The sequence below is a fragment of the Phyllostomus discolor genome, chromosome 2 (assembly GCF_004126475.2).
Source record: "Phyllostomus discolor isolate MPI-MPIP mPhyDis1 chromosome 2, mPhyDis1.pri.v3, whole genome shotgun sequence".
Lineage (NCBI taxonomy): Eukaryota > Metazoa > Chordata > Mammalia > Chiroptera > Phyllostomidae > Phyllostomus > Phyllostomus discolor.
The window spans coordinates 56,601,468-56,672,614 of NC_040904.2; the positions used below are offsets into that span (position 1 = coordinate 56,601,468).

The window sequence follows — 71,147 nt, forward strand, 5'->3', positions numbered from 1 at the left end:
AATCTAATCTGGCTTCCACTAGGGCTCACTGAAGCCAGCTGTTGCTTGTTTGTTAGGATTTAGGAGCCAAGACCAGTCATTCTTATGGAAAGGCAGCTTGGGCGGCCCTATATGTTGGATGAGGCAGAACCTTTGAGGATCCCAATGTGAGTCAAACAGTGTTAAGCAGTTGATGAAGTCTCAGATATGGCATCAGCTTACTGGTTCCATGTGGGGGAGGGTTTAGCAAAGGGACAATGGCCTCTGCTTGCCTTGATGTCAGACACTTCAGTTTCTCCCTGTATACCACAGTGCCTTTCTGGCTACTACCCCCATGCTGGAGCTCAGAGGGACTGAGTACGTGAGTCTGTGTGTGGGTTCTTCAAGAGGAACTGGTTGGGGCTCTAGCAGTTTCTTCCACTGACTCAATCCCTGCTAGCTTTTGTAGCCAGAAGCTGTAGAGACTTGTCTTCCTGACACTGAAATCCTGGGCTGGGGTACCTGGTATAGGTCTGGGACCCTTCACTCCCAAGACAGCCCTCCTGAATTTTTATCCATGTGGGCGTTGGACCAATCCATTCTGTGTCTGCACCCCTCCTACCAGTCTGGATGGATGTCGTTTCTTTAATTCCATAGTTGTCAGACTTCCACTCAGCTCAATGTCTGATGTTCCTGAGTGATGGTTATTCTATATTTTAGTTGTATTTTGATGTGATTGAGCAAAGAGGTGAGCCATGTTTGCCTATGCCACCATCTTGACCAGAAGTCTGTTTTGGTCCTGTTTCTTTGTCTTCCCATTTTTTGTCTGCTTCTTTGTATTGTCCATTTTAGTTGTTAAACTAATCAGCCTTTAAACCAATCAGTTGTTAAATTAATCAAGCTATGATCCGCTGCATGGCTTAGGCTCCACAGGATGGGGCAGAGTAATTCCTGCAGGCAGGGTTCTTGCTTCCCCTCAGGCTAATGCCATCTGCAGGGGAGTGCTCTGCCTGAGAAACATGGCTCCTGCAGTATGAGGAATGACTCAGCACAGGGATCCTAGTGGCTGTTCTTTCAATTCTCTCTGCAGAGTCACCATCCCCAGACTCTCCTCAGTCATCTCTAGTCTACTGTGCCCTCCCTCTGCTGGAGCCCAGGATAAGAGGGTGCAAATGGAATTTTGTGCATTGACCCTTTAAGAGGCTCTCTGAGTCTCCAGCAATCTCTCCCTGGCATACAGAAACCCTGCTGCTTTTCACAGCTGGATGTTATCTGGGTTCCTTTCCAACTCTGGTGCTGTAGGCTGGGAGCCTAGTTTGGGGTTAAGCCTTCACACTTCACAGGGGAACCCCACTGGTTGCTGAAATATTCCTCCTCATCTTCAGCTGCTGCCTGTGGGATCCCAGCCAGTCCTCTTGCACCTCCTTTGCAGTCTCTACAAGTCCCATTGTTGTGAAGTGGTTTATTCTGTCTGTCTATAGTTATAAGGCTTTCTCCAGCTAGTGTTCAGTTGGTTATTCAGAATGCTTTGTCTACAATTTAGTTGTAATTCCAGACTGGTCCTGTGAGGAGGTTAGTGTAGCTTCTACTTTCTCCTCTGCCATCCTGAATCACTAGAATAATCCCTGCTTTTAGAAAATGCAATGCAGACTGTCATATTTCAAAATTTGAAAACAAAACACCAATTCTTATGATTAAAACAGCACAGTGATCATCAGGGGTCTTCTTGAAAGAAAACAGTTACCTCCTCTGCGTTATTTCAAACAAGATACAACAGTTCAATTAGCAACCTTAGAGATTTGGCCAAAAATATTTAATACGTAAGACATCTGACCAAGAGAGGTTAAATGTATTAAATGTAAGCTTTTTATAAGGCCAGTGATGTCTCCAAGTTGTTAAAAGATCTAGAGTATCTGTGGCCCTAGTCACCTTTTTTCCTGATAGTCTGACATTGTCTTCGTATATAAGGCAGCTCCTGATTGTCCATGCTAGCAAATGAGAGAACAGCTATGGAAAACATAAATCTTATGATAAAAAGTTTTATTTTATAATAAAATCAAGTTTTCCACTGAAATTTTTATGAATTTTGCAAAATGAGGCTTTGATCCATGTGCACAAGTGAAATGTTCCTTGTGCAATAAAATATAATATTTCTGCTCGCCTTCCTTTTTCTTTTTTAAAGATGAAGAGTATCATTGTTTTCAACTTGAATCAAATCTGTCTTTGGTAAGAGTCTATGTCGATCGACATTACCTACTAATATGAGAGCTCTGGAATTCATGTCCCCTATATCATATTAAAGCGTTTTCAAGCTCATTTTGTATCTATATTTACTTGGTTAACAAGTCATAGCTTTTTCAGGATGAACTCCTATTCTACCAAGCAGACAATGAGACACATACTCAATTGAAACACACATTAGATTGTGTTCTTACACTTGCAGCTTACATGGCAAAGCTAACACCAAATAAAAATAATCTGCAAAAGCAGGTAAATATATCTGCAAATAATTGAGGGTTGACTGTAAGCCCAATCCAACCTTTCTAATTTTTTTTAAAACCATCAATGGTGATTTGCGGTGTCCATCTATCTTGATGAACGTTGTGGTGGAGATCTTTCAAAATACATGAAGTCCTGAAATTGGAAAAAGAATTTATATATACATAAATATGTATATGGAGAGAGAATTATATTTATATAAATAAATAATTTGACATAGTGCATAAATATTACCATTTATAATTTATCTGGCAATCCTCCACACCAGTTAAAAGTAAATAAATCTAATAAATCTTTATAAGGAGAACCTAATATAAAGAGCACTAATTATAAACTTAAAACTGTTGGCAGCCAATATATTTTCCATTTGGGATACTAATTAGCTAAACTTTTATTGTTAAAAGACAGATAAACTTGATAAGCAATATTAATTATGTTAAAAATACCAATTGCAGTATGTTAATTAGGTTCATAGAGTAAGTATTATCAAGTTTATTTCTATGCTTTACTTATGATTATTACCCACTAATTATTAAGAAATGCAGCAAGGGAATTACAACTAATAAGTATAACATGGTATAACACCAATAGTGCATTGACAGTAAGGTAGAAGGAAAGGACATCAGCTTTAGAGTTATTTAATTTCATTAAAACATCACAGGGCAGGCCTTTTTTAAAATCCTCAACTGAGAATGTATTTTTTATTGATTTTGAAGAGAGAGGAAGAGTGAGAGAGAGAGAGAGAGAAACATCGATGTGAGAGAAACATCGATTGCTTCCTGTACATGCCCTGACCAGGAGTGAACCCACAATCTAGGCATGTGCCCTGACTGGGAATGAAACCCACAAACAGTTGGTGTATGGGATGATGCTCCCACCAACTGAGCCACCCAGCCAGGGTAGGACAGGCATTTTTAAGTAGTAAGAATAATCAGTGACACGCATTGTTGACAATACACCCATTTGATGCCTAGTATCTTCTACTCTCCCTCCCCTTTATTCATATGATATTGAATAGTTAATATTTATAAACTGAACTTATAAGTGTTTTATCTCCATTTGATAGATGAGGAGACTGAAGCTGGTAAGTATTAAACACTTTATAAAACATGTAACTAGTAAGTGGTAGAGACAGAAGTTGGTCTAGTTTCAAAGCTATTGCCTTTCTACCATGTTGCTTTTCATTAGAAAGAATAAATCTCTCAAGATAACTAAAAAGGAAAAGGCTTACAATGAGGAAGCAAGCTCCAAAAATCATGGCTTTCATCTTCACATCCAGGTCTAATGGGAAGCGAATGTCAAAGTGGTCAGCATCGCCCATGGCTGATATCAAGCCATTCCACTTCCTAATAATACTGCCGATGTTGGAGACACCATCCAGGGACGTGACCTAGAAAGATAAGAAACTGACTGTATGATGGCCAAAAAATGTTATAATACATGTTTTATTCTTCTATTTTAGAGGTAGCTTCACTGACCACAAACACAGTGCAGGAAATGAATATATTAGAATATAATTTCAAATAGGAAACTATGGCCAGGAAGGGCTTAGTGCCTTGCAGCTGGCCAATAACTGAGTTGGAATCTTATATCTTATACTTCTCAGGCCAGTGTTCTTCCTTAGTTCTTAGATGAGTTAGGAGGTATGATTTGAATTGGTTCTGAAATTTTTCTCCCTATTGCAAAGGGTGGGAATCAAGGATTGGAAGGGAATTTCTTCCAATCTAGGGAAACAACTGAGCAAAAGCAATGAGGCACAGTTTTGTGTACTTCACAAACTCCTTATAATCACTCAAGCTTTTGTGTGCCAAACAAATCAATCTTGTCTTCTGAAATTATGCCAGGATCCTGAAGGACATCAGCTTCTACTTATATACTGACTTCTGGTGATCAGAATGACCCTATACACAGAATGATTTTGCCCCTGGAAGTTGGCTTATCTATATTTTCTATTTCTCTACGTGGGCTTTTAAAAAATAAGAAATGCTTGATGACTTGGTGATGTAAAATGAGAACTAAGAAAAGTTTATTGGGGGTCATGGGAACTACTGGAAAGAATAGTTTAGATGATAAGCTTGCTGAATTATAAGGTGTTCAGAAAGGACTCTGAGAGGCTCAGGAAATATTTCTAGTAATCTCCTTTGTCAGATTTATATGATTATCCATTGAGATAAAAGCAAAGCAAAAAGGTTTTTCTTTTCCTGAGAAAATGTTATAAGCCTATTGACTTTTATCCATGTTATCAGTGTTATCCTATTCCTTGAGGACACAGACTTCTGTCCTGCAAAGAAGCTACGTGCACAGCCTTGGGGGTGCCTCTGTGTTTTGTGAGATGGAGGGCACTTTCCACCACTCAGGACCTGTTATCTGAACCTGGAAATCTTTGATAAAAAATGGTTAATTAAATACAACCAAGAATAAAATACATAGGTTATGACAGGCTATTTACTCTCAGAATTAATGTTCTAATGGTTTCTCTTAGCTTTACCAAACACTAAAATCATAAAAATAGAGTTCACATTTTGGAAAACATTAAGCAAACCACTAACAATAATTTGAAAATCATATAAAGTCAACCAGCTAACTCTTCATACTACTCTATTCATTCACATGAAAAATCATCTAAAACCAAATCAATCTGAGGTCTGTTAGTACACGTAGAAAAAAGATGTGAAGATATTATCATTACATTTATTTACCTCAAACACAGAATCCGAACCACAGCCATAGGTGGAGCACGGCCCACGTATGCGCAACACAGTTTCCTTCTTCTCGTTCTGGACACTGTACACCGCCCGGCACAGGTTCCAGTGGTCCACAACAAAGCCGAGGGTGACGCCGGGAGGACACTGCACCTCCAGCTGCCAATGAAGCATGACAGAGGGGAGGATGTTACATAGGTATGTGTGCACATACACACAACCAAGATGTGTCCTCAATCCATCTGGGGATGGGGGGAATTGTTACTGGGAAAGAGTCTTCTATTTTACCCTGGTTATTTCTTAGCTTTGTGTTTTAGTGAACAGCCTTGAGAGATGAGGTTATATGCCCCTTTAGGACAAAGTTCCTACTTATTTATCATATAATGGCCAGCTCTCTGGGCTTAGTGTTCTACAGCTGTATACGGGAGCTCTTCTGAGTCAACCCCATAGAACATGGAGACAAGGGGACCTACAAAAACAGGCTGATGTTCGTGCCGCTCTCTGTGCTGTAAGGAAGATCACTGTGTCTTATGTCTTCTGGCACAACTCACAAAACAATCAAACCTAACTTCTTAGATTTAAATCTCAGACATGACATTTAGAATAGAAAACAAAACCAAAAAGAAGTATTTTGAAAACGGTACATTGGGAAAACAACAGAATGTGTTATGGGTATAAAAAGCTGTTTTTAAAAGAGTTTTAAAAATACTGTCCAATATTCTCTTTCAGCTAATTATCTTTGCAATATTCCTTTGGGAAGAACTAAGACATTCATATTTAATAATAACAAAAGAGTCACAAAATTAAATTATTTGGTAAAAGACCAAACTAAGAGCTCTACTGATGATTTTCTTGATGTCAGATATACTTTCCTAAGAATTTTGAGTCCCCTGTGTCTCATTATGGGGCAAGACTACACAGCTTCGTGGACTGTCAAATGAAGATATTATTGTTCATATATATACAATCACACACATATACAAACACATAAATTTGATAGCTTTCTAGGACAGAGATTTCATATAAGTTTAGGCCTGAGGTATAAAAAAAACTCTGCATACAAATAAATTAGGTTTAAAAGAATCCATATAATTCAGTCATAAAAAGGAATGAACTATTAATACATGCCACAACTTGTATGAATCTCAAGGTAAATTATATTGTGGAAAAAAAACAAGGTAAATTATATTGTGGAAAAAAAACAGTCTTGAAAGGTTCCATACTATATGATTCTGTTTCTTAAATGACAGCTGCAGATTGGATTAGTGGTTGCTAGGGGTTAGGGATGAAGAGAGGGAAGGAGGGAGGGAGGTGTAGTTATGAAAGAGTTTTTTGTGGTAATAAAACTGGTATTTGAATTATGGTGGTGGATATACGAATCTACATGGCTGATAAAGCTGCACAGAACTAAACACACACACACATGCATATGAACACAGGTCAAACTGGAGAAATCAGAAAAAACCTAGATAATGTTGTGGGACAAAATCCCATATATTGGACTAAAGCTGTAATACTGATTTGCTCTATCCTGTCCTGGGTAACTATGGTCTTGGAAGGTTGTTGGGAACTGCCCCGCCTGGTTTCAGGAGCTCTAACCCTCCTATGGCTAAGGCTGAGTGAGCAACCTTCAGACCATAAGCCACTAAGGAGACAAAGTTTATCTCCCTGGCAGGAGCACCGCTTCTGCTCCTTTTACTTCACCCTGCCTGGCCCCCAATGCTTGATCAGTTAGCAAATGACAAGTAAGATTCCTCAAGGGAGAGATGACCTAAGACAGGCATGATCATGGGGAGGCCCCAGGGAAGGACTTGGGGAGCTATAGCAAAAAGGGGTGATAGACCCTTGCCCCTCAGCTTTGACATAGCCTGAGTCCTCATTCTGTCTGTGAGAAGTCTCCTAATCTCTTGGCTGCCTTACTTTCCTGCCTGACTTAAGCCTGAAACAATGACAGAGGGTGGTGCAGCCCTGGTCTGGAAAGGGTGGGTTCCCCAGGTTGATCAGGTCTAAGAATGAATACATAAAATCCTGTGAAACCTGCTTTGCTAAGAATGCTCTTAATTAAATGATAAAGGTCAGAGCAGAAAATGAGTTTGTTTCCCAAAGTTTTGTAGCCCTTTAACTAACAGACCCTAACTCAGAATAGGCCCTCAGAGCTCTCTGTATGTTATCTATTGTTTGATCCTTTCTGCCTGACAATGATTAATGAACTCTACTTGTATTCCTGTGCAAAATGAACCCAATAAAAGCCCATTGAGGGAAAGGCTCTTGGCCCTTCTCCTTTGAGAGATTGGCCACCTTTCCTCCCCAAGCAGATCATGTCTTGGTAGAATTATCCTCATCTGTGGCAGCCAGGGGGGCCCTGTGGGTGGAGCCCCCCCCCAGAAGGTGGCACTTATAGGCTTTGATTCCCAAGGCCCAACTCGTGAATACAGAAAAAAATGCTTAGTAAACAAAAGCATCAAGGATAAGAGATGGAAATTTACCTCAAATATAAGAACACACACACACACACACACACACACGACAAGGATGCTAAAGGAAAAAGATATTTGACAATAATAACTAATATCCATTTAACTCTATACTATTTTCTAGGCACTGTGCTAAGTAGTTGACATTTATTTACTACTTAATCCTCAAGACAATTATCCATGAGATAGGTGATATTAATATCTCCATTTTACAGGTGAATAAATCAAGGCACAGAAAGGGCTGAATAAATTACTACAGTAAATGCTGTAGCTAACATTTAATATTTAAATATCCCTGTAATCAAGAAGATATTGTTCTGCACAGTGTCCAACAGTGAGACCCAAAAAGGTTAAAAATAAATTGTCCCACTTTAAATAGGTGGCATATCTGAAATTCAAATTCTCTTGGGTCCCTCTCTAAACCTACTTTTCCTTTCTTTTTTTTTAAGACTTAATTTATTATTTTTAGAAACAGGGGATGGGAGGGAGAAATAGAGCGAGAGAAACATCATTCAGTTGCCTCTCACACATGCCCCAACCAAGGACCTGGTCTGCAACCCAGGCATGTACCCTGACTGGGAATCAAACCAGTGACCCTTTGGTGTGCAGGCCTGCACTCAGTCCACTGAGGCATAACAGTTAGGACCTTGCTTTTCTTTTTCCTTCAGCAAAACACTTTCCTAGAGCTACATAGGTCACAGAACAGTAACTGAACTATAACTCAGAACGTCTGTTTTCCAGTTCCAGCACTGCCACCTCTCAGGTGTAACACCATTCACAGGTATTCCATCTTTCTGAGACACCCTTTCTTTACCTATAGCCAAGGTTTGTGTTGTGATGGGCAGTGTAAAGTTATTTAAAGTCTTTTCTAATTCTAAAAGCCTATGTCTACCTTAGCATATTTTATATGAGGATACATTGGTACACTTAGATTAATGCCTGTGACTCCTAAGTGATAGGTAAATTTCTAATTCAGTAGACACAATTCATAGAATTGTGGTCACTGATGAAATACTTTTGCTTGATCCACTCATTAGCACCTAAGAGCATAAACCCACAGGAAAAAGCCCTTTGTAATTTAATTTTCCTTTAGGGAAACAACGAGGCTTCCTCCCTCCTTAATATCTTGTTGCTTTTTGATGCGCAGAACCAGTGAAAACCCTCTCCTGTGTAGCTTTGGAAGGAGCACAACCATATGTGAGGAGCTGGATCAGGAAGAGACTGATCCTCAGGAATTAGACTTCCATTCTCTGACCTCTTGCCTGGTGGAGGGACAACAGAAGCAACAGCAGGTGCATCTGAAAGGCCTCTGCATTGTCATGATTTCTCGGCCCGTGAAGTCCATGACCCGGAGGATGAAGGGCCTCAGTGTCCGATAAGCATTCCTGGTAAAGTCGTCCGTGTCTTCAATTACAACGTAAACCATCTGGTCCAGGTTGTTTTTAATATCATATTTATTATTAGTTTCAAGTCTCGTCATCACTAAAAGATAAAATGAGGAAACCATCTTAAATTAGAAGTAGTTGAAGTGGGCCTCAAAAAGGGGAATAAGAGGTACAAACCTCCAGTTATTAAAAACAAAAAAAGTCACAGAACTATAAAGTACACAGAGAGGTAATAGTCAATAATATTGTAGTAACTTTGTATGGTGACAGGTTACTTACTAGACTTATTCTAGTGATCACATCATAAGGAATATAAATGTTGAATCACTATGTTGTACAGTTAAAACTAATATATTGTATGTTAATTATACTTTAATAAAAAATAAAATATAAGTTCTTTTAGGGGCTTAAAGCAAAATAGCTTTTATAAAATTTCACATAAAATATATATGATTGATTAGAATAGAATATTAAAATAATTTGTATGCTGTATAATTATTTATATAATTTAAAAAATTTAAAACATCCCTTTTAAAAAGTTCAATGTAAAATGGTTTTAAAAACTTTCACATAAAATCAAAAATTGAAACAATACTCCTAGAGTATCTGAATTGAGAAAACAATTACAGAAACATATAAATGAAATCGTATATGAAACCATAAATTAATCACCTCATAAAATATGCTGAGATGATTAGGGTCAATATTAACTGCAAGTAAGAAAACAAACCCAGAAAAGTCAAAGGCCCTATGTGGTCAAAGGAATGTGTAGATCTGGTACAGTGAGGTACAGTAATCTTGTGAGAATGAATTGAAAACAGACATTATATGAGTATATTGTGATTTCTTCCTACTTCCAAAAAAAGGGAACTGGGCTAGATCTCAGCAGGTTTCCAGTTCTGCCACTGATTAAGCTGACTTTGGTGCCCCCAACTAAGTAACTTAGACTTTGGCTCCTTCTTTTTGTCATTCATGAAAAGTTAACATGGAAGAGGTGGGTCGGTAAAGGGTAGGGCAATTGTCCACATAAAATGTAAATCTTGTTCAAGTCTAAGAGCTTATGTGTGACATATAAATGGATAAAAGTATACAAAACGTTTCCCTTTATTACTTTCCTAAATCACTAAAAACTGATCAGTAGAAGTAAGGAACTAGGTATTGGATAATACAAATTTCTACCTGGTTCAAAAGCTGAAAAACACTACTGAATTATACATACTTTCCATAGGCTCAAAATGCTGAAGAACATGTATGTTGTCCAACTGTTGGGAGAGAACAAAGCAATTAGGAAAGATAGAAATATCAGAATTAAATTAAATCAGCACTAGAAAAGAAACTGATGAGATAGGTATTAAAATTTATCAATCAATATCAAAATATCTTTTTGAAACTGAACAGAATAAAACATGTTTGACCCCATGGGATCAGCCTATATGCACCTGATCATGTGGTTGCTGGAGCTGTTGAGAGAAAAGACACTTTTCTCCGGTTCCACTGTAAAAGACTAAAATTTTGGTCTAAAATATCAGAAAATTACCGCCCCCCCCACCACAGTAACAGCATCTAGAAGCAGCTGGGTTGACACAGGTTGTCCCTAGCTCAGTCCCTACTCACTGGTCTCTCTGACATGTCACCCACAGACTGAAGGTGCTCAGGAAGTTCAGGACAGTTTAACATGGACCCGCCATAAAGAAAGCAATTGTCTCAGTGGCTTCAGGAGAGCTAATCTGCCAGGTAGATTCTACTGCACACAGGAGTTGTCCAATTTTATATCATTTTTCAGGCATTTCTGAGAGATTAACATGCGGATTTTTCATTCACCTGAGCTACTAAACACCAAGACCTTCCCCAGGTGTGCACACTTCAGTAACAGGAGGGTCTCACAGGGTGGAAGAATTCGACATGGATTAAGACAAAGGAGGGGAAACTCCGGAGTGGGATCCCTTCAAAAAGGAGACTGGAAATACCATTAAATAAACCTCAAACTTAACTCTACCTAGGACTTACTCTAAAGAAAGGCAGTTTAATGGGCCTGTATCTGTTCAACTTCCTTGAAAAAGAGAGAAAAAAACCTCCTTAAGGACAGACTGATCATATGTGTATAAGTTTAGATAATATAGATCATTAGATTATTCCTGATCCCTGAGTCCAAAATACTGCTGACACACCATATTTCACAAAATACTTATTGAATATATTACATAATGAGAAATACATGAATGTGGTGATAAATAAAATTTAAAATAACTAGACATGAATGTTTTAGGGTTTGACTGATGATAGGAGAGTATAGGAATATATAATCTTTCATTCAAAATGTTTTTATTACATAAAAACACAATCAGGTGAGGGGTCTAAACATGTATGCACATATATCCTTTACAAAATAACAAAAGTGGCCACTAAGGTGTGTTATAGCCCCTTAATAAATTCTAGAATGTTAAAACCTAGAATTAAGAAGTGAAAATATTTACCACATGGTAAAAGCATTCACTGCTGAGCAAGGTTTTCTAAGGACACCATGCCCATTAATGTGGAAGAAGTTTGCCCAGTAAGATACCAAGGCTGTTAAGGAACAGCTCTGTAACAAACCGGTGGAGTCACTGGCCAAGCCAATATTCTAGAAATAATATAACCCTGCTACTTTAGATATTATAGTCATGATAGCCCTGGTGGAGATTCAGCTGCCTGCACAAGCGATGGCAAAAGGCTAGGATAAAGAAAATGGTGAAGATGATGGGCTCTATGTCTTCTGCTCACATACACAGTGTGTTAACTATAACATGACACAGCTATCATCTATTGGTTGAGCCCTGTGTGCCAAAAATACCGGGCATGTTACAAACCCTATTCAAGTTATGGAGTAAGGGGGTGTAGAACTAGAGTTAAAAACCAGGCTTGTCTGGCTCCAAACCTGTTTTGTTTTTCATTTTTTTAAACTCAAAACATTCCTGAAAGGAAAAACAGAATTCATGAAATATGTTAACTTTCGTCAGAGTAATTAAAAAAGAGAAACTTTAAATATTTAAATGAACAATATTTAAGTTATACATTTTCAAAAGAGAAATGACTCCAAATCTTGAATTTCCAAAGACAATTTCAGTTATTTATCACTGAGTATAAAAAAGACTCTAAACTTGATTAACTTATAAAAATTTTATAAGCTTCTAAAATGATATAGGGGTTTACTCTAATATTTTACCTGAATGACTGGTTTTGCATTTTGTCATTATTTTGGTCAAAACAATGATTTCATAAAAATTTTGGTTCATGTAAAATCCAAATTTTCCTGATCCAACTGTTCTGGCTTGCAAGTATCAAATACTGTAATGTTGTTCCAATGGTTTTCAATACACAAGATGAACTGAGTCTCTATCATTTCATAAAATTGAAAAGAAAAACTTAACCAACTTCAAGGAATGTTTGGTTGACTATATGGGAAGACATGTATTGAATTGGCAAGTCCCTTACTTATAATGTATTTCAACACTTTTTTTTTCTAAAAGCAAAACATGATTCAGTAGTTTCTAAGGGATTTTCTATACTAGTGTTTTCTCACTTTCATTAAGCAATCTTTTTGACTTTTGATATGGATTTGGGGAAATACACATTTTGGTACACCAACTTGGTATATTGCCCATTTCTAACCTGGATGTCCTGGTAGCTCCAGAATGTCTGTTAAGTGGAAATTATGGAGTTGCTGGACTATGTGAAGGGGTTCTCAGGAACTGGGCTTGAAGCAATATCTCTGCTAGGTCCCCTATTTGTATATGCATTGCATGTTTTTGGGAATGACAGGCTGGATGATGAAAACTATGGATGATGAGAAAAGGCTATGGGCTAAGACACAGTAATTCACTCACCATCCACTGTTCTGGTTTTTTTTTTTTATGTTGCTTTTCTTCATGTTAACTCTACTTCTAAGCAAATGGCATCCTGATTAGCATCTTTGATAGTTTTTCTTATACTCGTATTCCTATCTTTTAAACTGCCTTCAACAGGACATCATGAGTGTCTTAAAATTCAACATGTATCCTTTACAAAAACCAAACTCATCCCACCACAAACATGCCTATACTCTTTGGCCTCCTTTCACATTTCTAAAATTAACACCATCACTCTTACAGTCTCACAAACCAGATTATCTACCATCACTGACCCATCATTTTATCCACAGCCTTTATCAGTTCAGCCTTTTGCCTCTTGTTGGATCCCCAATCATACTTCATTAGGTAATATAAATTGGATTTGTGTGAAGTACCTGGGTTAAGTATTCCAGGCCAGGAGGGCAGTCAGGTATTGGAGCTGACCCTGGCATCCATGTTATTGGGGCAGATTGATATGACACCGGATATTTGCCAGGCTGGTATTGGATAGGGTAGGTGCCACCAGTTGGCTGGCCGTAGGGGAAGGTACTGGGCTGCTGTAGACTATAATATCTCACAGGGAAGCCTCCTGGGTAGCCTACAGGTGGAGGGACAGCTGCTCCAGGGGGTCCTGTGTTAAAAAACAAATGAAAGTGTTATGTGTTATTAAAACTGTGATACATTGGAAGTTATTCCCATTTCAGAAGTATAGAAATAAGGTTTGAAATATGAAGTAACATGTTAAATTGTCTACACATTAGGTTTGTTCCTCTTTTGAAGAATATACATACCTACTTCATTAGATTGTAGTGGCATTAGCACAAGGCTAGTACATAAGCACCACAAATTTCTGTTAAAGGTAACAAACATAGTAAGGTCTACTTCACTTTAAAGGGGTGCTTTTAATGACAGCTATCTAATTCCAAAAAAGTTTCATCACTCATACCCATTTGCAGTCATTCTCCATCGCCTGCCCTGTTCCTCAGTCCATGGAAACAACTGTCTCTACAGACTTGCCTAATCTAGATATTTCAAATAAATGAAATCATATAACATGTAGCCTTTATGTCTGGTTTCTTTCACTTAGCATGATTTTTTAAGGTTCATCCATGTTGTAGTATCCCTTTTTTCTTTCTTTTACCTTACTTTTTTATATGCAATTAATTTTGGATTTATTGTAATGCTTTTGGAGGGGTTATTGAGATATAATTTACAAATAGTAAAGTCACCCTTTTTTGATGTACAGTTGATTTTTCACAAACTTACAATTATGCAACTGCCTCCACAATCAAGACACAGAACATCTACCGCATTCCAAGTTTCCTTCAAGCCCCTTTGTAGGTCATTCCTTATTTTTTAAAATTTTTTGTAGCATTCCTTTTTAAGGGCAACTAATAACCCATTGCATGGATACACAACATTTTATGTATCCACTAATGAACTGATGGACATTTGGACTGTTTCTACTTTCTGGCTATTATAAATAACACTGCAGCGAACTGGTATACAAGTTTATTTGTAGCTAAATATTGGAACTGGCAAATGGTAACTCGATGTTCAACTTTTTCAGGAATTGCTAAACTATTTTCCAAGGTATCTTCACCATTTTGCACTCCCACCAAAAGTGTATGAGGGTTTTAATTTCTCTATATCCTCACCAATACTTGTTATTGTCTTTTATTGTAATGATTTTACTGAGTGTGACGTGGTATCTTATTGAAGTTTTGATTTTCATTTTCCTGATGACTAATGATGTTGAGCATTGTTTCATGTACTTATTGGACACCTGTATGTCTTCTCTGGAGAAATGTCTATTCAAATCTTTAGCCCACTTTAAAATGGCATCATTTGCTTTTATTGTTGCATTGTAAGTACTGTTATATATTTAGGACAAAAATCTCTTGTCAGATAAATAGTTTATAAAATCTTTTCCCATCCTGTTGATTGTCTTTTCTCTTTCTTAATAATATTCTTTCAAACACAAAATTTTAAAATTTTTATGAAATTCATTTTATTTATATTTCATTAATTGTGCTTTAGGTATCCTATCTAAGAAATCATTGCTTAATCCAAAGTCATGACTACTTATACCTATATTTTATTCTAAAAGTTTTAAAGTTATCATTCTTACATATCAGTCTTAGACCCATTTTTAGGGTTTTTTTTATATACACTGTGATATAGAGGTACAAATTCATTCTTTTGTGTATTGATAATCAGTTATCTCAGTACTATTTGCTGAAAAAGACTGTTCTTTCCCCCAAGAAATTATTTTGGCACCTTTGTTGAAAATGAGCTGGTCATAGATGTGTGGGTTTGTTTTTGGACTTTCAGTTCTACTCAATTGGTCTACATGCTGGTCTTTCTGCCAGTACAGTATGGTCTTGACTCCTGTAGCTTTGTAGTAAGTTTGGAAATTGGAAAGTGTGAGTCCTCCAAATTTGTTCCTCCCCCCAGGTTGGGCTATTCTGAGTGCTTTATATTTCCATATACATTTGAAGATCAACTTGCTAATTTCTTCAAAACAGCCTACTGGGAAATTGCTAAGAATTGTGTTGAAACTGTAGATCAATTTGTGGAGTACTGTCATTTCATAAAATTTACTTTTCAAGTCTATGAAGATGAGATATCTTTCCATCTATTTGTCTTCTTTAATTTCATTTAAATAATAGTTTGTTTTCAGTGTACAAATCTTACACTTCTCTTATTATACTTATTCTAAGTATTTTATTCCTTTTTAATTTTATTATATGTAGAATTGTACAATTACTTTCTTTTGGCTTGTTCATCACTCTTGCATGGGTATACCATTGGCATTTTGTATATTTATCTTGTACCTTACTACGCCACTGACTCATTTATTAGTGCTATGTGTGTATGTGTATGTGTATTTCTTAGGATTTTATATATACAATATCATCTCATCTGCAAATAGAGATGGTTTTGCTTCTGTTTTTCCAATCTGCAAGACTTTTATTTCTTTCTCTTGCCTAATTACCCTAGCTAGAACCTCTAGTACAATGTTGAATGGTAGTGGCATAAGAAGACATCCTGTATTATTCTTGATTTTAGGGGGAATGCATTCAGCTTTTATTAAGCAGTGTCAGCTATGGGTTTTTCTTAGATGTCATTTACCAGGCTTGAGAAGTTCCTTCTCAATCCTAACTTGTTTAATGTTTTTATTATGAAGGATGTTTTGTTTGGTCAAGTACTTTTTCTCTATCCATTAATATGATCGTGTGGTTTTTGTCCTATTGACTACTAATACAGTGTATATATCAACTAATTTTCTTTCTTACATTAAATTTATTGGGGATAACAAAGGTCAATCTCATTATATAAGTTTCAGGTGTACAACTTTCAGGTATACATCACCTGTATATTCCATTGTGTGCTCCCTGCCCAAAGGCTGATATCCTCCTGGAACCATATATGCGATCCTCATTAACCTCTTCATCCTCCCCATACCCTCCATCTTCTCTTGTGACTGCCAGAACTTTGTCTGTGTCTATGTATCTGTTTTATTTGGTCATTTGTTGCTTTTTGGCTCATATTCCACATATGAGTGAAATCATGGTTCTTCCCCTCTTCTGTCTGCCTTATTTCACTTTATATAAATTAAATTTCATGTGCCAAACCAACCTTACGTTCTTGGGATAAACCCCACTTGGTCATGGTATTTAGCCCTTATTATATGTTGGTGCATTTAGTTTGCTAGTATTTTGGTGAACATTTTTAGATCTGCATTTTAAAAGGGATATTGCTCTGTATTTTTCATTTCTTATGGTATCTGTCTGACTTTGCTAACTTGCTTCATAGAATGAGTGGGAAAGTGTTCACTATTCTTCCATTTTTGGGGAAAGAGTTTGCAAAGGATTAGTATTGAAATCTTCATTCAGCATTTAGTAGAAGTCACCAAGGAAGCCATCTGGACCTTGGCTTTACTTTGTCAGAAAATCTAAGTTACTGATTAAATCTCTTTATTTGTTACATGTCTATCAGGTTTTCCAATTCCTCCTGAGTCAGTTTCAGTTGTTTGTGTTTTTCTAGGAATTTGTTTCATCTGGGTTTTCTAATTGGTTGGCATATAATTGTTCATAGTATTCCCTTACAATACTCTTTAATTTTTGTGAAACTGTTAGCAATGTTCCTATTTTCACTACTGATTTTAATAATTTGTCTGTTATTTTCTTGGTCAGTTTGGCTTAAGTTTTCTCAATGTTGTTGATCTCTTCAAAGAACCAATTTTTGGTTTTGTTGAGTCTGTCTATTTAGTTCTTTTCTCTATTTCGTTTACTCCTGCTCTAATCTTTAAGATTTTCCTCCTGCTTTTGGGGAGGCTTTGTTTATTTCTAAGGGGGAAAGTCAGATTACTTATTTGAGATTTTCTTATTTATTTATTTATTTATTTATTTATTTATTCATTTATTTATATCCTCACTGAGGACATTTCCATTTCTAGAGAGAGAGGAAGGGAAAGAGAGAAACATCAGTGTGAGAGACAAACAACAACTGGTCACCTCCTGTATGTACCTGGACCGGGGATCAAACCTGCAACTGCTATAGAATAAAGAGGCCTTGGGAGAGTGGGATAAGGTAGAGACTGCTCTTTCACAGAACCCAAAGGAGTGTGTCCTAGACACCATGCAGATGTAGAAGGAACTCCTGTTAGAGGAAGCTATGTTGACTACAAGAAGACAAAGGGATAGAAAAACGAAAAGAAAGGGAGGGGAGGGGAGGGGAGGGGAGGGGAAGGGAGAAAAAAGAGCCTTGGCGGGTGTAGCACAGTGGATTGAGCATGGGCTGTGAAAAGGGTTGCTGGTTTGATTCCCAGTCAGGGCACATGCCTAGGCTGTAGACCAGATCCCCAGTGGGGGCCACTTGAGAGGCAACCACACATTGATGTTTCTCTTTCTCCCTTCCCCTCTCTCTAAAAACAAATAAACAAAATCTTAAAGAAAAGAAAAGAAAAGAAATTAACACTTTCTGAGCTCTTTTATGTCCCAGGCACTGTTATAACTACTTTACAAGTACTAAATCCTTTCATCATTACATCAACCCTATGTGGGAGGTACTATTATTATTCTTAATTTACAAAGAAGGAAACTGAAGCATAAGGAGGTTAAGTAACTTGTTGAAAGATTAGTAGGTAATATGTGACAGAATCAGAATTAAAACTCAAGCATTCTGACTGAGAGGCACCATGAACTAACATGATAATGCTCCCTCTCCCTCCAGATCAGAGGCCAGGAAGACAAATATCCAAAATGGGATTCTGTGGAGGGCCCAGAACTGCAGACTGGAAGAGCAACTCTAGCTAGCAGCTATTTTCAGGTCCTTAAATCCTTAGGTTCTGCACACCCTCCCCCTGCCCACGGGATAGCATAGCACGGGGAAAAAACAGCTTAGCCAGCAGAAAGTTGGCATCAAGACAGTAGAGGTGACCAGCATAGAAGCAAAGCAGTGGTCTGGAGTCAGCTAATGCTAAGAAAGCCAGCCACCACCAGCAAGGGACATCACCTAAGAAGCACTTTGGGATGAGAAATAAAACAAAGATGGCAATCTCTGTAAGGCAAGTGGGACAGAGGCTCAGATTCAAGTGACTTGAGCACAAAAGGGAAGAGTGGCATTTGAATCTGATGAAGTCTGGGAGATTTTGGTTACTCATAAAACTTTCACTCATGAAAGTCATGAATTGCAAAACTGTTTTTTCCTAATACTCTCTGAGTAGAAGACCATAAAATAAATCAGCATTCCTTTACCTAGAAAACATTCCTCACGCCCATTTCAAGGACCAGCTGCTGTGCTTGCTGCCAGGAACAGAGAAGTATACAAAGACCTGTCTGTCTTCAAGGACACTCAGTTCCTTGGAGAATATACACATTAATAAGAAAAAGTGAATGGTATCATGAAGTGAGAGACTGGTGTAATCAGAGGTGCATGCATTGTATGTGATGACATTAGAGAGGAGGGGCACCTAGCTTAGGCACAGCAGGTACCCTAGAGATGAGCGCTGACATTTAGAACTCACCAGCAGCTCCCTGAGGGGCAAAGGTTTTATAGGGAAAAGATGCAAGGAGCAATTGCACAAGAGAGGCTCAGCACTGTGTGGGGAATGGCCCTGCGTGGAGGTTTAACTGATGAGGTAGAAAGGAAGGTTGGGAAGAGTGAAAATTATGAAAGATTTATTCTCTGTGACAAGAACTTGAACTTTATGCCAAGAAAATGGTAAGTGGAATGGTTAGCTTTACATTTAGAGCCTTTATGGATGAGAAGGTTAGATTAGGCAGGACGGGCTTGCAGAATCCAGATGGAAGGCAAGGAAGTTTGATTGCGATCAAAGGAGCAAAAAGTAGAGAAATAATACCAACGTTTAAGAACAGTATTGTCTTGGTAATAGGTTGAATGCAAGGAAAGATTCTCAAGATTCTGACTTGGGTGTCTGTAGACCTCCAAAGTAGAGAAAGAACAGAGGGTGTGTCTTCAGGAGCAAGATGCCCAAGTTTGATTGAGAATCAGTCTGACATCCAGGGCCATCTGGGGAAGTGTTCTATAGGCACTGGAAATGCAAGTTCAGAGCACAGGAGATTGATATGGAGCTAAGGGATTCACAAGTGGTTAAAGACAAATGAAACCATGGGTATCACAAGGTGACTTGGGAGAATGTGTAGAAGATGGGTGAACAGAAGGGGTGAGAACAGGCAGGGCAGGGAAGGACAAGGGAGCGGGCCAAGGAACTCTACAGAATGCCAGTGTTTAAGGGTAGGGAACAGAGAGCTTATGACAGAGACTAAAGGAAAAAATAATGGTAACTAGAAACAATGTCAAACTGAAGTTTAAAAAAGATCCAAAGTCTTCTAAAAATGAAAGAAAAAAATTTAAAAATGGAAGAAATAACATGTTTCAGTTGGTCATGAATTTTTAATTTCTTCAAGAATTGTGTTTAAAGGAACCTAAATTGGGTTACAAATCAGATATCATTCCCTACTTTTATAGAACTGTTATTAAAAACAATGTATCTAAACATCATATAAACTATCTTAACAATGCTAATTGTTATATAATTTTAATTAGTTGATTAATTACTGTGATATTAATCTAGTGACTCTAACATAAAAGTATCACGTAATAAAATTTGATGATCTATAAATCAAGAAGAAAACTACAGTTTAGATTATGGGGCTTTTCAGTATAAAGATTACATTTCTAAAAACAATATATATATACAAACTTATGTAATCAAATGATTTACATCAAATGATGCATTTTCCAGAGATGTTAAGAGGACTGAGGGAAAAAATATGACAAATTACATGTGGAAAACTGGTATTTTAAAACTCTTTTGAGCTTTGAAATTGCCACTAAGTGTTATGTTTCATTCTGCAGGAAAACAAAACAAATCAAAACATGTTTAACTTTGTATAACTGAAGATCCCTCACTTATTTAAAGAAAGAAGTCTGCCCAGCAAAGCTATCATTTAGAATTAAAGAGCAGACAAAGACCTTCCCAAAAAGCAAAAGCTAATGGAGTTTATCACCACCAAACCAGTATCACAAGAAATGTCCAAAGGTCTTCTTCAAGAAGAAGGGGGAAAAAGATTAAAAAAAATGAACAATACCCCTGCCTGGGTAGCTCAGGTGGTTAGAGTGTTGTCCAGAGGCACCAAGGTTGTGGGTTTGATGGTTAGGACGTCTAGAGGAATCAACCTATCAGCGCATAGAAAAGTGGAGGAACAAATCGATATTTTTCTCTCTTTCTCTCTGTCTTTCTCCCTTCCTCTCTCTCTCTCTCTAAAATCAATTTAAAAATATGAATAATAAAATGGTAATAAATACATATCTTTCAACAATTACTTTAAGTGCAAATGCATTAAATGCTTCAATCAAAAGACATATGAAGGGATAACAAAATAAGACCCTTATATATACTGTCTATAGGAGACTCACTTCAGACTGAAAACCACACACAGACTGAAAGCAAACAGATGGAAAAGATACTTCATAAAAATGGAAACAAGCAAACAAAAGCTTGGGTAGCAATACTTACACCATACAAAATAGACTTTAAAACAAAGGCTATGTAACAAGAAACAAAGAAGGAATCAGCAATTCTACTTCTAGATATGTGTCCGAATAAACCCAAAACACAAAATCAAAAAGACATATACATCAATTTGTTCACTGCAGCATTATTTATAATAGCCAAGATATGGAAGCGACCTAAGCATCCATCAATAGATGAGTGGGTAAAGAAGTGGTGCATATATATGATGGAATATGACTCGGCCATAAAAAAGAATGAAATTTTACCATCTGCAACAACATGGATGGACCTAGAGGGTACTGTGCTGACCTAGAGGATATCATACTGAGTGAAATAAGTCAGACAGAGGAAGACAAATGCCATATGATTTCACTTATATGTGGAATATTAAAAAAAAAAAAAAAAAAAAACCATGAACAAGCAGAACAGAAACAGACCCATAGATGTAGTTAGCATTTTGACAGTTGCCAGCTAGGAGGGGATTTGGGGGGACTGATGAAAAAGGTGATGGGATTAAGAAGCACAAATTGGTAGTTACAGAATAGTCAAGGGACTGTACAGCACAGCATAGGAAATATAGTCAAAAATATTGTCATAATTATGTATGATGTCAGGTGGGTACTAGATTTATTGGGTGATCACTTAGTAAGTTAGATAACATCTAATAACTGGGTTGTACACCTGAAATGAATATAATATTGTATGTCAATTATAATTTTAAAAAACCAAAAAATATTTAAAGTAAAAAAAGATGAATAAGTCCTGAGCATGATGAGTATAGTTAATAATGCTCACTGTATACTTGAAATTTGCTAAGAGAGTAGATCTGAGGTGTCCTTACCATAAAAAAAATTAAAAGGTTAACTATGTGGGGGAAAAAAAAAGAAGTCTGTTATGGACCATTGTCCTACCAATATTAGTGTGAGAAATATTGCCTTGTGGGATTTGTGTTTTCTTAGTTATTTTTTAATATTAGCATTCTTTTCATTTCAAGAACTTATATCATTTTTCTCTTTAAACAGACTATGTATAACAAAGGTTTCTTTATTAACTATTATTTTATTTTTTTAAAGATTTTATTTATTTATTTTTAGAGAGGGAAGGGAGGGAGAAAGAAAGACAGAGACATGAATGTATGGTTGCTGGGGGTCATGGCCTGCAACCTAGGCATGTGCCCTGACTGGGAATCGAACCTGTGATGCCTGGTTCGCAGCCCGCACTCAATCCACTGAGCTACGCGAGCCAGGGTTATTAACTATTATTTTAAACATATTTGGGACAAAATAATTTTTGGGAAGAACATATATCTAGTACTATAAAGTCAATTAAAATTATATAATTGAGTTTAAATAAATTAATTAAAGCCAAATATTTCAAGTGTAGTGTTTCAAATTACTTAATATGAATCACAGGGGCATAGTGCCACAAGAAAGTACATAGTTCAGCCACTAGGTGGCGGTACGAGTAAATTTTTGTTACAATTTCATAACAAAATTTGTTGTATGCTCAGCATTGTATTTTTCAGTTTATGTAGACATTTAATTTGAAGGATGTCTTCTCCTTTTAGTTAATTTTTTGATATACAGAGGAATAAACACTTTCCAAGATAACCAGAATATGATAGTGTTCTGGTTATATGATATTGTTTGGGATTCTTTTTATTTATTGTTGTTTTGATTGGTTGTTTTTCGCTTCCTTAAGTCCAAATCTTTGCTCTGATACTCAGCTTCATCCACTCTACTGTTGATTCAAATTGTTCTTTATTTCAATTAGTGTATCCTTCATTTCTGACTGTCTTTTTTATGCTGCTGAGGTCCTCACTAAGTTCCTTGAGCATCCTTATAACCAGTGTTTTGAACTCTGCATCTGATAGATTAGTTATCTCCATTTTGTTTAGTTCTTTTTCTGGAGTTTTTACCTGTTCTTTCATTTGGGCCATGTTTCTTTCTATTCTCACTTTGGAAACCTCCCTATGTTTGTTTCTATGTATTAAGTAGAGCTGCTGTAATTCCCCGTCTTGGTAGCATGCCCTAATGTATTAGGTCTTCTATAAGTTCCAGTGGCACAGCCTACCCTATCAACCAAGCTGGGTACTCAAGGTATGCCCTTTGTGTGGGCTGAGTAAATCCTCCTCTTGTTTCTGAGCCTTGATTATTGTTCGCAGGTCAATGGGAGGGATTTTCCCAGGCCAGTCAGCTATAAGCACTAGCTTTAACTACTGACTACCAACCTCCATCCTCCGTAGAGGGTCAACTGTGCAGGGGCAGGGTGGTGGTGCTCTGAAACGGTCTGTAGCTGACCATTGGGTGTGCTGGTTCCTGGGGTTTCCCAGGTGGTACAGGCCAAGGTCAGCCCCCTCCTGTGTTCTGCCTAGGGCCACCCTGTATGAATAACAAAGCAATCTGCAGATGGCTGCTACTTGTGGTGGCTTTGGAGATTTCCAGGTGAAACCAGCTGTGAACCTAGGCTGGCTGCTGCTAGTGCTGGGCCTGGGGCCATTTGAAAAGAGGTACGGGGGCAGGGAGCTCAGTGAGGCTGGCTGTTGCTTGTTTGGGAGAATTTACGAAGATGTGAAGCATGGGCCAAAACCAGCTTTTCATATGGCCAAGGCACTGTTAACAACTTGCCAGGGTGCTGTAAATTGAAGAGGGCATAGCCTAAGGGATTCACCTGGGTGGGGCAAACAGTGCTATCCAGGTTGATGGAGTCTCCAATATGGCAGCAGACTGCTGGCTCTGTGGCTTTGTGGGGGAGGGTTCACAAGCAGACCATTGGCTTCTGCCTGCCTTTCTACCTGGGAGAAGGCTGTCCCCTAGCTCTTGCCTTGATGCCAGATACTTCAGTTCCTCCCCATATGCCACTGATACCTTTCAAGCTGCTTCTGCAGTGCTGGAGCTCAGAGGGAGTTAATTGAATAAATCTTTGTGCAGGTTCTTTAAGAGGAACTGCTTGGGATTCCAGAAATTTCTTCCACTGACTCAACTGTCACTGTTTTTTGCAGCCAGAAGTTATGGGACTTATCTTTATGGCACTGGAGCCCTGGGCTTGGGTCCTGGTGTGGGGCTGGGATCCCTCACTCCCAAGATCCTTCCCAAATTTTTATGCACCCTACATGGGTATGAGGATAGCTTGTTCCATGTCTCCACATCTCAGCTCCTCTTACCAGTCTGGATGGATGTGGTTTCTTTAATTTCGTAGTTGTTGAACTTCCATCCAACTTGATTTCTGACAGTTCTGAGTGATGGTTGTTCTCTATTTTAGTTGTGATTTTGATGTGGTTGTGTGGGGAGGTAAGCAGTGTTTACCTACGTCTCCATCTTGACTGGAAGCCCTAAGACTATGTTCTTAATTAACACTTAGTAATCTACTTGGTGCCTGTGGCCATTCGATATCTGTTGAGCAACTCATTTAATAATTATTTTAAAAGCAATCTTCACTGTTAGAATGGTTGTCTGGAGAGAGGAAAGACCCTTTCTGAATATTTAGCCTACCTGGTACAAAATGGGAATTGTAGTCAGGAGGGGCATCAGGCTGTGGATTAGGTGACTTTATTTGATTTTCCATTTCATCAGCAGGTTTCTCAGGTGCTGTGGGGACTACACCTTTGGGGAAAGGTAGAGGACAAGATTTATAACAGAAATGATATGATAACAGAACGTACTCATTTTTTTCCTATTGGCATGCACCAATGTGTAAAACTAATATGAAGTACAGTCATATTTCATACAAAACATAATTCATTATGTATATTAAATATCAACCTGTTAATATATATTTGATGAATTTTCTGGCTGAATATAGATTTAAAAATAAAATACAGCATTATACCACTAGGCAATGATCCAAGCAACAAGCTTTTGTGCTAGTAGCCTCAGCGGGCCTGAATCTGACTGCTCCTTACTGAAATCCCTTTCACAGTGTCAAAAGCCCTTTCTCCTAACATATACAGTAATACATACAATGAATCTGACTTTTTCCTGAATCCATTTTTGGAAATAGCTGCATTTAAAAAAAATTCAAAACATAACACGATAAACACTTAGTAAATTCAAAACAGAGCCTAATGAATACTAACTGTTTGAAAACCAGCAGAGCCACACACAGCCCCATGAGAGGGAGTTGGGTCTGAATCTGCATTGCCAGTGAGTCACACTCGCACCCTGTTCTTCCTAAGAGGCCTGAGTCACCTTGATGACATCAAGGGGGTACTGAAGTGTCTTTCCATGATGTCTTCTTATTGAAATGAGAGAAGCTTATCCTTGGACTCTCTAGAAGGAAATGTTCTGAATCTCTTAACTGATTGACTTTTATCTAAAAAACACACACACATATACCACAAATGCGGTGTTTCTCTCCTGATATCATCTCCTGCATTGCTTGCAGATGCACAGGCTACTTTTGAGCCCTTCTCTGTGAAAGTAGGCTGTGATCACAGGCTTTTTATTGTTACTACCTTTCTTTGCAGACTTACTTTCCTACCAGTATTTTTCCTTTACTCAAACTTCCTCATGTACTTTAGAGATCTTTCAGTACATATGTGCCAATATAAATCCCTTTTAGTCCTTTTTGTTAAATATAGAAAGGAATGTTCATATGTATAGAGGAATATTTACACATGAATATATATTCTCCAAATACTAAATAACAATAAAAAACTTTGAAATGAAATAAATTCCAATTTTTAAAGAAATCACACAATTCACATTTGAAAATAAAGCGTATTAGAACTTATTCACAAAAAACTTACCTGACATTTTGAAGAATTCCAATTAACCCTGAAAAATAAAATATTTCACACCTTAAAAAATATAGTTACCATTACTTAGTTACCATTACCATTACTATTACTTAGTGATACATAAACAAATTCTGTGATTCTTTTAGGTTCCAGGTACCTTTCACTGATTCCTTCATTAATTCAACAAATATTTACTGAGCACCTGTTATGTACCAGGCACTATTACAGATGTTGAAAATATAGCAGTAAAGCAGATGGACACGCTGCTGGACATTATATTCCAGTGGAATGAGATTTCAAAATATGTCAACAAATACTTAAGATTAAATTATATACTACAGTTATGAAGAAAGTAAAAAGTTTAAGAAAAACATGAGCATCAGGGTAACCTTCTCTCAGGAGGTGACCTTTGAACTATTTGAACTATGAAAGGAGACATTACACCAATAATGTGGGAAGAGAGTTCCAGAAAGAAAGACAAGGAAGAGCAAAGGCCCTGATGTAGCACTGAGTTTGGAATACCCCACGTAGACAAAGAGGTCAGGTGTGACTGGGACACTGTGAGTGAAAAAAACAAGGTAAGGAATGATCTGATCATACCTAAAAGCCAGGGAAAAATGCTAGGAATTTGTTGTAATTGCAGTGGAGTGATCAGATCTGATCAATAATTTATCTTGAGGGGGCAAGAGTATAGGCAGAGAGCAGTGAGCAGCAAGGGATGGCAGCAGCTATCAGATGAGAGATGATGCTGACTTAGAGTGGGCAGGTAACCCTAGGTGTGGTCAGATGTATGACACGATTTAGAAGCAGATCCTACAGATGGGCTAAAGAAGGCAGGACTCAAAGATGGGTCTCAGTTTTAGGTCAGGACACCTAAGTTGGTGACTGAAGTAGAGAGGAAGATGGTGAGGGAAATGGTAGAGAATGGGGAGGGCAGGAATCAAAAGTTCCAATCAGGACATGTTAGGATTAAGAGGAGGCCAAAAGAAGACATGTTAAACGTTTAATCTAAAATGTGTGTGTGATCATTATAAGGATAACTCAGAGAAGTAAACTGGAAGTTCAGATGAGATTTTGAAACAAGGGGTGCTTGGAGAGAAACTTCAATTTGATCAAGAAAGAAAAAGAGGTTATCCGAGAAAGAAATTTCAGTATTTCACATTTCTGAGTTCTGGGTGATGACAAATAACAAGGAGGACAACAACACTGTGATTTCCTGCATGTTTATCAAATGTCAGGCAAAGTATTGAGCACTTTTCACCTATTATCTCTAGTTATACCAGCATCTCTCTAATATGTAAATGGCCAAACTTGTTAAACTCAAGTAAATCCAAAGTCCATATTCTTTCCAATATGTTATCCTGTTTATCGGAGTCGTGAATGTGGACATTGTGTTGTCCACGTAGAGTAGAAAGTCACCAACACAGAGTAGGTATCAAAGAAGCGTTAGAACACCATGTCAGTAGTCAATGCAGACGCTGAGTTCACTCAGTGGATGTCACCATGGCATAAGCCAGTATGTAGGTTCCCAGCTCAAATGATTATCTGGACAAGCATGGGCCAGAATTTCCAGTCTTGGGCCTCTTCCACTCACCTCTGGAACAGAAGTTAGGTGTCTTAAATGTAAAAAAGTTTTCTGGGGCACACCAAAAATCCACACTCAATCGCAGGCCCACCAGGGAGTTCAAGGAAATCGATCCTATTTCTTGCATGAAAGTGACCTCTGGTATTTAGAAAATGGCCACACCTTTCTAGAACCTTAAATTCTGGACATACCTAGGAATGTATCCTCAAGTGACTCTTGTACATGTGCACAAAGGTTATCTATAAGAATGTTCTTGACACATTGGTGACATAAAAAGAAACTGAAAGCATTCCTAATGTCCATCAATGGTACAATAGATCCTGGTATATTCATATGTCTTCCCCTTAACGTCATTGATAGGTGCTGCAACTTTAAAGGGAATGACAATGCGTACCCAATTTTAATGCAGGCTAATTGATGTAAACAAGAGTTAAGTTCCTACAGCACCTCATCAACATCGTAACAAAACTACGGGAAAAAAAAAAGACATTATCTGAAGACCTGTTGTAGTGAAAACAAACTACAGCCAAACACATCAACAGGGATGAACTTCAGAATTATAACACTGAAAAAAATAAAAGCAAGTCATCTGGGAAAACATATGAATCCATTTAAAAAGTGTTCAAAACCAGTGAACTGAAACACTTTTTTCTGATACATCTATGGGAAAACTTTAAAGAAGAGTCAGGGAATAACACAAAATTCAGGAAAATGGTCACACGTGGAGGAGAAGTGATGTGTGTTAAATACTGAGCAGTGGCCCATGAGGGTCTTGAAGCTCCTGCTAATGTTCTGGTTCTAACAGGGTAGTGGGTATAGGAATGATCCATTGTTATTAGTTTTTGAAGGGTATAGATATATGTTTAAATGTGCATATTTAGAGGTATAACATTGTTTTCAATGAAAAGAATAACTTGACAGTTCTATGTTGAGTGGAACCTTCTAACTAAACACCTGTTGTTCCTTTCTACATTAAGCCTAGGGAGTACAGGCTGTCAAGGAACAATGAAGGAAATGAATTAGAAGAGCTTATTAAGAGCCTTAATAGGGAAACAGGCCAAATTACCCACCACCCGTCCGACCATCCATCCACCTATTCAAATGTCAATAATGGTGAATGGTATAGTACAAAAGTGGCAAATTTTAGCAATTGTTGAATCTGGGTTAAGAGAAAGATTTGAATATTTTTATTTTTGAAATGAAAACTCGAAGGGAAAAATACAGAATTCAGTGAGATTACAACTGACCCCACAGAAATACAAAGGATTCTAAGAAACTACTGTGAACAATTATGCCAAGGTAAATACAACCAAAGACATTGAAATAAAGAACAAACTAACAGTAACCAGAGGGGAGGGTGGAAAGGGTTAATTGGGGAATATAGAGGAAGTGCCATCAAGGAATATGTATAAAGGACACATGGACAAAGCCAAAGAGGGTAGGTTCGAGGGTGGGAAGTGGGGATGGGTGGGGCGGCGGGCATGGTGGTGTGAAAATGGAGATAAAAGAAAAATACTGAATTCGTGCACCCAAACATGGGGTCCAGGCCTGGAAATCTCTACTTTATCACAGTCCTACGTAAGCCTTATAATCAGGTATGTTTGAGACTGATATATTATAAAGAAAACTAACAGTTCTCAACCATGCCAGGCAGAAATTAGGATTCAAATCTAATTCAAGTGATTGAATAACAACTTGAAACAATAACAAACCTTTCAAAAACACTTTAAAACTATGTAAAATGTTTTTAAAAGCGATTAATATCACCCTGGCTGGGTGGCTCAGTTAGTTGGAGCATTGCCTTCTATGCAAAAGGTTGTGGGTTTGATCCCTGGTCAGAGTGCATACAGGAGGCAACCAATCAATGTTTCTCTCTCATATTGATGTCTCTCTCTCTCTCTCTCTCTCTCTCTCTCTCTCTCTCTCTCTCTCTTCCTTGCTTTCCAAAATCAATAAAAACATATCCTCAGGTGAGGGTTAAAAAAATCAAATACAAGTAATATCAATGAATTTAAACAAAATATAAAATGCATACCCATTGCCCCACAAGCTGCAGGTATGAAAAGAATGTGTTTACCTCCCTCACTTTTTGAGCCACTAGGTTTTCTTTTACACTAAATTCTCCTCTGTTTCTTATACATTTTTACAATGGTTTTATCCAAAATGTTATTAAAACAGGGTAATTTCCAATTGGTACAAATTGAATGTTGTTAACTTAATCCTTTCTCAATATTCAGTGAATTGTTTTCAGATTTCCCAATCACCCAGCAAGAGCAAAAAGTGCCGTATGCTGAAGAGAGACTGACTTCTGGCTTTACAGCAGATGGAAACCAGAACAGAAACCTGCACTGTGTCTCCATAATAGGTTAGCATTACATGGTCCAGAGAGCTCTTAATTGCAGAGGCCTCGGCATTTTCAAGTCTGTCTACAGGGGGATCTAGGCTAATAGGAACACAATAAAGAGGGAAAGGAGCCATTGGCTGGACAGGCCAAGGTTGGCGGAGCAGTGGTCTGCTGCTCTGCCAAGCAGCCCTGACATTCTAAGTGACACCCTACAGCAAGACAGCATGTACATGGATACCGCTTGCCACATCCAGCACTGCAGCCATGTTACATGCTCACTCTTCAATTTCACCTTAAACACACATACCTGCTAGCAGAGCTCAGTGAAACCGCAAGCTCTAGAGACACACCATGGATATTTGAAACTTCAATCACAAAACAGAGAATGCTGGTTAGCTTTCGGCATTTGAGTATTTACTGGAATCTGTCCTCCATCTCAGCAAGGGAGGCTGTGGGAGCCTATGGGTTGTAATTCTCTAGGCACAAGGCTTAGAAACCTGCACATGCCATCTAAAACCTTGGGCTCTGCCTGTCTCCATTGCTTTCAGCTGTGAGAGGAGAGAAAAGAAGAAGGAGGACACTGTACAGTTCCTTTTGCTTCTTAGTAAGGGCAGGAAAAACAGGTAGTTCTACAAAGCCCTAGTCCCATGACCACAATCCCCCATTCGGATTCAATATATAATTCTTAGGAGAGTTATAATATCCTTTGTACTTAGAAGACAGCACAAGAATTGGTGAATGGTGTATGTCAGCACACTTAAGACAGCATGTGGACAGTGCGTAGTTCAGATGAACAGATCCCAGGTATCCCTCATAGCTGTGTGACCTTGAGTGACCATTCTGTTCTTGGGTTATCCTGTGTCATGGACATGACGACAACTGAATGCACCTCACAGGACTATTGTGAAGACTAAAATGGTTACACTTAGCATTTAGAACAGTGCCTGGCACACAGCAAATCCAAAACAAATATGCGTCACTACAGTTTCACTAGGTAAAATAAGCCAACTGGTGAAGAAACCAAGAGTAAATGTCTGCATTCAAATCTAGTATATAAAAGAGCTGTCTGCCATTCAGCCATTTTACGTGATTAGTGAGCATTCACTTATAAGGCTTTATACTGGATTCCAAGCTGACGCCAGTAACTGTCATCTTCCACCACCAGTGAGTTCTAGCAGATGTGATTTTATGGGCATTGCTTGTAATGAGTTTTTAAAGGTAAAGAACTAAGAGAAAGAAAATGGAGATGCTGCTGGAGGGCTTTTTCTTGTGGCTAAATGAAAGACAAACAAGAAAGTACAGCTTAAGTGTCTATATGATTTGCTTTTACTTCAGGATAGTGACATTAATTATGTTACATTATTCAGATGGATTTATCTAGTAATAAATTTAAAATATGCAATTAAAATTAAACGCATCTTCTAACAATTAGAAGAACATAATACTCATTGCATGCCCCAAGATATAACTACAGCATACCTTGAAGATTTTGCAGGTTCCAGACAACTGCAATAAAGTGAATCACATAAACTTTTTGGTTTTCCCATTGCATATAAATGTTTACACTGTAACAGACTATAACATGTGCAATAGCATTAAGTCTAAAAAAATCAATGTATATATCTTAATTTAAAACTATTTTATTGCTAAAAAACATTAACTCTAATCTGAGCCTTTGGCAAGTGTAATCTTTTTGTAAAAAACATAGTATACGTGCCCTGGCTGGCGTAGCTCAGTGGATTGAACGCAGGCTGTGAACCAGTGTCGCAGGTTCGATTCCCAGTCAGGGTACATGCCTGGGTTGCAGGCCATGACCCCCAGTGACCGCATATTGATGTTTCTCTCTCTCTCTTTCTCCCTCCCTTCCCTCTTTAAAAAACAAATAAATAAAATCTTAAAAAAAAACATAGTATATGCAAAGCACAATAAAGTGTATTAAAATGAGGTAGACCTGTATTTTTTTTAATTACCCTGCACTATGAGAAACTGAATATTTAAGTTTATATTAATAATGTATAAAGCCCTTAATAAAAATGTTAGTATTTTTTCCAACATTCAAATTTTATAAAACTCTTATTTCACAAGGATTCATTCATACTGGGTGAATATAAGTTAATGTGATAATAATCCTAGAAATGTATATATGCTTTGCTTTAAAAAGAAGTATCTATTAGACTTTGCAAATTATCTCATGTATTATTTTCTTCTAAATCCACAGGAAGTGATGGCTTCTCAGTTTTCATTATTTCATGTGACTTAGCGTTGTATAAGGAAGAATTTGTCTGGCCTTTGCCCAAGGTTATGGGGGGATCCTGTAACCCTTTGGAATTTTCTGAGTGACATGAGTGTCTTTATTAATCCTGGTGAACCCTAGGATCACATTTTGTTTTACGCTAAGGGGATGTCACAGGATCGAAGCTGATCATGTCAGAAACATCACCATAGAACTGAGGGTTAGGGCTTTGGGCTGTAATATTTGACCGATGTCCTGACCTCTGAGAGATGAGAGGGGCTGGAGTTTCAGTTCTACCACTTGGGCAGTAATCCAAGTAACCATACCTATGTAATGAAAGCCCAGTAAAAACTCTGGCCACTGCCCTGGCCAGTGTGGCTTAGTTGGTTGGGCACCCTCCAGCAAACCGAAAGGTCAGGGCACACATGTGAGTTGTTGTTTTGGTCTCCAGTTGGGGTGTTTGCAGGAGGCAACTGATTGAAGTTTCTTTTCTACATCAGAGTCTTTCTCTCTCTCTCTCTGTTTGTATCTCTCTCTCTCCCTTTCTCTCTCTCTGTCTCACTCGCTCCCTTCCCCTCTATCTAGAATCAATAAAAGAAAAAAGAAAACGCAAAACCTCTGTCCACCAAGGCTAGTTTTTTCCTGGTTGGTGAACACATCAATGTGAGGAGGATGATGCATCCTGACTCCACAAAGAGGGAGGAGACATGAAAGTTCTTTTTTTTTAAGATTATTTTATTTTATTTATTTACTTTAGAAAGAGGGGAAGGGAGGGAGAAAAAGAGGGAAACATCAATGTGTGAGAGATTTGGTTGCTTGTCACAAGCCCTCAACTGGGGACCGGGCCCACAACCCAGTCATTTGGGGACCTGACCCACAACCCAGACATGTGCTCCGACTGGGAATCTAACTGGTGACTTCTCAGTGTTCAGGCTGGCATTCAATCTGCTGAGTCACAACAGCCAGGGAAGCATGAAAGTTCTAAAATAGAGACCCTATCAGACCACACTCTACATGTCTCTTCATTTGGTTGATCCTGATTTTTACTCTTCGTGATAAAACTTTAATCATAAATATAGTGCTATCCAGAGTTCTGTGAGTCATACTAGCTAAGGATCAAACCTGAATTGGTGATGGGAACCCCTGAATTTGTAGCCAGTTGCTCAAAAGCGGGGGTGACCTAAAGAACTCATGGCTGGCATCTGAAGTAGTGGAAATCTGTTGGGGGAATGTTTCCTTAAACTTGTGGAGTCTGTGCTAACTCTGGGTGGTTAATATCAGAATTGTATTGTACTTAAATTGTCAGAAAAGTTGCTAAGCTGTTACAAATACAAACATATGAGGGAGACACCCCAAAATGGAATTATCTTCTGGAAGGCAGGCGCCTTTTAATACAGGCTTCCCCTGCTAGGTGAGTGTTCTAGGAACCCTTCTGTAAAAGTGGAATAGCTGGCGCTGATCTGAGAGGCTGGGTTCAGCTTCATTGAGTTGTTTTTTTTTTTTTGAAGACTCAATGTGTTTGCCCACTTCATGATGGGTGATTTACAACTGCACCTGCCCACACCATGCTGAGCGTTCAGCAGTTTTGACCAAAAACAGCATGACCCCTATGTCCCACCTTCACTATTCACCCGATCTCTCCACAAACTTTTTTTCTTTGTTTCCTGGATGAAAAAAGTCCTCAAAGGGAAATGTTTTACTGATGTCGAAGAGGTGAAGCAAAAAAGTGGCAGAAGCACTAAAAGGCATCAAAATTGATGACTTCAAAAACCCGTTTTGAACAGTGGAAGAAATGTCTCACTGCAGAAATGTTGTATTGCATCAAATGGAGAGTACTTGAAAGGTGACTGAAGTTTAAACATGTAAGAATACACAATTTTTAATAAACAAATTACATTTTTTGGTCCCCCCTTGTATATATTTCTAATTGTAAAAGTAATACACCATCATTTGTGAAAATCAAGAAATGAAGTACAGATATAAAACAATGAAAACAATGCTTTTTAAAAAAGATTTTATTTACTTATTTTTTAGAGAGAGTGGAAGGGAGAAAGAGAAAGAGAGGGAGAGAAACATCACGTGTGAAACAGTGATCAGTTTCCTTCCCCAACCCCCAACCGGCACTCTGGCCTATAACCCAGGCATGTGCCCTGACCAGGAGTTGAACTGGTCACTTGACGACCTCAGTTTGCAAGACATTGCCCAATTCACTGGACCATGCCAGTCAGGGCAAAAGAGTGAACATAATCCTTAATCTAACCTCCCCAAATAACCATTCTTAAAATGCTGGTGAATATCCTCTGTGTGTGTTTATGCTTCTGTGTGCATGCATGGGGGTTTTATAACAAATATAAGAAATACTGCAAACTGAACAGATATATTTGTTTAAATCCACGTTACCAATGACTATACCTTAATTCAAAGGATTCCATTTTTACTGTTTATACCTTTTTGGTATTATGATAAGTGTCATAAAATTTCTATTTACAAAATATTTGTACATGCCTCTGGCTATTCCCTTATGCTAAACTAATTTAAAATGGATTCATGTTCTCCCGGTGAATGTTTTTATAATTTAGGAAACATTTCGCCAAATTTTCTTTCTAGCAAGGCTTCTTCAGTTTAAGCCCAAATAATATGTGAGTGACCATCTGAGTACCATTATCTTTCTTTAAACTTTGCCAAGTTGCTAAGTGGAAACTTGCCTTTGTATTACTATGCCATTAAAAATAATTCCTAATGCTTTAACTGTTAAAAAAATCATGTTTCCCAAAAGAGACACTTTAACTGATATGGTAGCTTAATAGGGTTTAAGAATCACCAACGCAAAAATACTACAAAATAGCAGGTACTCGGTGTGAAAGGAACTTTCACTTACAACATTAAAAAAGGATTGTTGATTCTTCCTTCTTAAGTAACCCTTTAAATACCTATTGCTAATTTAAACATATAAAAGATTTACTCATTTCTTCACATGAAGACAAAGACAAGTGGAAATGTAATGACTGCCTAGAGAAACAGCCCCCAAAATGGGAGGTTTTAAAGCAACAGATGGGGATGAGAAACTGAAACGGACTCCTCCTACCTTTGCACCTCTTACAGGAGCAGCTCAACCCAGCCTGCCGTCCTCAGCGCCACTTGCTCTTCCTCCAGGGGAAGGATGGAGAATGAGAAGCTGCAGTGACCAGGGAGTCCCTGTGCCCCGCCCTCTCCCAGTCCTTGGGGAGCAGGAAAGGCGGCCGGTGCCTGACGCATCCGGAGTTACTCAGAAATAATGTTGGTATCTGGATCCCATGTTGAGCTTGTATGCAGGAAGGGCAACAATGATTGCAGCTGGAGATTTGCAGGAATTTTTTCCTTTGGGTGGAGACCACTGCAAACACCACCTCTGAACCTGAGCTTTGGCAGCTGCAGCCAGCCTGAGTTACAGTCTCCTGACAGTACCGCTGGTTTGGTGGGATCCCTCCGAGAGGTTACAGTCCACAAGGAACAGGAGGGAAGCTGGCAGTAAAGGAAAGGCATGAGCACAATGAGAGAAGTGGGTTATGATTTGGAACTGTATGTGGCTGGAAATAGACGAAGATCTGGAGCAGAGGAAGTAAACGCCAGGCATTGGCCATTTATAAAGTGTTTACCGTTGATAGTCTCATTCAACATGCATTGGGATGTGACATCATTATATCACAGGCTGTCTTAAAGCCCACAGCAGGCTGCAGTAGAAAAATGCATGTGTATATCGCAAAGCTCTTGTGTCATGCATAGTACAGAAGGAAAGATTTACAGTTTATTTTCCTTTTCAGGTTGCAAATGTTTGGCCCACCAAATACTGGCTGTTGTTCCAATGAAGCAGTTCTTCACTGAGGTGCCTCTAGGACCCCCTGTAAACCTTTACCCACTGTGCTTAGCATGCCGCATCTACTAGATGAAATGCCCCATTCTTTTGTAAGTCTGGCGTCTTTTTGGCTTATCGTGGGTACAACATGTGTAGATCATATAATGAAAACAGTTTTCTTTAACACCGACCCATCCATTGTAATGACCTACAACACTGCTCACAGGTCATGTATGCATGCTGTGTGGGCTCTTCAAAATCAAAACAGAGGAACAGAATGTTGTTTCCAAGTTCTCTGAACGGAAGAGAACCGCCCAGAATATGACCCCTAATAGCTCTCTCACAGCACACCTCAGCCGCCTTTCCAAAGGCAATTCCTCATGGCTACATCTTCTGGAATTATTCCTCCACCGCGCCAGAATGAGTCCACCCCATGGACCAATCCGCACTCTGGGTCTCCTTCAGTCTCCAACAGAGCGACTCTGTTGGGCTCCTCGTTCCACTGCCCCAGGAGTGCACTTTTTCTGAAGGATGCAAAGGTTCTGTTTCTAGCCATAATCAGTCTCCTAGGAGACCCAGTATTTCTCATTCCCCAGATAGTATCCGAATGGCTCTTTTCTTTTACCAGAAACAGACCCAATTGCTCCTGAACTCTGAACTGACCATTTATGGACAGAAGCAATTGTTAATATAAGGTTCAGAGTACATATTTTTATATTGAAAGAAAAATGTCGCTATAAGTTTTAGGAAATGCTTGGTATTTTGCTTAAACTTCCTTGTAGTATACACAGTTATTAATATTTATAAAAATACACAGACATGTATTAAGGCCTCCTCTGTTTCAGTAGAGGACATTCATTATATTGAGTGTGATCATAAAAACAAAACATAAAAATAAATTTTTTAAAAAGCAACAGATACAGTTTCAATTTAACTTGCCCATGACTCTGAGTTGATTATTAAAATAGCTAGATTACCACCTTTCTGAAAGAAAAATCCAAATTAATACACATCTTTAAGGCAGGCTCTGTGAAATCATTGCTGAAGAACACTATTTCCAATCAGGTTTGATAAGAATATCCAAAAGATACCCTCTGATCCTTCCCAATCAACTATATTTAGGCTGCTGGGGTCCACCCTGGTCTCAGGAACAGGTCTACAGCAACCTGGTCTCAGGAAGCTGTAACCCCCCATGGCTAAGGCTGAGTGAGAGACCTCTGGACCAGGAACCACTAAGAAGACAAGCTTATCTCCTTGGAAGGAGTGCTGCTTCTGCTCCTTGCCTGGCCCCCAGTGCTTGATCAGTTAGCCAATGACTGGTAAGATTCCCCAAGGGGGGAATGACCTAAGACAGGCATGATCACATGGAGGCCCCAGGGAAGGGACTCAGGGGGCTGTGGAAATGAGGGGGAGATGGACATCGACTCCTGCCCCCTCGGCTTTGACAAAGCTTGAGTCCTTGTTCTGGCTGTTGGAAATCCAAGACTCCTGGCTGCCTTTGTCCCCTCTGCCCGACTCAGGCCTGCAGAAACAACAGGGGCAGTGCAGTCCAGACCAGAGTCGGTGGGCCCCCGGGGTAATTAGACCTGAGGCATAGGATATGCAAGATCCTCTGAGACCTGCTTGCTGAGGATGCTCTTGAATATGAAGGCACGGGCAGGAAATGAAACTAGCCCTGTAGCTTTTTAAGTGATAAAAACCCAAACTCAGCGTGAGCTCTGTAAACTCTTTGAAAAATACCTACTCATTTGATCTTCCCTGCCAGACTATAATCCACCAACTGTATCCATACCCCTACCCAATACTGCCTAATAAAAAGCCTACTCAGGCAGTGACTTGGGGTGCTCTCCACTAGAGAGAGTGGCCATGCCATTTCTATTCTTCCACAAGATTCGGTAGTCTGTGTGTATTTCCCTTGTATCTCGCGGAGCATCTGCAGCTGTGATGGATACTACTGGTCTATATCCATCACAGCAGGCTCTGTGAAATCATTGCTAAAGAACACTATTTCCAATCAGGTTTGACAAGAATATCCCAAAGATGCCCTCTGATCCTTCCCAATCCACTATATTTAGGGTTTTTTTGTTAAATTATACTTTTTGATTATGCTATTACAGTAGTAACAATTTTCCTCTTTGCCCACCTCCACCCAGCACCCCTGACTCCCTCAGGCAATCCCCACACCATTGTTTGTTCATGGGTTATGAGTATAGGTTCTTTGGCTACTCCATTTCCTATACTGTACTTTACAGCCCCATAGCTATTCGATAACTACTTATTTGTATTTCTTAATCCCCTCACAACCTCATTCATTTCCCCATAACTCATCCCATCTGGCAACCATCAAAACACTCTCTATATCCATGATTCTGTCTCTGTTCTTCTTGTTTGCTTAGTTTCTTTTTTAGATTCAATTGTTGATAGATATGTATTTATTGCCATTTTATTGTTCAAGTTTTTATCTTCTGTTTCTTAAATAAATCTCTTTAACATTTCATATAATAATGGGTTGGTGATAATGAACCCCTTTAGGTTTTTTTCTTGTCTGGAAAGCTCTTTATCTGTCCTTCAACTCTAAATTATAATCTTTTCTGGATACAGCAGTCTTGGCTGTAGGTCATTGCTTTTCATGACTTTGAATATTTCGTGCCAAATATTTCTAGCCTGCAAAGTTTCTTTTGAGAAATCATCTGACAGTCTTATGGGAATTCCCCTGTAGGTAACTACTTTTCTGTTGATACCTTTAAGATTCTCCCTTTATCTTTAACCTTTGGCATTGTAACCATGACGTGTCTTGGAGTCAGCCTCTTCAAATCTATCTTGTTTGGGACTCTCTGTGCTTCCTGGACTTGCATGTCTATTTCTTTCATCACATTAAGTAAGTTTTCTTTTATTATTTTGTCAAATAGATTTCCAATTTCTTGTTCTTTCTCCTTTTCTGGCACCTCTATGAAGCAAATGTTAGAACACTTGAAGTAGTCCCATAGGCCCCTTACACTATCATTTTTTGGATTTTTTTCTTCTTGTTGTTCTGATTGGTTATTTTTTGTTTCCTTATGTACAAATCGCTGATTTGATTCTCAGCTTCATCCACTCTACTGTTGATTCCCTGTAAATTGTTCTTTATTTCAAATGGTGTATCCTTCATTTCTGACTGAATCACTTTTGTGCTGCAGAGGTCCTCACTAAGTTAACTGAGCATCCGTATAACCAGTGTTTTGAACTCTGCATCTGATAGATTGCTTATCTTCATTTTGTTTAGTTCTTTTTCTGGAGTTTTGGTCTGCTCTTTCATTTGGGCCATGTTTCTTTGTCTCCACATTTTGGCAGCCTCCCAGTGTTTGTTTCTGTGTATTAGGTAGAGCTGCTATGATTCCCTGTCTTGGCAGCTCAGCCTAATGTAGTAGGTGTCCTGTAGGGTCCAATGGCAGTTTCCCCATCACCCAAGCTGGGTACTCAAGGTGTGCCTTTCGTGTTGGCTGAGGATACCCTCCTCTTGGTTGAAACTTGATTACTGTTAGCAGGTTAATGGGAGGAATTGTCTCAGGCCAATCAGCTGCAAGTACTGGCTACAATTACTGACCACCAACCTCTGCCCTCTGTGCAGAATCAACTGTGCAGGGGCCAGGTGGTGGTCCTCTGACATGATTTGTAGGTGCCCACTGGGTGTGCAGGCTCTGGAGTTTCCTGAGTGGTGCTGACCACACAAGGTCAGCTCTCACCTGTGTTCTACCTGTGGTCACTGTGACTGTGCTAATAAGCCATCTGAGATGGCTGCTACTTGTACTTGCTTGGAGATTCCCAGGCAAAGCCAAGTTGTGAATCTAGTCTGGATGCTGCTAGTACTGGGCCTGGGGCCACTTAGCAGGTATGGGGAGTTGCGGGCTCACTGAGGCTGGCTGTTGCTTGTTTGAGAGGATTTAGGAATTTGTGAAGCATGAACCAAGACCAGTTATTCATATGGATAAGCAGCTTGCATGGGCCTGTAAGTTGGGTGGGATGTATCGAGTCTCTGCCAATCTCCAGGGCAGGGCAAAGAGTGTTATCCAAGTTGATAAAGTCTCACATATGGCACCAGCCTGCCAGCTCTGTGACTCTGTGGGTGGAGGGTTCAGGGACAACAGCCTTTGTCTGCCTTTACATTTAGGAGATAGCTGTCCCCCAGTTCTCACTTGGATGCCACACATTTCATTTTCTCCCTGTATGCTACTGGTGCCTTTCAAGCTGCTACTCCAGTGCTGCAGCTCAAAGGGATTGAGTCTGAATTAAGTCCCTGTGTGGGTTCTTTAAGAGTAACTTCTTGAGATGTCAGAAGTTTCTTCTACCAACTTAATCCCCACTTGTTTTTCCAGCCAGAAGTTATGAGGACTTAATCTTTCTGGCAAATAGAACCCTCAGCAGGGGTGCCTGCTGTTGGGCCGGGACTCCTTGTTCTGGAGACATCCCTCCTGAATTTTATCTACCACCCATGGATTTGGGAGCAGCTCATTTCACTTCTGCCCTCCTCTTACCAATTTGGACATGTGGTTTCTTTAATTCTGTAGTTGTCAGACTTCCATTCAACTCAATTTATGATGGTTCCGAGTGACAGTTCTTTGTACTTTAGTTGTAATATTGATGTGATTGTACAAGGAGGTGAGACATGCTTACCTATGCTGCCATCCTGAGCGGAAGTCCTTTTATTTAGGGTTTAATTCCATTTTTTCCCCAGCAAATTCACTAGACTTATGTGTTCTTTTCTTTTTACATTTCTTAGCTTTGCAAGGATGGGTAAAAAAGGCTGCAATGCCCAAGAGCTGATTATTATTCTAGTGGTCAATATATCAAATCAAAATCTGGTTCCCATATTGATTAACCCTTTTATGTTTAAATTGTATTTAACAAAAACTCTTTAAAACACCTAACAGCTTGATTTTCTCTTCTCTGTGTTGGGGCATATTTTTGTTTCCTCTGAATATAACTCCCTACATGCACCAGTTTCTCTGAAATAAAAAAAGGAAGGGTGCATATTTTAAATAAATTTAGAGTAAAATAAAAATAAAAAATAAATTTATCATGCCTGGGTTGCAGGCCAGGTCCCCAGTAGGGGGCACGTGAAGGACAGCCACAGATTGATGTTTCTCTCCTTTCTCCTTCCCTTCCCCTCTCTCTGAACAATAAATAAATAAAATCTTTTTAAAAAAGTTTATTGGTTGTTAGTAGATTCATGTGAAGAGAGTTCCCTAGCAATTCCATTTTTTGTCACTTTTGCATTAGTCTACATTATTACATTGTTCTGCTCATAAAATAAATTATAAAACATAATAATCTTGACCATATACAACTTCTATAATCCTCCTACTTAGAGGCAACTGAATATGTTAAATTATTTTTTATAACATACTACTTACCTATACTTTATATGTTACATACTTAGATATATTTATAAGATACATAATACTACTTGTATATTATATACATATATAATATACTAAACCACAGGGCTGGAAAAAATAGATAAACCAGTCATTTCAATTTAAAACTAACTTGAGTGAGGCCAAGTAGAAAACATCATTCTTCTAAGTAAAAAATTTTAATATTTTCTAGAGAAATTTAAAGTAGTTTTTTAAAATTTTTTTTATTTTAATCATTGCTCAAATACAGTTTTCTCCTTTTTACTCCCAATCCAGTCCCCCCTCCCACCCTCCCCACTTAAAGTAGTTTTTAAAGGAGCAGTTAGCTATATAGAGCTGTGTAGTCACCTACTGATTAATTAAGACCCTAAATAAACTGATATAATATCCTTAAAAAATATTTTTTGTTGGGTTTCAGATTTAAACACCAATTACTAATTTTCTATGAGGTCCCAGGAACTTTATATATTTTGAGTGAGGTAGATATTATAATTTTCATTACACGTGCAAAGAAGAGAAGCAAAGAATTTTATAAACTGGGCAAACTATAGTTCAAATGCCATAATCACAGGTCAGGTTACTATTTTAACCCCCCTGAAAATGACCTTTTGCAACTTTGCTGCCCTTTCTCCTGTCCCAATACCCTCTCATCGTTCCAAATTACGCAGCTTGCCTTACCACTATACCCTATAACATGAAAAGAGGCCCTTCTACCTTCCATTTTGTAAGGTTTTTAAAATAGATGCCTAACTTAAAAAGAAATTATCTACCAACCTGGAGAAACAAAATTCATAATAGATCACATGTTCCAGTTCTGGTTAAGCCATAGTAAATCTATACCACCCTGTCTCTCCCATATAAGGCAATTAATTAACCTAGACAAAAACTTTGGGTAGCTTTTTGAAACCCTGGAAATTAAACAATAGCAAGAGCATAGGGGAAGAAGACCAGAATTGGAAGTACCATCTAATCAGAATCAGTTTTCTAATTTTTCTCTGGTACCCCCAACCTGATACTATTTCAAGGCAGCATGAAACACAACAGTGGGCACCATATGCAGAGAGAGCTCCAGGAGAAGCCCTCTGGTTCTGGCTTGAGCAGTGGGAAAGCAGAATTCCTAAAGCTTGGAAACAGTTGGATAACTCCCCAATATTTTTTTTTCTTTTCCTCCATTCCTTCATGTCCCGGTGGAGAAAGGAGTGGTTATATCAAAACAATGCTCAAAGGTCTCTAGAGTTCTAAAGGAGGGAAATCTTTTGCATACAAGGAGCTGTGATACTAAGATGATAGGGTAAACTCTACCTGCTTCCTTGCTTTTATTTTTCTCTCTGCCATCTTATGACTTGATCTTGAATGCAAATAAATTTGTGTATATAGCAGGAAGTACATAGCAAGAAAAGGTATATAAAACCTAATTTTTCTAGTTTGAGAACTGAAAAGGAGAGGCCCAGAATATTGGTAAGAAGATGGTGAAGAAGCTTCAGAAAAGTTATCTATGAACTTTCAGCACATCCCTGAGTGGTGTATGCATAGATTTGATCCTAAACATCTGATCCTAACAAACTCTTTGAGACCTGAAGTAAGAGAGACTACTGGCCACGTCTCAGACTATCCACTGGATTGAATACATACAAGAGAGAACTAAAGAGCATGGCAAAGACTTTGAAAACTAACCTGACAGTGAAATTACCACACACAGAAGCCTTGTCAGAACTTGTGACCTTCACCCAACTGGGTCACTGCCTGCTAAAACAAGAAAAACAATTCTCTCCATTACAACTAAACAAGACTCAAAATCTCACAATAACATAATTGTTAACATGTCCATGATACACTAAAAAATTACTTGGTATACAAAGAACCAGAAAAGTCTCAACTCATATGGAAGGAAAACTCAAAATAAGACAAAGCCAAGATGACACTGATGTTGGAATTATCTGACAAAAAAATGTAAAGCAGCTATTAAAAAATGTTCTAAAGGAGAGGAAATGGAAAGACTAAAGGTGTCTCATAGAATTCAAGATGTAAAACAAATGGAAATTTTAGAAAATAAATAAAATGTGAAATTCACTAGATGTGCACAATAGAAAAATGGATTTTACATGGTAAAAGTTACTGAGCTTGAAGACAGGTCAATAAAAATTATCCAGCCTGAAGAATGTGGAGAAAAATTATTGAAAAAAAAAAGTCGGCAAAATCTGACTGGGAGAATCTGTGGGATAATACCAAAGGTTCTTTTTTAAATATATAATCTTTATTATATAGTTTCCATTACTATTTAGTCCCCTTATACCCACCTCCCCCCACAGCAATCACCACAGTTTTCCATGTCCATAACAACACCAAAGGTCCTAACAGTTATGTCATCAGAGCCTCTGAAAAACAGGAGAAACAGTGAAGAATAGAAAAAATATTTAAAGAAATAATAGCTGAAATGTTTCCAAACTTGGCAAAAAAAAAACCACCCCTCATAAACATATAGACGTGTAAAGCTCACTGAACCTCAGTCAGGATAAAGTTAAGATATCCATTTCCTTACACATTATAAACAAATTGCTGGAAAATAAAAAGGTGAATAAAAAAATCCCGAACGCATCCACAGAACACAATACATTACTTAGAGATGAAGACTTACAATGATTGTGAATTTATCATCAGATAATCATGATGTTCAAAAAATTGTTTTTTCAGTGCTGAAAGAAAACAATCAACCCAGAATTCTATATCAAGTAAAAATGCCCTTCACAATAGGGAAGAAATAAAAACATTACAGTATAAAGTAAAACTAATGGAATTTGTTGCCATCTGATATGCTGAAAAGGAATTCAAAAAGAAAGCTTACATATGTAAGGGAAATGAAATAGCAGAAAGAAACTTGGAACATCAGGAATGATGCAAAATAACAATGGTAAATATCCATATAATCAAATACTGGTCTTCTCTTCTTAAATTATTTAAAATAAGTTTGATAATTGAAGGCAAAAAATATAAATATTGTCCAAGGTGGTTTGCAACATATGCCCATTTAAGACATAGACAACTACAACATAAGTTTATAAGTGTAAAGAGACCTATATGATGGTAATATTTCTACATTCCACTTTAAGTGGTAAAATATAAATCATGAAAACTGAAAAGTTAAGTACATATACTACAATGTTTAGAGCAACCACTAAACACACTAGTTACAAAGATACAATTGAAAACATAATAACATACTAAATACCACAAAAAAGATTCAAATACCCATAAAGAAGACAGTTAATGACCTAATTACTTGCTCTCTAAAAGAAACTCACTTCAAATGTAATGTGTAAGTAGGCTGCAGGGAAAAGATGAAAAAAATATATCATGTAAACATGTAAAAGAAGCTGGAATGCAAGACATACAAAAACAAGTAGCAAAATTCTGACATAAATCCTATCTTGTTAGTAATAATTACTTCAAGGGGAATGGATCAAACAATCCAATCAAAAGGCAGAGAATAGATGAATAGATTAAAAAAATTTAATGTAATCAATATATATGCTGTGTACAAGAGACACAATTTAGATTAGAAATCAAACAGGTTGAAAGTAAAAGAATTAAAAAAGGTATATACCATGTAAGTGCTAACCAAAAAGTAGTGGCTATAGTAATCTCTGATAAAATAGACTTTAAGACAAAAATATTACAGGAGACAGAAAAGGATTATCTCATAAAGATAAAAGGCTTAATTCATCAGAAAAATGTAATATATATTACATATATACACACACGTGTATATATACATATATACAATATATACATAAACATAAACATGGCATGTATCTACACAAACACATATGTATATACACATACATGAATATATAAACATATATACATATACATATATACAATATACATACAAATGTATATATATGCATACACACACATATATACACACACAGATAAGAGTCTCAAAATACAACAAACAAAATGACAGAATTGAAGGGAAAATAGGCAATTCAAAAATAATAGTTTGAGACTTCAATATCCCATTTTCAACAGTACGCAGTCCCACCAGGCAGGAAACCAGTGAGGAAACAGAAGACTTGAACATTTTTATGAACCATCTAAACCTAATAGTCATCTGTATAAAATTGCACCCAACTGTAGCAAGATATATTTTTCTCAAGTGCACATGGAACATTCCAGAAGATCAAGCATGTGCCAGTCTATGAAACAAACCCCAATACATTATAAAAGGCTGAATTCATGTAAAATGTTCTCTGAAAACAATGGAATAAAATGTAGAAGTGAACAACAAAACAAAATTTTGGAAATTCACCATATGTGGAAATTAAATAACAACCTTCCAAAATTCACAAAGAAAGTTAGTTTGAGATTAATGAAACTAAAAAAATAAAATGCCAAAAACTTATGAGAAGCAGCTAACACAATGTGTAGAGGCAAATGTATAGTATAGCTATGAATGCATGTTTAAAAAAAGTTGTTCTCTAATCAGTAACCCAACCTTCTATCTTAAGAAAAATAAAACCAAAGTAAGCAGCTCTGGCTGGGTAGCTCAGTGGGTTAGAGCATCCTCCTGATATGCCAACATTGTGGGTTAAATCCTGGGACAGGACACATACAAGAGTTAACCAGTGAATACATAAATAAGGGAACAACAAATTGATGTGCATATCTCTGTCTCAATCAATAAATAAACATTTAAAGACAAACAAATAAAGAAGCCCTGTCCAGTTATTTCAGTTGGTTAGGGCATCCTCCCCACACACTAAGTATGTGGTTCAATCCCCAGTCTCAGTGTACAGTCTCAGGGTACATACAAGAATCAATAAATGCACGAATAAGTGGAATGACCAACTGATGTTCCTCTCTCTCTCTAAAATGAATACATTTTTTAAAAAAGGGGAAAAACAGGCAAAAGAAATAGTAAAGATTAGAAAGAAATAAAATAGAAAATAGAAAAAATAAATGACATCAAAAGTTGTTGCTTTGAAATGGTCAACAAAACAGACTTTCAGCTAGACTTAAGAAAAAAAAAAGAAGATGCAAATTACTAAAATAATAAAAATGAATCATACCTACATTTAAAAAAATTATAAGGGAATAATATGTCAAAAGATTAGATTAACTAGATGAAATAAAAAATTATTAGAAAGACATAAATGAACAAAAGTGACGAAAGAAATAGAAAACCCAAACAGAATCAAACCCAAACAGAAAACACAAACAGAATCAGAAAGAGACTGAATTCATATTCAAAATACTTCCCACAGAGAACCTAGGCACAGATGACTTCATTGGTGAATTCTACCAAGCACCTAATAATAAATACAAATCCATCACAAACTTGTCTAAACAATGTGCGTAAACACATCCCAAACATTATATTTGTCTCTATGCCTATGATATCAATACCAGGCAATGGCATCACAAGAAAAGAAAGCTACAGTAATACCTCTTATAAAGACAGACACAAAAATCCTCAACAAAACTAGGAAACTGAATCCAACAACATATAAAAGAGATTATACACTGTGGCCAAATGGGATTTATACCAGTAATAAAATATTGGTTTAATATACAAAAATGAATAAATGACTTAACAATAAAATGAAGATAAAAACATATGATCAGCTTAATAGATGCAGAAAGTATATTTGACAGAATTCATTACCTTTTCACAATTAAAAAAAATAAAAAACTCCCCAAGCCAATAAACTAGAAATCAAATGAAACTTCCTTAATCTGATAAAAGGCACTTAAAAAGTGCCTCACAACTGACATCAGACTCAGTGGAGGAAGACTAGATCCTTTTCCTCTAAGACCAAAAAGAAGACAAGATATAGTGGTCACTTTTATCTTATTGTACTCTAGGTTCTAGCCAGGACAATTAGGTTAAAAAAAAAAAGAATTGAAAAGCATCCATCCACTGGACATAAAAAAAAATGTGACATGTCTTGTATATAGAACTTCCTAAGGAATCTACTATCAGAAGTAAGAAACAAGTTCAGGGGACTTCCGGCAAGATGGAGGAATAGGTGGACGCACCGTACCTCCTCGCACAACCAAGAACAGAACCACAATAATTTACAATGATTTGCAGTCATAATATCAGAACTGTCAGAGGATTTATCTAAATGGAAGTCGCACAGCCAAGAAGTTGAAGTAGACCCGTACATCCAGGCTGGTAGGGGACGACGAGCCAAGCGAGCAGGTGCGGGGCTGGCGCAGGTCGCAGGCGCGCGTTGGTCGGGGGAAATTTGGCACAAAATCGGCTCGACAGCAATCTGGGACGCAAGAGCGCAGCGGTGTAGCGGTGATCCCTGAGTACGCAAGCAGCGGCTGGGGGAATCAGTGGGGCAGCGATTGTGGACCAGGGCAGAGCTCATGGCACAGAAGCCCAGGGAAGTGTCTGACTCCAGGAGAATGGAAGGGTCGCCATTGATCCCTCCTGTCCCCGCTCCCGCCCCTGCCCCCACATATAACGTCACAAGCTAGCGACTGGGGCGCCCAGCCCTGGTGAACACCTAAGGCTCCGCCCCCCACCGTAACAAGAGCGACCAGACCGGAGAAAAAATAAATAAATAAGTAAAACAATAGGAGAGACAGGGAAAGACATAAGACATGTTTCCAGCAGAACAGATCAGTCCCCCAGGACTCATCCTTTTGAGTGACCAAAAAATAGCCAATCTATCAGATGCACAGTTCAAAACACTGGTGATCAGGAAGCTCACGGAACTGGTTGATTTTGGATCCAAATTACATGAAAAAATGCAGATTACCATAAAAGGGATGCAGGAAGACATACGGAGGAGAGCCAATTGTGAAAGGAAGGAATCTGAGTCTCAAAACAACACAGTGGACCAGAAGGAAGATAGAATCAACCAAGCAGGAGAGCATGATGAAATAAGAATTCAAAAAATCGAAGAAAAGCTTAAGACCATCGAGGACACCTTTAAACGTTCCAACATCCGAATTATAGGGGTACCAGAAGGGGAGGACCAACAAGTGGAAAAGTTATTTGAACAAATAATAAAGGAGAACTTCCCCAAACTGGCAAAGGGAACAGTCTTCCAAGAAATCCAAGGAGCGCAGAGAGCCCCAAAGAAGTTGGACCCAAGAAGAAACACACCAAGGCACATCATAATTACATTAGCCAAGGTAAAAACGAAGGAGAGAATCCTAGAAGCAGCAAGAGATAAGGGGACAGTAACCTACAAAGGAGTTCCCATCAGACTGTCAGATTTCTCAAAAGAGACCTTACAGGCAAGAAGGGGCTGGAAAGAAATATTCCAAGTCATGAACGACAAGGGCCTACATCCCAGATTGCTCTATCCAGCAAAGCTCTCATTTAGAATGGAAGAGAAGATAAAGTGCTTTTCAGATAAGGTCAAGTTAAAGGAATTCATCATCACCAAGCCCTTACTTTATGAAATGCTAAAGGGACTTATCTAAGAAAAGAAGATAAAGAAAAGACATGTATAGTAAAAGGACAGCAAACTCACAATTATTAACAACCACACCTAAAGCAAACCCAAAAGAAACTAAGTAAACAACTAGAATAGGAACAGAACCACAGAAATGGAGGGCACATGGGGGGCTAGCAGTAGGGGTGGGAGGAGGAGAGAGGGGGAAAAGGTATAGAGAATAAGTAGCATAGAATGTAGGTTGAAAATAGATAGGGGGAGGGCAAGAATAGTACGGGAAATGTAGAAGCTAAAGAACTCATAAGTATGACGCATGAACATGGACTAAAGGGGGGGAATGTGGGTGGGAGAGGGGGCACAGGGTGGAGGGGAGTGAAGGGGGAAATGAGACAACTGTAATAGCATAATCAATAAAATATATTAAAAAAAAGAAACAAGTTCAGTAATGTAGCAGAACACAATATAAATATGCAAAAATCAGTTGTGTTCTACAGACTGGTAATGAATAATACAAAGAAGCCAATTCCATTTACAATAGTATCAAAAAGAATAAAATACCAAGGAATAAGTTTAACAAAAAAGTGTAAGACTTGTACATTAAAGACTATAAAAATTTTGAAAGAAATTGAAAATTTAAATAAAAGGAAAGACATCCCAAGTTCATTGATCAGACAACTTAATATTAAATGGCAATATCCCCCAAATTCACATACAGATTCAACATACTCCCTATCAAAATCCAAGTTGCCTTTTTCTAGAAATTGACAAGAAAACATAAAATTCATTCAGTAACAAAAGGAAACATAATAGCCAAAATAATCTTGAAAACAAAGAAGAAAGATGGAAGACCCACTCTTCTGAGCTACAAAGCTACAGTAATCCTAACAGTGTAGTACTGACCTAAAACAGGCATATAGACCAAGAGAACAGAATTCACTGCCACAACCATTAATAGGAAGAAACAATCTTTCCAACAAACAGTGCTGGGAAAACCATATCTCCACACACAAAAGAATAAATTTGGATCTCTACAACATCCCATGCAAACTAATGAAATAAAAATGGAACATAAATCCAAATGTAAAATGTAAAACTAAGAAATCCCAGAAGAAAACATAGGAATTAATATTCATGACCTGGGGTTAGGCAATGGTTTCACTGACATGACACTACTGGCATAAGCAACACAACTAGAAATCGATACATTGGACTTCATCAAAATTAAAAAGGTCTGTAGTTCAAGGACTACCATCAAGAAAATGTAAAAATAACTAACTCAGAGTGGGATAAAATATTTGCAAATCATGTATCCGATGAGGGACTTTTACTCAGCACTCAGTAAGAAAGACAAATAACACAACTGAAAAATGGCCAAAGGATCTGGACACTTCTTCAAAGTGAAGATATATGAATGGCCCATGAGGACATAAAAAGATTCTCAACATTATCAGTCATTAAAGCTACACAAATCAAAACTATAGTTACTTTTCACACTAGGACAGCTATAATTGAAAGGACAGTAACAAGTGTTAGCAAATATGTGGAGATATTAAAAGCCTCATACACTGCTGGTGGGAATGTAAAGTGGTGCAGCTACTATGGAAAAGTCAGGCAGTTCCTTGAAAGATTAAACACAGAGTTTAATATGGCTTGTACAATTAAACATATGACCCAGCAATTCTATTGTTTGGTACATACTCAAGAGAAATGAAAATGAACACTGTCATAAAACATGTTCATAGCAACATTACTCAAAATATCCATAAAATGAAAACAACTCAAATGTCCATCAACTGATGAATGGACAAATTTTAAAATGTGATATACCCCTATAATGGAATATTATTCAGCCGTAAAAGGTAATAAGTTCTGATACATGTTATAACCTGAATGAACCTTGAAAACATTAGCTAAGTGAACAATGTCAGATATCAGTTGCAAAAGATCACATGTAATATGATCCCATTTGTATGAACTATCCTGAAGAGGCAAGTCTATAAAGAGATAAAGTAGATTAGTGGTTTGCAAAGGGCTGGAGGAAGAGTGACAGAAGTGTGGAATAACTGTTTTGGGCATGGGTTATTTGGAATTATAAAATGTTCTAAAGTTAGATTGTGGCCACATCTACCAAGTGTGGCTCTACCTAATACATAGAAACAAACATAGGGGAGCAGCCAAAATATGAAGACAAAGAATCAGGTCCCAAATGAAAGAAAAGGAGAAATTCCAGAAAAAGAACTAAATGAAATGAGGAAAGCAAACTACCAGATACAGAGTTCAAAACAGTATTTGAAAGGATGCTCATGAAGTTAGTGAGAACTTCAGGGAAGTTGGTGAGAATTCAACAGCATGAAAAAGGACATAGAAACCATAAAAAAGGAACCAGTCAGAAGAGAAGCATACACTAACTGAAATGAAGAATAATTTACAGGAAATAAACAGTAGAGTCAATGAAGCCAAAAATCAAATCAGTAATTTGGAATATAAGTAAGCAAAAAACCCTAATCAGAACAGGGAAAATATCCAACAAAATGAAGACAGGGACTCTGGAACAACTTCAAGTGTACCAACATTCACATCATGGGGGTTGCCAAAAAAGAAAAGGGAGCAAGAAATTGAAAACCTATCTTAACATATAATGACAGAAAACTTCTCTAACCTGGTTAAGTAAGTACACATACAAGTCCAGGGAGCACACAGAGCCCCAAACAAGATGAACTCTAAGGGGCCCACACCAAGACACATCATAATTAAAATGCCAAAAATTAAAAACAAAGAATGAATCTTAAAGGCAGCAAGAGAAAAACTGTAAGTTACCTACAAGGAAGCTCCCATAAAACTGTCAGCTGATTTCTCAATAGAAACTTTGCAGGCTGGAAGGAAGTGGCAGGAACTATTTAAAGTGATCAAAAGTAAGGAGGACCTACAAGATACGTACCCGGCAAAGCTATCATTAGAACAGAAGGACATAAAAAGAGCTTCCCAGACAAGAAAAAGCTAAAGGAGTTCATCACCACAAAACCACTATTACATGAAATGTTAGGATCTCCTTTAAGTAGAAGAAAAAAAGATAAAATATATGAACAATAAAATGGCAATAGACACATAATCAACAATTGAATCTAAAAAACAAAGTAAGTGAACAAGCAGAACAAAAAAAGATGCATAGATACAGAGAACATTTTGATGGTTGAGAGTATGGGTGAAAAAGGTAAAGGGATTAAGAAGTTTAAATTGGTTTTTACAGAACAGTCATGGAGATGTAAAGCACATCATATGGAATATAGTCACTAATATTCTACTATGTATGGTGTCAGGTGGGTGCGAGATTTATCAGGATGATCATTTACTAAGTTATATAATGTCTATTCACTAAGGTGTACACCTGAAATTAATATAATATCATATGTCAACTCTAATTGAAAAATAAAAAAGATCAAAAATTTAAAAAAGGAAAAAAAAAGAGAAATGAGAAAGCCCAAGTAAACAAACTAACATTACATCTTAAAGAACTAGGAAAAGAATAAAAGCAACCCAAAGTCAGCAGGAGAAAGAAAGTAGTAAGAATTAAGCAAGCAAACACAAAGGAAAAAATATATAATTTTTTAAATGAAAGAAACAAATAAAAACAAAAAAGAAAAAATTTACAGCAGAATCGAATGAAATAGAGAACAAAAAGACTCTACAAAAAATTAATACAACAAAGAGCTGGTTCTTTGAAAAGATTAATAAAATTGATGAACCCCTGGCTAAACTCACTAAGCAAAAAAGAAAAAAGACTCACATAAACAAAATCAGAAAAGAAAGAGAAGTTACTATAGACATTATATAGAAATACAATGGATCATGTTAGAATACTACAAAAGACTTTGTCACCAAATTCAATAACCTAGAAGAAATGGGTAAGTCCTAAAATTCATAACCTTCCTAGACTGACTCATGAAGAACTGGAAAAGCTAAATCAGCAGTGGCAAAATTGAAAACACCATCGAAATCTCCCCTCAAAATAGCAGTCTAGGACCAAATGTCTTCACTAATGAATTCTACCAAACATTCAAAGAAGATTTGACACCGATTCTTCTCAAACTCCTCTGAAAAATAGAAGAGGAAATACTTCCTAATGTTTTATGAGGCCAACACAACCCTGATATTAACCCCTGGCAAGGATAACACACATACACACAAACTATAGACCAATACATCTGATGAATATAGATGCAAAAACCCTAAATAAAATACATTAAAACAATAATACATCACGATCAAGTGCGATTCATTCCAAGGGCACAAGGATGGTTCAACATATGGAAAGTGATCATTGTAAAACGCCACTTTAACAAAACAAATGGTAAATCATATGATCTTAGCAATAGATACAGAAAAGGCATTTGATAAGATACAACATCCGTTTATGTAGAACAGTCAATAAAATGGGCATAGAAGGAAAGTACCTCAACATGATAAAGGTGTATGACAAGCCCTCAGCTAATCTTCTACCGCATGGTGAAAAACTGAAAGCTTTCCTCTAAAATCAGGACAATACAAGGATTCCCATTCTTACCACTCATTCATCATTGTTCTGGAAGTCCTAGCCTAAACGGTCAGGCAAGGGAAAGAAATAAAAGACATCCAGATTAGGAATGAAGAAATAAAAGCATCACTTTTTGTAGCTGTCATGATTCTGTATATAGAAAACCCTAAAGACTCCAGAAAAAATAATTACAAAAAATAAATAAATAGAGTTTCAGGACACACACACAAAAAAATCCACTGTACTTTCTGTAGCAGAAAGTATACTGCTTTCCTGTATACTAACAATAAAATTTCAGGAAAAGAAATGAAAAAAACAATTCCTTTTTAAACTGTAACCAAAAGAATAAAATACCTAGTAATAAAGGCTGTGAGGGACCTATATACTAAAAACTACAAAGTATTATTAAGAGATTGGAAAAGACACAATAAAATGGAATTGATATTCCAAGTCCATGGACTTAAAGAATCAACATGGTTAAGATGCCATGTTACCTAAAAGAATGACTAAAATAATAAACAGATTTAATGCAATCCACATTAAAATCTCAATGACACTTTTTAAAGAAATATATAAAAATCTCATACAACTCACCACCAAACAAACAATCCAATTAAAAAACACATCAGATTTGTATGGAACTACAAAAGACCTTAAATAGCCAAACCAACGCTGAGAAAAAAGAAGCCAGATGTGTGACTTTAAATTGTACTACAGAGCATGGGATTGGCAGAAGAACAAACACACAAACCAATGGAAATGAATTGAGAGACAGAAATAAAACCACATGAATATGGGCAAATAATTTTTGACAAAGGAGCCAAAAACACACAATGGAGAAAAGAAAATGTACTCTATAAATGGTGCTGGGAAAATTGGAAAGTCATACACAAAAGAATAAAACTAGACTATAGTTTGTGCCACAATATAAAAATTAATTCAAAATGGATGAAAGACCTAAACATAAGATCTGAAACAATAAATTGCATAGAAAACAACAAAGGCACTAAACTTATGGACCTTGATGGTAGATAACATTTTATGAATTTGACCCTGAAGACAAGAGAAGTGAAGGCAAAAATAAACAAATGGAACTATATCAAACTAACGAGTTTCTGCACAGCAAAACAAACTGACAACAAAACAAAAAAGGCAACCAACTGAATGGGAGATATTTGCAAACAGCTCCAACATATACAAAATATATAAAAATCTCATACAACTCACCACCAAACAATCCAATTAAAAAATGGGCAGAGGACCCAAACAGACATTTCTCCCAAGAAGACATACAAATTGCCAAAAGATATATGAAAAGATGCTCAACTTCAATAGCTGTTAGGGAAATGCAAATCCAAACTACAGTAAGATACCACTTCACACCTGTTACAATGGCTGTTACCAAAAAGACAGGTAATAACAAGTATTGGAGAGGTTGTGGAGAAAAAGGAACCATCATTCACTGCTGGTAGGAATGTAAACTGGTACAGCCACTATGGAAAACAGTATGCAAGTTCCTCAAAAAATTAAGAATAGAGTTGCCATATGAGCCAGCAATCCCTCTTCTGGGTATCTACCAAAAAAACATTGAAAATATTTACTCAGAAAAATATATGCACCACTATGTTCATTGCAGCATTATTCACAGTAGCCAAGACATGGAGACAACCAAAGTGTCCTTTGGTAGAAGTGTGGATAAGGAAGACGTGGTACATACACACAATGGAATACTACTCGGCCATAAGAAAATATGAAATGCTGCCATTTGCGACAACATGGATGGATCTTGAGAATATTATGCCAATGGAAATCAGTCAATCAGAAAGAGCTAAGAACCATATGATTTCACTCATGTGTGGGATATAAAACTGAAATTCATAGACAACAGTATTGTGTTTACCAGAGAGAATGGGATGGGAGAGTAGTAAAAGATAAAGAAGGCCAAATATATGGTGATAAAAGATAGATGTTTCATTGGTGGGTATACAATGCAATACACAGATCATGTGTCATAGAAATGTATACTTGAAACCTATGATCCTATTAACTAATGTCATCCCAATAATTTTAATAAAAAATGACATTTGCATGTTCATTTCTGAGAATTGACTGTCATTTGTCAATTTTCCTGTGTGCTAGTTTTCTTAAATTTTTTGTGTTGTTTATATAAATGGTATCAGAATTTTATTTTATGATTTTTTTTCAAAATTTGTCTTTTATATTTACTTCATTTTTGCCACGCATTCTGTAATTTTTGTAATCATTTTAAATGATTTCTTTTTAAAGACTAGCATCTCTCCCTCACTCTGAAGAATGAATACTTTTAGAACAATGCTGCTAAAATATACATAGAATATGAACAGTCCTGAATTTCTTGTTTATAAAGAAGTTAACAGATTGTGAAACCCTTCAGTCAAAACTTTTCAACTCTGTGCCTACATGAAACATCATAGCAATATTAAAGGAGAGAAAGGTATTTTCAAAGAAAGAAGCTGAAAGAGGAATTCAAAGAGAAAGTAAATGAAAAGAATATGGAAAGCTTTGTGAATAAAACATTTCTTCTACAGTGAATGACAAATAATAATCTAGAAAGGAATTATTTTTTATAAATTACTAATCATACTCTCAGTATCTTTATTTAGTGTTTTATTATTTTTCCTATTACAAAATCATTTTTCCTTATAAACATACATGAAACAATATGTATTAGAACATGAATGTATATAATTCAGTCTTTATTTACAAAATGTTATTACTGTGTATATACACACACACACACATATCCTCTGTGTTTCCAGTTATTTTATTTTTTGGTGTGTTTCAATGTATATTCTTTGAACATATTTCCAAGTTAGAACATTTAGAGCTATCAAATGTTTTAATACTATATATTATTCCACCTTTGAATGTACCATGCATGCTCTTTTGCCTAATGTCACTGACCTATAAAATTCATAACACTGTCAAAGTATGATGATGGACAGTTTTGGCTTTTCCAAATTTTTTGGAAATGATGCTACTGTTTTCAAGACAACCATGTGAGACACATAGATAGAGGGTTTTGGTCTATTCCAACTGTGGCAACACCCAATTTTAAAGTACTGAATCCATACCCTTTTAGTTAGGTGGGAAATCAACATTACTGTATTATAGTTTTAGTGGCTTCATTTCAAATGTGCAATGTAGATATCACCTCACACCTGTCAGAATGGCTATCATCAATAAATCAACAAACAAGTGCTGGCGATGATGTGGAAAAAAGGGGACTGTAGTGCACTGTTGGTGGGAACGCAGATTGGTGCAGCCACTGTGGAAAACAGTATGGAGTTTCCTCAAAACAATTAAATATGGAACTGCCTTTTGACTCAGCAATCCAATTTCTGGGAATATATATATCCTAAGAATCTCAAAATACTAATCAAAAAGCATATATGCACTCCTATGTTCATAGTGGCAGCATTATTTACAATAGCCAAGGTCTGTTAAAAGCTCAAGTGCCCATCAGTAGATGAGTGGATAAAATAGCAGTGATACTGGAATTCTAGTGGCTGTAACAAAGAAGGAACTCACCCTTTGCGACAGATGGATGGACCTGGAGATTATTATGCTAAGCAAAATAAGCCAGTCAGAGAAAAACAAACACCATATGATCTCACTCACACGTGAACTCTAATGAACAAAAACTGACAAACAAAATAAAACCAGAGGCCTGGATACTGGCACAGAAGGACGGATCTCAGAGGAGAGGGAGTTGGGGGCACTGGAAGAGATCAGTCAAAGAACATATATGCATATATGCATAGCCCATGGACACGGACTACACTGTGATGAAGGTTAGGAGGAAGGGGAGAGTTGGGGAAACGGGGCATCTGTAATAGTGTCAACAATAAAAAAAATTCAGTTAAATTGTATAGCCTAAGAGAAGATAAACAAGACCGGAAAATAAAGGAAAAAATCTAACTCTTGAAATAGATACATATATATTATAGAAAAAAGCAAGTGCACCCAAATGAATCATGTCGCTTCCCATTTGAGAACGGGCCCCTCCTGGAACCCAGCCTACCCAACCCCCGCCCCCTCCCTCGGAGTAAAGAAGTGACTATAAAGCCTTTTTTCTGCCTTTCCTCCTGGCCCAACTCCCTGAGGGCTGCGCGGAGAGAATTCCTGGGAGACCCAAAGGAGCCCCTCAGGCGGTACCAGCCTTCGGGACAGAGCCGCGCCTAGGGCCAGGGAAGCACCGCGCCCAGTGCCTCGCGCCTGTCCCCGGCAGGGGCAGCCAGATGGGGCCAGGGAGGCCGGGCACGCAGCCAGTTCTCTAGCGCGTTCCTCTCGGGTCCAGCCTGCTCGCCCACAGACAGCCTTCATGCGGGGCCCCTACCTCCACCCCGGGCTGGGCTCGCGCCCGACGGCCGGGAACTTTGGCAGCCACCTGAGGCTGCAGCGCCGTGCGCTCTGCCCCGCTCACCGCTCACCGCCAAGCCCGCAGTCCGATCAGCACCACGCCACCAGGCCTAGGGTCTAACTTTCTTCGTGGACGAGAGAGAAGGGGGCGGGGAAAGCGAGAGAAAGGGGAGGGTGTTCCCAACAAAAAGAAACTAGAGCCCGCGGGGAGGGGGCGGTGCGGGTGGACTCAGCAAGGGTTGACGTATCTGGGCCCAGGGCCCCCGGCTCGGACTCCGCCCAGCTCCGAGAGCCAGCGGTTCCCCTGAGGTCGGCTTCCAAACAGAAGGTGAGAGGGAGAAGGTAGTGAAGAAAAATCAACTGGTCTCTGCTCTATGTGCAGTGACTAGAAGAGATAAGCTTAAGTCTACCTTGGCCTCTTATCAGGGACCGGCAGGTTCCAGAGCCCTCAAGAAAGGGCTCTGTCAGGAGCTCCTTGAGCTCTGAAAGGATGAGAAGAAACTCTTATGACAAGAGGCCCTGTTGGTTCTCATCTGCTCCCACGCCTCACCCTCGGCTGAGAACTGGCCTTGGCCTTGCAAGGATGGCTGGAAATACTGGGCTCAGGCCCAGGGTTTTTGTTTTCTTTTCTACAGAATCAGAGCAGACCAATTGGCTGTGGAAGGGGGGCCTGGAAAGAGCGGAGGGGAGCAGATGCCTGTGTTATCTGATGTTTGGTGAAAAATGCAATTTGTTAATTGCCCCCGTTAGGCACAAAATCCTTTTTCAAACTAATGGGGCCAGGACTGTGGTGGTCCATGGGGAGACCACCTTACAGAAATGTCCATGACCTTACAGAAACTCAAAACTGGACAGAAGTAATATAGATTGAGCTCTGATGAGTCCTTGGCAGTGCTCCACTATGGGAGAACTTTGGACAGGGAAAGGCATATGGGAGTGGAGTTCTGGAATTTTCCATTTTACTTTATATGTATGCCATTTGTTAATATGCTTGTGAGGACAGATTTTTAAAATTCATATTGTATTTCTCAGTAATAACTGCATAGGACATAAACCAAGTATAGATATACTGTTATAGTGAAAGCATAAAATGGAGACTTCTGGTCAAGATGGTGGTGTAGGCAGACATGACTTGCCTCTTCACACAACCACATAAAAATTACAACTGAAATATAGAATAACCATCATTCAGAACCATCAGAAATCAAGTTGGATAGAAGTCTGACAACTACAGAATTAAAGACAACACATCCATCCAGCCTGGTAGGAGGGTGCAGACATTGAACTGGATGGTTCCACATACATGTGTGGCAGATAAATTTCAGGATAGGTATATTGGGAGCGAGAAGTCCCAGCCCCAAACCAGGCTGCCTCTGACCAGGGTTCTAGTGCTGGGAAGATAAGTCACCACAACTCTGGTTTCAAAAACCATTGGGGATTGAGTTGGTGAAAGAAACTTCTGAAGCCCCAGGCAGTTCCTCTTAAAGAAGCCACATACAGACTCACCTACTCAGACAGACTTCCACTGAGCTCTTGAGCCATGGTGGCAGCTTGGAAGACTCCAGTGGCATGCCAGGAGAGACCGACCTGTCTGGCATTGAGGCAAGCAGAGGCCATTGTCCCTTTTCTGGGTCCTCCCCCCACAGAGCTGTGGAGCAGCAAGCTGGTGTCATATCTGAAACTCCATCAACCTGGCTAACATTGTTGACCCGCCTTGGAGGTCCCCAGGGACTTTGCCCCACCCAACTTAGAGGCCTACCCAAGCTGCTTTTCCATATGAATTGCTGGTGGTGGTAGCCCATGCTTAATAACTTCCTGAATCCTATCAAACAAGCAATAGCTGGCCTCAGTGAGCCCAGGCCCAGCACCAGCAGCAGCCAGCCTAGACTCACAGCTTCGCTTTACCTGGAATCTCTAAGCCCAGCACAAGTAGGAGCCATCTCGGATTACTTCATAGCTCAGGCAGGGTGGTCCTGGGCAAAACACAGAGAGGGGTTAACCTTGACCTCCACCACCTGGGAAACAGCAGGGCAGACATACCCATAGGACAGTTACAGACCACATTGGAGCAACACCACCCTGCCCCGGCACAGCTGAACCTCCATGGACAGTGGGGATAGGTGGTCAGTGGTCACAGTGAATCCTTGCAGCTCACTAGCCTGGGTAAATCCCTCCCATTGATCTGCCAACAGCAACCAAGGATAAACTACAAGAGGAGGGTGTACTCAGCCCACATGAAAGGGCACACCTCGAGTACCCAGCTTGAGTGATAGGGGAGGCTATGCCACTGGGCCCTATAGGACACCTATTACATTAGACCACACTACAAAGACACGGAGCCAAAACAGCTCTGCCTAATAAATAGAAACAAACACAGGGAGGCTGCTAAAATGAGGAGTAAACATGGCCCAAATGAAAGAACAGATCAAAACTTCACAAAAAGAACTAAACAAAATGGACATAAACAATCTATCAGATGCAGAGGTCAAAACACTATTTATAAGGATGCTCAAGGATCTTCATGAGGACCTTAATAGCATCACTAGCCATCACTAGTTTACTTGGTGTGTTTCTTGGATCCAACTTCTTTGGAACTTGCTGAGCATCTTGGACTTGCATATCTACTTCCTTCACTAGATTGGGGAAGTTCTCCATTATGTTTTCAAATAAGTTTTCAATTTCTTGCTTTTCCTCTTCTCCTTCTGGTACCCCTATTATTCAGACCTTGGAATCTTTAAAGTTGTCTCAGATGTTCCTAAGCCTCTCTTCATTTTTTTAAATTCTTGTTTCTTCTTTCCACTGTAGTTGAATGCTACATCTCCCAGTTGATAATCCTCCAAATGACCTCCATATCTCTGATTTTGTCCCATTTGTTGTTTGCTTAGTTTGTTTTCGTTTTTTAGATTCAATTGTTGATAGTTGTGTTTGTTGTGATTTTAATGTTCATAGTTTTGAACTTCTTCTTTTTCTTGAAGAAGTCCCTTTAACATTCATGTAATAATGGCTTGGTAATAATGATTCCTTTAACTTTACCTTTTGTAGGAAGCACTTTATCTGCCCTTCCATTCTAAATGATAGTTTTATTGGATAGAGTAATCTTGGTTGTAGGTCCTTGCTTTTCATCACTTTGAATACCTCTTGCTAGTCCCTTCTTGCCTGCAAAGTGTCTTTGAAGAAATCAGCTGATCGTCTTATGAGAACTCCTTTGTAGGTAATTCTCTGCCTTTCTCTTGCTGCTTTCAATATTCTCTCCTTGTCTTTAACCTTTAGCATTTTAATTATTATGTGTCTTAGTGTGGTCTTCTTTGGTTCCAACTTATTTGGGATTCTCTGACTTTCTGGACTTGTATGTTTATTTCTTTCACAAATTAAGGAAGTATTCTTTCACTCTTTTTTCAAATAAGGCTTCAATTTATTGCTCTTCCTCTTCTCCCTCTGGCATCCCTGTGATTCAGATGTTGGCACCTTTGGAGGTGTCTCAGAGTTGTCTTATGATATCCTCATGTTTTTTAAGTTTTTATTTCTGCTTTTTGTTCTGGTTGAATGTTTATTTTCTCCTTATGTTTCAAATTGTTGATTTGAATCCTGGCTTCCTTCCGTTCACTGTTGGTTCCTTGTGAATTTTTCTTTATTTCACTTAGTGTAACCTTCATTTCTTCCTTATGTCTTTGCCATACTCAGTGAATTCTCTGAGCATCCTATCACCAGTGTTTTGAACTCTTCATCCAATAGATTGGCTATATCAGTTTTATTTAGTTCTTTTTCTGTGGTTTAGTTCTGTTGTTTTATTTGGGACATATTTCTTTGGCAGCTTCCCTGTGGTTGTTTCTGTATTAGGTAAAGCTGCTTTGACTCCTTGTCTTAGAGCACCTGTTAAGTTGTATGGGGCAGAGTCTTAGGTATTCACCAGTCAAGGCAGCTCACTTCACCACTTTGTGTCTCTGTGTAGTGGGAGGGTTAGGGTTAGGGTTAGGGAGTGGGGACAGTGCCACTGCCTGGCTTCTAGAGTTTTGCTTGGCACTTGCCCCATTTCCAGTCACTTCACCCGTCCTGTATGTGACTTCTAGTTGTTGGCCTTGTGGTGATTCCCAGAGTGGGTAGGTTTATATATGTTCTAAGTCTGTCCAGGCCCTTTAAATGAATTATACTAAGAAAACTGCAGTTTCTTTCACCACCCAGACCCCTACTGGTTTTTACAGCCCAGAGTCATGAAGCTTTATCTTCCCAGCACTGGAAACTTGGACTGTGTGGTCTGCCCTGGGTCTGAGATTGCTGGCTCTCAAAGTATCCCTCCTGATTTGTGATTATGTGGTAGATAACCACCACACATAAACTGGGGACTGTCTATTCCACCTCTACTGCCACCACTGCCTCTCCGCACCACACGTTGTCCTCTCTACCCTGACTCCATGATTCCATCCCTCCTACCCCTCTGGATGAATATGCCTTCTTTAAATCCTTGGTTGTCAGATTTCCATACAGTTCAATTGTCTGTCAGTTCTGTGTGTTTTTTGTCTTGAGGTGGTGGCGTAAGGAGGCAAAGTGTGTTTACCTATGTCTCCATCTTGATCAGAATTTCCAGTTTCATAGCACTATTATCAGAGAAGATGCTTGATATGATTTCAGTCTTAAATTTCCTGATACTTATTTTGGGTCCTAACATGTAGTTCATTCTAGAAAATGTTCCATGTGCACTCAAAAAGAATGTATGTTCTGCTGCTTTGAAATGCTCTGCAGATAGCAATTAAATCTATTTGACCTAGTGTGTCATTTAAGGCTGCTCTCTCCTTGTTGATATTCTGTGTGGAAGATCTATCCATTGAAGTCACTGGGATGTCAAATCTCCTACTAGGACTGTATTTCTGTTGATCTCTCCCTTTTTGTCCATCAAGATTTGCTTTACATATTTAGGTACTTCTACTGGGTTCAGAAATTATTGGGTTGTTCCCTATATTACTATGTAGTGTCATCCTTGTCTCTTACTCTTGGTTTTAAAGTCTATTTTGTTGGATATGTGTATTGCTATCCAAGCTTATTTTTCCTTTGCATTTCCATGAAATCTCTCTTTTCATCTCTTTACTTTAGCCTGTGTGTATCTGTCATTCTGAGATGGGTCTCTGGGAGATAGCATATATATGGTTCTTGTTTTCTTATTCATTCAGCTACTGTATGTCATTTGATTGGAACATTTAAACCATATACATTTATAGAGACTATTGATAGATATATTTGCCATTTTATTTTTTAACTATTTTGCTCTGTTTTTTCCCCTTTTTTTCTTCTCCTTATAAGAAGCCCTTTAACATTTGTTGTAATACTTGTTTGGCAGTAACAAACTTCTTTAACTTTATCTTGTTGGGAAGCTCTTCATTTCTTCTTCAATTTTAAATGTTAGGCTTGCTGGTTAAAGTAGATTCTGCTGTAGGTTTTGCTTTTTATCATCTTGAGTATTTTATGCCAAATCTCTTCTGTTCTGAAATGTGTCTAGAGAAATCAGATGACATTCTTTTAGGTAACTAACCACAATTACTCTTGCTACTTTTAAGATTCTCTCCTTATCTTAGAGCTTTGCCATTTTAATTATGATGTATCTTGTTGTGGTCCATCTTGTTTGGGATTCTCTGAGCTTTCTGGATTTGTATGTCTTTTTCCTTCACCAGGTTAAGGAAATATTTAGTCATTATTTTTTAAATAGGTTCTTGATCCCTTGTTGTCTTTCCTTTCCTGGTTTACCCATATTGTGTATGTTGTTACTGTTCATGTTGTCCCAAAGGTCCCTGGAACTCTCCTCATTTTTTAAGTATTTTTCTCTTTCTGCTGTGCTGATAGGTGTATTATTTTACCTTATTTTCCAAATTGCTGATTCAATCTATGGCCTCATCTAACCTACTGTTTATTTCTTCCAGTGTATTATTTGTTTTGGATATTGCATTCCTTATTTCTGACTGGTCCTTTTTTGTGGTTTCTATGTCTTTTATTTTATGCTGTTGGATAGTTTTATAATCATCACTGAACTCTACACTTGACAAATTGCTTGCCTCCTTTTTAATTTAGTTCTACTTCTGGAGAATTTTCTTCTGTCATTTGGGGCCTGTGTTTTTGTCTCCCAGTTTTGAATGCCACTTTGTGTTTGTTTCTATGTGTTAGGCAGATACGCAAACACTCTGATGCTGTCCTATGTCAGATATTGCCTTGGCTGGCCCTGGACAACTTATTTGGAGCTACCAGCTATCAGCTACCAGCTTGTGGTTCCTTCTGCTGGGCTTGGGTGTATGCAGAAAGAACCAAACTGTGCACCAAGCCCAGCTATTACCAGCATCACACCCGGGGGAGGGGCAGGTACAGTCTCAAAGTTCCCAGAGATCCACCTCCACATGTAGGCTGTCTCTTAGGCTTACTCACTGAAAGTGCCCCCAGTTGCACTACTCAGCAGCAGGGCTTAAGCTCCAAAGGGTGGGGTGGGTGGGATTCCTGAAGGTGGGGCTATTGCTTCCCCCCAGGCTAATCCTACATGGAGGTGAGTGCTCTGCCTGAGAAAGATGTCTTCTGCAGCATGGGCTGAGCACAGGGGTCCTGGTGACTGACCCTCCAGCTCTTTCCCCAAAGCCACCAACCCCATACTCTCCTCACATGACTCTAGTCAGTCCACTCTGCCCTCCCTCTGCCAGTGCCCAGGGTAAGTGGCTGTAAATGAAATTTTCTTTCTTGACCCTTTAAGAGCTGTCTGTGTCTCTAGCTGTCTCCCCTTTGCAGGCAGAAACCATGTTGTTTTCACAGATGGATGTTATTTGAGTTTCTTTTTCTTCTAGATCCTTAGGCTGGGGCGCTCAGGTTGGGTTTAGAACCCATACTTCTTAAGGGGAACCCTCCCCCAATTGACTAAAATATCTCTCCAGAACTTCAGTTGCTGTCCATGGATCCCAGCCAACCCTCTCATACTTCCACAGATCTTACCAGTCCCTATGTGGTGATATGATTTCTTCCATGAGTCTTTGGTGATAAGACTTCTCTCCAGCTAGTATTCAGTTGGTTATTCAGGATTATTTTTCTATAGTTTAGTTGTAATTCCAGTTTTGTCCTGGAAGGAGGTTAGTGTAGTTTCCATCTACTCCACTGCCATCTTGAATCTTTATTGTAAATATATTTAAGTGATCAGGTATACAAATGTTTTGCTATTAAATCATTAGATTAGATGAAATAATACATATGAATATATTTCAGAAATATATTGACCCTAGACAAATTTGGATTCCTTATAGAATTATATGAAACTGAATTATTTGTTAGTGAATAAGGATCAAAGATAATGGTTTTTTTTCTTCTTTTATTCCCCTCTTGTTTTTTTCTCTCCTCCATTAACATTAACATTACAACAAGGATAGTCAATTAAAAAGCAGATAAAAATGTAGGCTAAAAATAATATAACACTTCCCCCAACTACTTCCTTGCTCTAACAATTATGCATGTAAAACAGTTTTTGTTAAGACTCTGCCATTTCCTTATGTTCTGAACTCATGAAAGTTTTTTTGTATTGAGTGAGATTTAGTGTGCATTGGGCCTGAAACTCAGGCTCCTATGAAACCAATTTAATTGTATATATTTTGTATGTTCATATAGGAATACAATGTCTTTACCCTTGTGTTTTAAAACTTCCCTTCAAAAGAATCACACATGTAGGTATTTATCAACTTTCTTTTTTTTTCATTAAAATGTAACATTGCTTTAAAATGGTATGTACTTGCTATTTCCTTTGTTATCTCTCTCTGTAGCATTCTAAAATTTTGGCAGAGACACTATGTTAGGTCAGAATAATTTAGATGAGCACTAGTGTATTTTTTAAGCTCTACATGGAGATACACTTGAGCCTTGGCATCTGTCTAGAAACCTGATTCTCAAACCTGGCTACATCTTAGGCTGGAAGAAATTTTTAAAAATTCAGTCTTCATCCACAGAGACTCTGACTTCATTATTCTGATGCAGGGGTAAGAAATCAAGTCCTGCTTCTAGCAACAGTATTTTAATGAACATTTTTCTCTCTGTGTGTCTTTCCTCTGCCTCAATGTATTATAATACATTTATTTTCTAATTGCTGGATGGCTTTTTCTGCTTCTTGGTTTTAATGGCAGAAAAATAGTCCCTATGGAAAGAGGAGATGGTCATCTTCTAAATGCTTGGTTGCTTCTGTAGGAATATCCAGATAAAATGTAGTCCATGGTAGATGGCCAGTTTCCAGAAAAACAAAGTTCCAGTTTCTTGTCCTTTTGATAACAGTCATTCCAACAGGTGATATCTCATTGTGGTTTTGATTTGTAGTTCCCTGATGGTTAATGATATTGAGCATCATTTTATGTACCTGTTGTCCACTGGTGTATATTCTTTTGAAAAATGTCTGTTCATATCCTCTATCCATTTTTCAATGAGTTTTTTTTTACTGAGTTGTATGAGTTCTTTATATGTTTTGGATATTAAACTAATTAACCCTTTATAAGATATGTGGTTTGCAAATATTATTTTGTTGATGATTTTCTTTGCTATGCAGAATATTTTTAGTTTTAAGGAATTCTACTTGGTTATTTTTTTTCCTTTGCTTTTGGTGTCAAATCTAAGAAATCATCACCAAAACCAACACCAAAGAGTTTACTGCCCAAGTTTTCTCCTAGAAGTTTTATGATTTCAGTTCTTACATTCAATTCTTGAATCTATTTTCAATTAACTTTTGCATATTGTGTAAGATAGTGGTCCAGTTTCATTCTTTTTCCTGTCACTGCCCAGTTTTCCCAGTAGCATTTATTGAGAAGACTGTCCTTTCCCCATTGTATAATATTGGCTTCTTTGTTATCAATTAATTGGTCATATTGTGTGTGGGATTATTTCTGGGCTTTCTATTCTGTTCTCTTTATCTATGTGTCTGTTGTTGTGTCAATACCATGTTTTAGGAGGTAATTTTTAAATAGTTAAACACAATGTAAACTAAATTAATGTATCTATAAATACTCTAAAGTAATGGTAAAGTAGTACAATAAAGAATATAATATGCAGACCATATAATGTGCATATTATCTTGTTAATCATAAGTATATAACTTTTATTTCAATATTTAAAAATCTGACATTAAATGATCTTTATGGTGGATCAAACTTGTGATTGGCAGCTCACAACTGAGATGAGGGATGCTATCAATGGACAGGAAAATAAAAATCAAAGAATTGTTTTAATATAACACAGTTACTTTTCTAAAACCAACAACAATATTATAAAGCCACCAGCTCTTTTAATAGTCCTCATGTTTAAAAATATGATAAAACATATTTGCAAAAACTCTTTTTTCAAAACACACTTATATACGAATGTACTATAAGAAAGTTCACATGTGTATTTACATATTATTGGAATTTACACCATAAGTTTAATTAATATGGCCACATTTTCATGAGTACATAAAAAATTTCATAACTTGTCTAACATCTAGTAGGTAGAATGTGATGGAAGTAGGATTCAGACCTCTATTGGCTCTATTTTAAAGCTTACAGGTCCTCATTCTAGATCAAGTGATAAAGATTTAGCTTGCTTTGTTATATCAAGTGATACTACCATCTGGTCAGGGCTGGCTTCATAGGCCTGGTTTAATATGTTTCTATTGCCTTCTTGAAAATGTAATGGTATTTCAGCAAGTGGCACTGCATTTTTAGTTTGCGCTGGGCCTGGCAAATTATGTCACTGGTCCTGGCAAATTATGTAGCTGGTCTTGCTTCTTGGTAAAAGGCAAAAGTTTTACACTATCTGAAGAGAAACCAGAATATTGGTCCTGCTTCCCAGAAATATTTCAACAGCTCTTTTAATAGTCCTCATGTTTAAAAATATGATAAAACATATTCTAATCAACAGCATAACTGTTCCTACACAATTTTGAGACTGATCCACTTCTTTTCACCATTAGTAATATAGCTTTACCTCTCAGATGTCAGGTTTCTCTTTCCCTTAAAAATGACACTTACTGACCCTGAATGTGCTCTTGTTGCCTAAATGCCCTTCATCCAAGGTGACACTTCTGGAGTTCTCCAAAGGAGGGGGCATTCCCACTGGGAAGGTGTACCCTTTCATTTGGGTTGAACAGTCTTCGTAGCAAACCACAGGACTTGGGACCAAAATGACTTCCTCTAGATTACTGAACAGATATTTTGACCTTTCTTTAAATCCATCTGCAAAATATTAAATCTGTGTGAGGAGGAAGGAAGAGGGAGAGGTGACGGTGTGGGGGTGGTGGGGGGAGAGACTACAACACTCTCAATAGTCCCATCTAGAAAGAGTGTATTACTTTCTCATTGGATTCCTATAGCACTTTATATAAATCTCTTTAATTGTCCTTCTCACCTGGTAAAGTTGTTACAGGTTTTAATGTGTTACTGCACTCCGTGAATAGTGGAATAGACTGTTGTTTATCTTTTTTTATCTTTGGACTGCTAAAATTTCGCCAAAATTTTGATGGAATGTTTGGTGAAATAAAATGCCAAATTCCTCTTTTATTCAGATTTTGGCAATTATATATCTCAATCACAGTTACGCACTTTTCAAGTGAGTTATGTGAAAATGTCTCCAGACTAAAACTTAATGAATCCCTGCAATGGACGTGTAAGTGCTTCATTGCCTAAAAGCAATGGTTTCAATTAGTTTCCACCTCTGGGTTTTATTTTCCCAATGTGATTTAACTAATGTTTTAGCTGAAGAGAAATTGAGCCATTGATTAAACTAATGTTTTCGCATAAGATAGAGTGAATCATTAATTAGCATAAATCTTTCTTCAATAGCATTGACAAAAACAACTGCTAATTATTTAGCTAACCACAAATGTACTTGTCAGGTAGTAGGATCATGACGTTCATTTTGCCTTTCTTTTTTCAATTTTCTTTTCTACTGAAAAATGGTGACATTGTACTCATATAAGTAAAAGTTTATCTTTAAAAACACAGTGTAACTGTGGACATGCTCTTTGTAGAAGAGGGAAATAATTTATACTAAGAAAAATGAGAAAACATGTATCTATTTCAGGAGTAATAGGATTAGTGTTCAAACTCAGTTAAAACCCTGTGAATGCTAACAAAAATTTAAAGAGGAAGTAGAAATAGCAATATTACATCAGTTTTTTTCAGAGTATAAAGCATGATGGAACAATTCCCAAATATTTCAGTTTATAGGTGAGAATAATTGTGTGTAGAGCCAGCTTGCATAGGTGAACGGGAGGTAATGGTGAGCATCTCTTCCTAACTCTGCTATCATGACATCACATTGGTAGATTCAAATCAGCTCTGATAGGAGTATGTTCACCAAGGTAAAACTTAATCACTATAAATCAAAGCCTCTTATTCCCCTGGAAATCCAATGATTTAACATGTACCAGCACACCATGGGGTCAGTTAACCCTGATTCCATAATTCAACAAGGATATAACAAGAAGAAAAAATTACAGAATAAAATTACAAATGAACATAGATGTAAATATCTTCAACAGAATATTAACTAACATAACCCAGAGAAAATACATAAAATATGATCAAATGGTGACTGAGCGAGGGCTGGGAACCAAAGTGTCCCAGGTTCGATTCCCAGCCAGGTACATGCCTGGGTTGTAGGCCATAACCCCCCGCAACCGCACATTGATGTTTCTCTCCCTCTCTCTCTCTCTCTCTCTCTCTCTCTCTCTCTCTCTCTCTGTCTCCCCCTCCCTTCCCTCTCTAAAAATAAATAAATAAAATCTTTAAAAAATATATGATCAAATGGTATATGAAATTATACTTGATAATTTAAGAATGCAAAGTTAGTTAAATAATTCAAAATTGTCAATGTAGTTTATGAACTTATTAAAAATAAAGAGAAAATTCATATGACATTATCACCAGATGCAGAAAAATTCTTTAATTAAATTTAAATTGATAAAAATTTCAGCAATTTAAGGACAGAATTAAACTGCTTAAATTTGATTAAGAGTATCTATTAAAAACCTAGAGAGCAAACAGTATACATGAATAAGCAAAAATAGGTTTACAATTGTGAGTATAGGAAACAGTTTTTTAAAAAAACCCTTGCCCAGGGTTTTTTAAAAATTGATTTTAGAGAGAGAGGAAGGAAGACAGAGAGAAAGAAAGAGACAGAGAGACTGATGTGAGAAACACTGATCGGTTGCCTCCTTCCTGTACACATCCTGACCAGGAATGGAAACTGCAGCCTAGTGTGCGCCCTGACCCACAACAGAAACTGCAGCCTCGTTGTGCACAGGACAGTGCTCCACCCAAATGAGCCACTCAGCCAGGGCCACAGAGTTTATTCTTGTGTTATTATTTATTTATTAATTATTGTATTATTTGTTATTATGAACCTACTTTTGCCTACCCCTGCATATAAGGGTGAAATAGCAAGTTTTTTCTTAAAGAAAGTTCAGAACAAAGCAAAGATGTCTACTGCCAATACTTTTATTCACCATTATAATGGATGTCCTAGCCAATTCAAAAAAGCAAGGAAAAGAAAGAAAACCCATAAAGATTGTTAAGGGACAAGTATTATTTTTATTAGCAAATGATGAGTGTGTGCACAAAAAATAAAAAAAGACTCTAAAAAGAACTGCTAGAACTTAAATTTAGCAAGTCAATATGCATAAAATCAATTCTACTTCCATACACAAGAAACAAAAATTAGAATATACAATTTAAAAGATTCCAGGGACTTCCAGCCAAGATGGAGGCATAGAGACACTGCCTCCTTGCACAACCAAAATAAGGACAATGAAAATTTAGAAATAAAAAAACAACCAAAACTGACAGAAAATTTAACCATATGGAAGTCTGACATCCAAGGAGTTAAAATAGACACATTCATCCAGACTGGTAGGAGGGGCAGAGTCGGGAGTCTAGCAGCAGGGCAGAGAGGAGTTGTGGCAAAAAAGCAGTGGCTGGTGGACCCCAGGAGTGGGGTGGCAGCAGGCAAACCCAGCGAGGTGGCGGATTGTGGAGGGGTGCAGCATGAAAGGCAGCTGGTGGACCAGGCGGTCCCACACTTGCGTGCAGATAAACCAGGCGAAAGTGGGAACCTAGACAGACCGAACAACCCAGAGTCCCATCAAGGGGAAATAAAGCCTCAAAACACTGATTGAAAACACCTGTGGGGGGCTGCGATGCCAGGAGAGACTCCCAGCCTCACAGGAAGTTCATTGGAGAGACCCACAGGGTCCTACAACATACACAAGCCCACCCACCCTGTAATCAGCACCAGAAGGGCCCCATTTGCTTGGAGGAAGTGGCGGAAGGGACTGAAATCCGGTGAAGAGCGGAGCAAGTGCCATTCACTATTCCCTCTTGGACCCTTCCCCCACATACAGCGTCACAACCCAGCAAAGTGGGTTGCCCCGCCCTGGTGAACACTTAAGGCTCTGCCTTCATACATAACAGGTATGTCAAGATTAAAAAAAAAGGCCCAAACAAAAGAACAAAGCACCAGAAAAAATACAACTAAATGACGAAGAGATACCCAACCTATCAGATGCACAGTTCAAAGCACTGGTGATCAGGATGCTCACAGAATTGGTTGAATTTGGTCACAAATTAGATGAAAAAATGAAGGCTATGCTAAGTGAAATGAAGGAAAATGCACAGGGAACAAATAGTGATGGGAAGGAAACAGGGACTTAAATCAATGGAGTGGACCAGAAGGAAGAAAGAAACAAGCAGACAAGAATAAAGAAATACTAATTCAAAAA

At 38.0% G+C, this 71,147-nt stretch overlaps 1 protein-coding gene and 1 long non-coding RNA gene across 4 annotated transcripts; one reads left to right on the plus strand and one right to left on the minus strand.

Annotated features, from left to right (window-relative positions):
* Positions 1 to 2,273: 2,273 nt before the first annotated feature.
* On the minus strand, positions 2,274 to 57,510 carry PLSCR4 (phospholipid scramblase 4). 3 transcript variants are annotated; one of them, XM_036017883.1, is made up of 9 exons: positions 57,381 to 57,510; positions 25,676 to 25,703; positions 24,420 to 24,530; positions 13,280 to 13,515; positions 10,238 to 10,280; positions 8,889 to 9,115; positions 5,157 to 5,318; positions 3,689 to 3,847; positions 2,274 to 2,592 (listed from the first exon to the last, which is right to left on the minus strand). In XM_036017883.1, exons 2-9 carry the CDS (start codon positions 25,680 to 25,682, stop codon positions 2,545 to 2,547), a joined length of 993 nt encoding a protein of 330 aa, XP_035873776.1. In that variant the 5' UTR covers positions 25,683 to 25,703; positions 57,381 to 57,510; the 3' UTR covers positions 2,274 to 2,544. The 3 variants fall into 3 exon arrangements, with proteins under 3 accessions (XP_035873776.1, XP_035873778.1, XP_035873777.1); XM_036017885.1 differs by lacking the exon at positions 57,381 to 57,510 and adding an exon at positions 34,914 to 35,310 and having other exon boundaries at positions 24,420 to 24,524; XM_036017884.1 differs by lacking the exon at positions 57,381 to 57,510 and adding an exon at positions 34,914 to 35,306.
* Positions 6,402 to 7,593, plus strand: LOC118498849. Its single transcript, XR_004901333.1, has 2 exons — positions 6,402 to 6,718; positions 7,548 to 7,593. It is a non-coding gene; the product is annotated as an uncharacterized LOC118498849 (long non-coding RNA).
* Positions 57,511 to 71,147: the final 13,637 nt, after the last annotated feature.

What these genes read in the sequence shown, in the direction of transcription:
- PLSCR4 (XM_036017883.1), bottom strand. An exon ending in CAATTCCCATTTTGTACCAG is followed by an intron (nt 13,516 to 24,419) that starts GTAGGCTAAATA and finishes TTTTTAACACAG; the next exon opens with GACCCCCTGGAGCAGCTGTC. An exon ending in TTGGAGCTTGCTTCCTCATT is followed by an intron (nt 2,593 to 3,688) that starts GTAAGCCTTTTC and finishes TTCCAATTTCAG; the next exon opens with GACTTCATGTATTTTGAAAG.